Below are 70,713 nucleotides of genomic sequence, written 5' to 3' on the forward strand. Positions count from 1 at the left end.
GAGTTGGTTGAACTCAAAGAGTATATTGAAGAGAATTTGGCCAAAAACTTCATACGTCATTTCGAATCTCTAGCAGGAGCTCTAATTTTATTTGGGAAGAAAAAAGATGGATCATTGCGGATGTGTCTTGATTATCGTGGACTCAATAAAATCACCATCAAGAATAAGTACTTGCTACCTTTGATATTTGGACTCTTTGATTAGTTAAATCAAGCTAAGATCTATACAAAAATAGATCTACGAGGAGCATACAATCTAGTATGCATCAAAGAAAGAGATAAATAGAAGACTGCATTTTGAACAAGGTATGGACATTTTGAATACAACATCATACTTTTTGGACTTATAAATGTACCAGCAGCATTCCAACATCTAATGAATGATGTCTTTCAAGAATTTTTAGATGATTTTATTGTCCGTTACCTACATGACATCTTAATCTATTCTAAGAATACAAAAGAACATGAACTTCAAGTTCGTCGTGTGTTACAAAAACTAAGAGATGTAGGACTCTATACCAAGATAGAAAAGTATGTATTTCACACTATTCAAGTCGACTTCTTAGGAAACATCATTTCAAATGATGGGCTTATGATGGATCCTAAAAAAGTTCAAACTATTATGGATTGAAAGATCTCAAAAATGGTAAGAGATGTTCAATGCTTTTTGAGATTTGCCAATTACTAGCGGATCTTCATCTGAGACTTTTCTCAAGTTGCAGCTCCATTTATACGTATGACTTGTAAAGACAAACTTTAATGGAATCAAGAAGCAAAAGCAACATTTGAAGCTTTGAAGATAGCGTTTGTTTCTGCACCAATCTTGTATTGCATCAATTTTTTAAAGCCATTTTTTATGGAAACAAATGCATCAAACTTTGATTTGGATGTCGTATTGTCACAAATGAGTATATATAATAAACTTCACCCAATAGCTTTTTGTTCTTAAAAATTTTTAGCAATCAAGATCAACTACGAGATTTACATCAAAAAACTTCTTGTAATTGCAGATTTGGTTTAAGAATGGCGCCATTATCTAGAAGGTGCTCTTAGTATAGTCATCATATATACAGATTACAAGAACCTTGAATATTTTATGTCATCACATAAATTTTAAATTGTCGCCAAGCCTGTTGGAGTATGTCTTTGTCAAGATATGAATTCAAGATCACTTATTGACCAGGAAGACAACAAGGTTTGTCAGATGCACTCTCTAGATGATCTTACCTTGTACCAAAGGAAAGAGATGCTGTTTTTGATCAGCAACAAATAATTCTCTCGAAGCCAGAGCATCTTCATCTTCCAGCAATGAAATCAATACTAACTATTGATTCAACTTTCATTAAGCAAGTTCAGTCAAGTATGTCTTCTGATCTTCTTATTTGTGATATTGAAAATCCTTCAAAGTCTCATGATACTTCCAAGTTTGAATTCAAGGATAATCTACTATATTTTGAGGGACACCTATATATTCTAAAAGATGAAGCTTGATTACGTATTCTTTAAGCTCGTCATGACTTTCTAGCAATAGGACATTTTAGATATAATAAAACTTTGAAATTAATATTGAAGAATTTTTGGTGGGCCCAAGTGTAGAAAGAAGTCAAAGATTTTATATCCGAGATGTTTGTTCAAGATCAAAAACTCCTCGTCATCAACCTTACAAACTTCTTCAGCCATTATCTATTTCAAAAAAACCATCGTTTTCTATTTCTATGAGCTTCATCACTAATCTTCCAATCTCAGGTTCTTATGACTCTATATTTGTGATAGTAGATCCTTTTACTAAGATAGCATATTTTGTACTATGTACAAAATCTATCATAGGTGAAGAAACAGCTAAGCTTTTTCTTGACAATATCTATTGTTATCATGGATTATCCAAAGATATTATATCAGATAGGAGAACTCATTTTGTATCAAGATTTTGGCAAACTCTTTTCAAGATTCTAAAAGTGCATATAAAACTATCTTCGACATTCCATCTTCAAACTAATGAACAAATGGAGTGTATTAATCAAGTTTTAGAGGAGTATTTAAAATGTACCATCAACTACCAACAAGATGATTGGACAATTCTTTTGCCATTAGCAAAATTGGCTTATAATAACATGATATATTTTTCTATAAAATAAATATTTTTCTTCCTTAATTATAGTTATCATCCACAATTTGATACATTTGACTTTTTAAAAGCTAATAATTCTGTGGAAGAAGATTTAGAAAATATCAAGGACAAGAAGTCGATGAAAAAAAAATCAGACAAGTAAGCCTTCACTCAAAGAAAGGTAACAAAATATAAATAAACAAGTATGTACATTGAAAGAGAAACTGGAATGGCTATTGCCAAAAGACAAGAAAACTAGTGACCCTTGAAACTAGATTGGAAGCAAGAAAGGAGTTGACAAGAGTAAAAAAGGCTTCATTCTTGTCTCTATATATACTATCTAACTAAGGGCTACGTGGCGACGTTCAATAGGACCTCCAATATGTGTTCACTTTATAAGACACATGCCTTGACTTACAAGGCAAGTTTTTCTACGTATGGGCCACATAATTAGCTTGATCATCAAGCTATCAACATGTGTGGCACATGGCGAACTTGTTGACCACGTTTCTAATCCAAAAATTCAATTAAAGATACCTATGAAATCAAAACAACATCAATAAAGCTTCTAGGAAGCTTCCATATTAAATACTATAGAATTAACTTACTTTGATCTACTTATATATGTAATTACAAGCTTATATGAGTATGTCCGTGACATTACCCCCACTTCTAAGGATGAGTTCCATGAGGAGCGGTCATCATATGTTGAGGAAATCTATGATGCAACAAATTGTATTCGCCACATACTCTGATCTTTATTCTCTTTGAAGATGATTGATAGGGCCTTTCAACCATTCGCAGTATCTCATACCAAGGCGGGAAGACCACCCACTTATTTAATCATTGTTGAGGCCTTCATAACTTCCTTCAAATATAACATTTGGAATACCATTAGGAGTTGTTCCTATCTCTAGCAAAATCACCAAACATCGAGAGTCCCTTCCCAAATCATGATACCAAACGCGTTGTATCTTGCCATCTATTCGAGGAAGAACATGTCGTTCTTGAAGATCTTCATTTCGATTGCATCGTCTTGAAGGTTGTGACAATCGTAATGTCTCATCCGATAGGTCAGCAAATGAAGGCTCTTCAGTCGAATCTGTTGGTTGTTGGTTCTCCATCACCTGAGCGTCACTACTAAAAAGAAGCTACGAACAAGAATTGAAAGTAGAATGTTATCTTGCCTAGATGTTGTTTCTTTTATAAAGAAGGTTTTCATCTTGATTTTGATGGATGTCGTCAATGAAAAGCCTCCACCGCCTTTGCTACATTTGCAAGATTCTTTATTGGCTCCCATGTGCATTCACTAATACCGTATCCGCGCCAATGGACAAGATATTCTAATTTATTTCGGCGTCGCCTTGAATCTAAGACTTCTTCTACTTCAAACTCTTCATTATTATCCACTTCTATAGGAGGAGGTAGAGCTTTTCGTCTTCTTGGTATGTCCACTATCTTGTATGGTTCAAGAAGAGACACGTGGAATACTGGATGGATTTTCATTGACTCCGGTAGATGTAAACAATATGCAACAGGATTGATTTGTGTAGAAATAGAAAATGGTCCAAGTCTTCGATAGTCCAACTTGTCACAAAGACAAGTGGTCTTGATATTGCGATGAAGTAGCCATACCTTATCACCCAAGAGGAATGGTGATTTTTTCTTTCGATAGACATCCATATTGACTTTTTGTTGTTCTTGAGCCTCTTTTAACTACACCTTCATCGTTGCATGTAGCTCTGATAAATGAATCGCCAAATCTTTTGGAGTAGGATTATCAACTTTTGAAAAGTCAAAAGTATCAAGTCGTGGATAATAACCATAATTAACAAAGAAAGGTGTTTATTTTGTAGAAAAATGTACCGTGCGGTTGTAAACAAACTCTGCCAATGGCAAAAGAGTTGTCCAATCATCTTGTTGGTAGTTAATAGTACATCTTAAATATTACTCCAAAACTTGATTAACATGCTCCGTTTGTCCATTAGTTTGAGGATGGAATGCCAAAGATAATTTTATATCCACTTTTAGAACCTTGAAAAGAGTCCGCCAAAATCTTGATACAAATTGAGTTCCCTTGTTTGATATAATATCCTTGGATAATCCATGATAGCGATAGATATTGTCAAGAAAGAGCTTAGTTATTTCTTCACCTGTGATAGATTTTGTACATAGTACAAAATGTGCCATCTTGGTAAAACGATCTATTATCACGAATATAGAGTCATAAGAACTTGAGATTGGAAGATCCATGATGAAGTCCATAGAAACAGAAGACCATGGTTGTTCTAGAATGGATAATGGCTGAAAAAGTCCAAAAGGTCGATGACAAGAAGTTTTTGATCTTAAGCAAACATCACATGATTGTACAAAATCTTTGACTGCCTTCCACATTTGAGGCTACCAAAAATCCCTAAATATCAACTTCAAAGTCTTATTTTATCCAAAATGTCATGCTGTTGGGAAGTCATGACGAGCTTGAAGAATACATAAACGTGCTTCTCCTTCTGGAACATATAGGCATCCTTTGAAATAGAGTAGGTTGTTCTTGAATTCAAATTTAGAGGGATCATGAGATTTAGAAGAATTATTCTTAATATCATGAACAAGAGGATCTGAAGACATACTTAACTAGACTTGCTTTAAAAAAGTTAAATCAAGAGTCAAAGTTGATTTTATTGCTCGAAGATGAAATTGCTCCGGCTTCAAGAGAATCATTCTTTGTTGCTCAAAAGTTGCATCTCCTTCTTTTGGTGCAAGATAAGATCGTCTAGACAAGGCATCGAACAAACCTTGTTGTTTTTCTGACCGATAAGTGATGATGAATTTGAATCTTGATAAAGACATACTCCAACGAGCTTGACAACGATTTAATACACGTGTTGACATAAAATACTCGAGATTCTTGTGATCCATATATACGATGACTAGACTTGAAGCGCTTTCTAGATAATGATGCCATTTTTGAAAAGAATCTACAATTACAAGAAGTTTTTTGTCATGGATCTCATAATTGGTTTCTGCTGTTGAGAATTTTCTTGAATGAAAGGCTACTGGATGAAGTTTGTCATCTGATCCCATTTGTGATAAAACCACATCCAGAGAAAAGTCTGATGCATCTGTTTCCATAAAGAATGCTTTGGAAAAAACAACATGATACAAGATTGGTGCAAAAACAAATGCTGTCTTCAAAGATTCAAAAGTAAATTCCACTTCTTGATTCTATTGGAGTTTGTCTTTACAAGTCAAACGTGTAAGTGGAGCTGCAACTCGAAAGAAGTCTTTGATGAAGATCCGATAGTAGTTGGCAAATCCCAAAAAGCATTGGACATCTCTTACCATTTTTGGAATCTTCCAATCTATAATAGTTTGAATTTTCTTAGGATCCATCATAAGTCCATTATTTGAAATGATGTAACTTAAGAAATCAACTTGAGTAGTATGGAATACACACTTTTCTATCTTGGCATAGAGTCTTGCATCTCTTAATTTTTGTAACACATGACGAACATGAAGTTCATGTTCTTTTGGATTCTTAGAGTAGATCGAGATGTTGGCTGGATAATAGACCACAAAATCGTCCAAAAACTCTCAAAAAACATCATTCATTAGATGTTGAAAAGCTGTTGGTGCATTGGTAAGTCCAAAAGGCATGACGTTGTATTCAAAATGTTCATACCTAATTCGAAATGCAGTCTTCCATTCATCTCATTCTTTGATGCGTACTAGATTGTATGCTCCCCAAAGATCTATTTTTGTATAGATCTTAGCTTGATTCAATTGATCAAGAAGTCCAGATATTAAAGGTAGTGAATACCTATTCTTGATGATAATCTTGTTGAGCCCTCGATAATCAACACACATCTACAATGATCCATCTTTTTTCTTCACAAATAGATTTGGAGCTCTTGCTAGAGATTTTGAATGGCGTATGAAATTCTTGGCTAGATTTTCTTCAATATACTCCTTGACTTTAGTCAACTCATTTTGTGATAAACTATAGATTGGTCCAAATGGCGGTTGTGTTCTTTCTTGAAGATCAATTGAACAATCATAGGGACGATGTTCCGAGAGTGTATCTGCATTCTTTTTTTCGTATACATCTTAAAATTCTTAATATTGACTTGAAATGCCACTTGAAGTCTTTTCACCAGTAGAAACAACTATGGCATAAATAATATATGGTGATCCTTTCATAGCAGCATGCAGAAAAGCTTTTGCACCTATAAATATGGGTTTAATTGAACTGGACTTATGACTCTCTTTTTGATTAACTACACTGTTAGTTATACTTTTAGAGAAAGTAAGAGATTGAAGAATCCAATCTATTTGAGGATTATATTTTTCTAACCACGATAAACCTAAAATGAGTGGATTAGAGGGAGATCTAATGATTTTAAATACTACAAAGCTATTATGACCATTGATTATTACTTCTATAGGAAGGGTTTCGTGAGTAATACCTCCAGAAGATAATGGACGACTATCTATCTCTTCTACATGAACAGGTTTAGTTTTCTTTACTAAAGATATGCTATGTCTTTTAGTAAATTCTTCATCTAAGAAACATGTCGGGCCTCCTGAATCTAACAAGGCAGAGGCTTTGTAATATTTAGGTCCTAAAATAACATTTAATGTAAAACAAGGAGAGGGCTCTGAGGAGAGAATAAGACCTTTATTAGATGTTGTACAAGGTTCCAGCCGCATGGTCCCTATTGTAGCTGGACAAACTCGTTTTTTGACATATTGTCTTCTTTCTTAGCCATACTCCTCATTTTGTGATTACGTCATTTCTTTGGACAATGTTGAGTAGTGTACTTTGGTTCTCCACAATATAAACATAATCCTTCTTAGTGACGACGAGTCTTTTCTTGCTCAATAAGAGGTTTGAAACATACTGCATCAATTTGCATATCCTCTACTTCCGAATGTATATGTTGAAGAGGTATTGGTGTTGCTATTGAATTATAGTAACGTTGAGGTCCACTTATATGATTCTCAGATTAGAATTCAAAAAGGCGATTGTCACACTTCACAACAAAGTCAATTGCTTGACTCAATGTTTGAGGATTAGGTAAGTTGAGCATTAATTTTTTTACCTCATATTATAATCCGTAGAAAAATTGGCTAATAAGTGCAGCATCATCCTACTTGATATCAGTTGTAAGTTATCAAAATTATGAAGCATACAACGTTACTAATCGATTGCCTTATTGTAAAATATGGATCTTATTGGTTGCAACATGAATTGCATCATGTTTTCCATACATGAATCGAAACTCCACCAAAAAAGCCTCTAGATTCTTCAATATTGGATCTCGTCATTCAAGAAAAGATGAAAAATCATGATAGTGCTGAACTTGAAAGAAGTGTACCAATGAATCTAACTTGCGATCTTGGAGTTGGATAGCTTTGGGGTTGAAGTTCAATCACAAGTTGTACTTGATTGATAAATCCTCGAAACTTAGATCAGGTACCATCAATCTTCTTGGGTAGGAAAATTCTTGGTTCTCTAACATTTGTAGGGCGTTCCACCATAGGAGAAAGGACATGGTTTGGTGTAGATGTTGAAGCAACTCCAACCATTTCTATATCTTCACTTCTTACCAATCTTATTGCTCCTTGTGGTGGTAAATTGAGTTGATGCATCGCAAGCATTAACTCTCTCAATTGCTCTTGCATTTGTGCCATTGCACTCTTCATTTCAACAAGTTTTGCGATGATAACACTTAGAAAAGAGAAGATGTCTAATATCGCTCAAGGAAAATAGAAGAAAGAACTTGGGAACAGAAAAAATTCTAAGAACAATATCAGTTTAAAAGAGGGTAATCCGCAACTTCTAATATACTTATGTCTTATCAAGAAAAAGGGATAATCCACTCTTAATCAAGATTAGACAAAGCTCTGATATTGTAAGTGTACTCTTGTCAATCAGTCAAGGAGAAGAACTCGATGAAAAAGCAATTAAGACAACTGAGCCTTCAATCAAAGAAAGGTAACAAAATATAAATAAACAAGTATATATATTGAAAGAGAAACTGGAATGGCTATTGCCAAAAGTCAAGAAAACTAGAGACCCTTGAAACTAGACTGGAAGCAAGAAAGGAATTGACAAGAGTGAAGAAGGCTTCACTCTTGTCTCTATATATACTATCTAACTAAGGGCTACGTGGCGACGTTCTATAGGACCTCTAATATGTGTTGACTTTGTAGGACACATGCCTTGACTTACAAGGCAAGTTTTTCTATGTGTGGGCTACATAGTTAGCTTGATCTTCAAGCTAACAATATGTGTGGCACATGGCCAACTTGTTGACCACGTTTCTAATCCAAAAAGTCAATTAAAGATACCTATGAAGTCAAAGCAGCATCTATGAAGCTTCTAGGAAGCTTTCATATTAAATACTATAGAATTAACTTACTTTTACTTATTTTTACTTACTTCCACCTATTTGTATTTATAATTACTAGCTTACATGAGTATGTCCGTGACAATTGGACATAGCGTTCAACTAATAGGAATGAAAATCGCCATTCTTTGCCTTCATTCAACCATGCCTTACTTTTATCCCTCTTAATAAGCCTTCTACTAGTTAAGAATTTCTTCTTTAGACTCTAATCTCCTCTCAAGGCTTTATATTAAACATTTAGGTCTTATAATTTTTTTAAATGTTATAATCAAAAAGATAAAATTCAAAATAAAGTTTTTTATATCCACTCTCTTTAAATTAATCTATTAACCATTCTAACATACATCTATATTTATTAACATACAACATATTTTAACTAATTTTTACATATTGTAAGCTTTTACAGTATGATAATGTATGGTGATTGAACATGATGCTTGTTATAAAGATAGAAGTTTGATTTGTAGTACATTTTTTTATTACTTTTTCTAAAAGTATCTTTAAATACTTTTAAAAATAAATTTAGAATATAAAAGTAATATGAATCTTTTTCCATCAAAAGTACAAACTAAGAGAGAACACTCTTAGAAAAAAATTATACCTATGAATCCAACTTGAATAAATCCATCAAGAAATAGAGAAAGATGCAACCTCATATAAAGCTGTACTTATTGTAGAAATCTTCAATTTTTTTTTTATCTTATTCCATTGAACTTCTTAGGCATACTTATTCTTGTCTCTCTTATACTTGTATTAACAAGATTTCTCATATTCAGTTGTAAGTTTGATCTACTTATTTCTTTTAATTGCACAAATTTTTAGCATAGACTTTGAACTTTATTATTGATCTCTTTCATAGGCATCAAAATACTACCTCCATGGTTGATGTTAGAGATGTGTGTAATTTCTATCCTTAGAGTATTGACAAGCTCATAAAGATCTATAATAGTTCAAATCTATTCTTATTTTTACTAAAGATAGTATCCATAATTTTTTCTTATATAGATAATTTAAACAAATCTAAAGTTAAATTAAAAGAAGATAATTTGTAACCTCTAATATCAAATGAAAGTTTCAATGAAGAGAGATAATGATTGTCTTTAAGAAAAAAAATTTATGAAAAAAAATCTAAAATTGAGTTTAAAAGTGAATAGTTTGCAATCTTCAAAATTCAAAAATAAAAGTGAGGTAAATCACTCACTTTTAATACAAAACAAAGACAATGAATTAACACTCTTATTAAATTATCAAGAATATGAATGTTAAAAAAAGATAATCTCAATATATTCTTAAGTTACTAGAATATACTAGAAAATTATTCAAAAATAATAATATATTGAATTAAAATGGCTATTGCAAAAGATAAGATGATTATAAAGTCTTAAAACAAGACTAATGACTTGAAAGGCATTAGGAAGAATGAAGAAGGTCCAATTTGTAAGACATATGTCTTAACTTACATGGCAAGTTTTCTATATGCGTATTACATCGTTAACTTATATCACAAGTTATCTACACATGCAATACATAGCTTACTTATTGGCCAAGTTTCTAACCTACCAATCAACTATAAACATATATAAAGTCAAATATGCATCTATGAAGCTTTTAAGAAACTTTGCCACAAAATAATATTAAATCTACCCAGATTTACCTTCTATTTAGTACTTTTTATTTAGATAAATATGTATGTTTGTGACAATTACATCTTATCAAATTCATAATTTAAAAAAAATATACATCTATATCCATATATTTAAAACAAAATAAATGTTGCATTTTTTTATTTATTTATTATTTACATTTTGTATATTTGCATGTTATGAATGTGAGTTGATTTGTTTTTGAAAGAATTTATTCTTAAATATATTTTTTAATTTATTTCTTATTAGAAATATTTAATTAAAAAATTATATATTTTGATATATATATATATATATATTTATATTTAAATCTTTATATTTTTTCATCTTTTTTTTAGAAATTATAAACATATATCTCAATTTTTTTCTATCATAATATTAAAATTTTTCTTTTTCTTAAATTATGATGTTTATCTCTTATTAGCTAATTTTAGTTTATTTTCATCTATAATTATAATTTTTTATTTTCTTTGGTTTGTTTTTAAATAGGAGCTTATGAATATAAATGTTCAAAAGAATTGTACATTTTAATATATATATATATATATATATAAAAGTACAAAAGATACAATGTAACCATACACTTACACACATACACACACACACACACACATATATTTATATATATATATATATATTCATAACACTCTATATTTCATCTCAGACTATTTTGAAATTAATGTATGAAGCATACGAGCTAACAACACACGAATCATTCCCAGATGTTACAGAGAAGGTCCCAAAACCACGAACCAGAGAAATGACATTCCAATAGTAAAACTAAAAAGAAGCTTAAGAACTGAGTGAGTGGGCCCGATACTCATCCAAATATTGTTTCATCTATAATATGCCTCACGACGACAGCTCTGTCCATCCATGGAAGTGTCTTTCCGTGCTGCTATTCATTTGCAGACATTCAATGCTGTGATCCGGTGCCTAGGGTGCAGCGTTGCAGGGCTTCCTTCGACCTACGAGTACCGTAGCAGAAGAAGTAGAACAAGAGTGTAGGCTGTAAAATGTGCACAATCTGCGGTGAAATTGTTAGTTAGCAGTGAAGGTCGCAAGAGAAAAGAGAGTGTCATAGAGTGGAGCAGAAAGAGAAAAGAGCGCAAAGTGTGAGAAGAAATTGGAATCGGATGTATTGTGAGGAGAATATACGGGACGTTGCTTCTGCTGCACTGAGTACGCTTCGGTCTACAAAAAGTTGCAGTGGTGAGGAATTGTTGTTGTTCCGACGGAATGCAACTTCCGGTGTGCCTGTTTCACACCTGGTGGTGACCTGGTGCTGAATGGCAGGCACAGCCCCTAGGTGATGACATGAGACGGGGGATTGGCGGGGATCGTGTGATGGTTTCAATGACTAAAATTGACCTTGGTATTATATTCGGCTCGATATGAGTGGAGACCAGGAGTCACCGCCAACTTCTTCATCACTTTCCCCGTTTGCGTCTGTTTTCGAGTGTGTTTCTTTCGAGATTCACCCCGCTTCCTTTAGCGCGCGCGAGGAGGTAGGGAGGGAGGGAAGGAGAGGGAAGGTCGGCATGGTGCAGACAACGGGAGCGCCCGTCGTGGTGTCTGCGCCTACGGCGTGTCAAGTGCAGTGCGCCGGGTGCCGCCGTATTCTGAACGTCCCCTCCGGTATTCTCAATTTCCAGTGTCCGAAATGCAAGCTACCGCAAGTGCTGCCCCCGCAGTTGCGATCATCGCAAGGCTTGGCGCGTGGAATTGACAGCACCAAAATTCAGCTTCCGTGTGCTAATTGTCGAGCCGTACTTAATGTTCCCCCCGGCCTCACTCGATTCGTCTGCCCGCAGTGTCGCGTGGAACTCGCGGTGGATCCTGTGAAACTTGCCGCTTACATGAGTTCGTTGTCGCAGTTGAATGCCCTCGGAAGTGGACAGGGATTGCTGCCTACAGGAGTGTCTGCTGGTGGCTTGCCTGGTAGCCTTGCGGATGCAATGGACGACACAGGTTGGAACAGTAAGCAGCTCCACGGTGCGGGGGGCTTCGCCATGGAGGAAGTTAACGAGGTACACACGGCAGCTTGACCTCATCGAATACTCGTCTTGTTGAAAATTATGCCGCCTTGAGAATTTCCGGAATTTAATCCATCTTATGTCAAATTTACACCGGACTGGAGCGAACGCGGAGTTTTTCTGTGTTCTGGCGTCTTCGTAACCTAATATTTGTATCGTACTGAATTCCGCCATAGCTGGAACAGTTATGGTCTGGCTGTGTACTTGTGGCACTTTGACCACTTGTAAATTTTCTGGTACCGTTTCTGAGTGTTTATATCCCAGGAATACTGGCTCCCGTGAATTTAAGATTTCTATGAAAGACATAGTGCAGGCCGAGTTATATGTCCTGCAGCCGCCGGATTCTGGTCGTAGAACTTGGAAAAGAAAGTGTCACAATGTCGAATCAAGGATGACGGTTGTTTAACAGAGTGGAATCAAGAGAACAATGGTTGCGCGAGTTGAACTATGCGCTTGATCTGGCATATATCACAATGATCTATCAGACACCACTTTTCCTCCGTAGCATGATGGTGGAGTATGGACAATAATGGTGCATGGTTGGGAATCGCATTCTTGTTTTCAACTTCTTAAGAGTTATTGTGCCAAAATTAGCATGTGATCGGAAAGAGCTGACTGCCACAATGGTTGATAGATGTGCAATTTTTTAGAATGCTTTTTTACATAATTAGTGTACTTGAAGAAAATTAGGTCTAATATCGTTTTGTTGACTCTTACTTCCATCTTGTATTTCTCTGAATGGTGATGCTCAACAGGTGGCTTTAGAAGTGGAGCAAGAGGAGGACGAAGCTGGAACCATAGGAGATACTTTCACAGACTATGTAAGTGTGGAGCTCTGCATAGCACCGAGCTGGATATTTTTGGCAAATATAATTGACCTCTTATTATATGTTTTTCTGCGTTGACCTGGTTATTTAGTGTTGATCTTCGATTGTTTATGAATTCGTTGACAGGAATTGTAGTTTTATGCCGAAGGCGTTCAAATATGAAATCTTTTTCTTGACTTCTTTTAAACGATGCCCTTGGATCGAAATCCTATTTTCATGAGTTTCATTTAAGAGGGTAATCACATTTGCGGTCTATGCAGAAACCTTCGAAGCTGTCAATAGGCCGACCGCATCCTGATCCAATTGTGGAGACAGCCTCTTTATCAGCTGTGCAGCCTCCAGAGCCTACATACGAACTTGTTATTAGGGAGGAAATGGAGAAATCAGGGGCTCTATCATGTTTGCAACTCGAGACTATTGTTTATGCTTCACAGGTGAACTTCTGCTACTTTTTCTGTGATACGGAGTTCATAATCTTGATTTGATGTTTCAAAAAAGCATCTTCCATATTTGATTCTTGATCATTGATAAGTGCTGCATAGAGATATTATGTTGGGTGGTTTGTCGGAAGTTTGTTGAGTACTTTGTTTGATGAAAGATATACAGGATTTGGTTGTTTCGTAGACGAAAACTTATGGTGAGGAGTGGACTTTAATATTTGTCTTGAATAAATCATTCGTTGGACCACATAAACAGCGTCGGGTGCGAGTCTAAAGTAAAAGTATACTCATGCTACATATTGATGCAAAAATCGCAATTCTTTGGATATGCTTTGCAGAGGCATATGCAGCATCTCGCAGACGGCACAAGAGCAGGTTTTTTCCTGGGGGATGGAGCAGGAGTTGGCAAAGGACGCACCATTGCTGGATTAATCTGGGAAAATTGGAAACGGGAGAGAACCAAGGCTCTGTAAGTGGCGATTCGATGCTTGATTATGTTACATGGAAAACCTACGCAATGTGGATTTACAGTTGGTAGGTAACATGCGTTGCCCCTTCTGTGGCAATTCTTGTTGTTATGAATGCTAAATCGCTGAGTCATTTTGTTGTATTGTGTGGTATTTGTGTTCGAGTATAGGTGGCTTTCAGTTGGCTCTGATCTCAAATTTGACGCACGACGGGATTTGGATGACGTAGGAGCGATGGAGGTTGAAGGTAAATATTTTATTTCTTCATTGCTTTGTTCAACGCAAGTTCAGCGCATGCTCTCTTTCTCCGAGTGAAACTTACTCTTTATCGGTTCCAGAATCAGGTTGAAATTGTTCAGTTACGTTTCTGTTCGAGGTCATATGCCTCGCAGAGTATTTTAATGAACGTCTGTGTTACATTTTCTCGTGGTTTCGTCCCTTATTTTAACTGGTTGTGACGCGTTTGTACAAATTTTTGGAGTGAGTATTGAATTTGAAGCTATTTCTGTACTCATCTCGATGATCGACATGCCAGAATTAATTGATCTTCTGATTGTATCCAGTTCACGCGCTCAATAAGTTGCCGTATGCCAAATTGGACTCAAAGGCTGTGGGAGTCAGGGAAGGGGTGTTGTTTCTTACGTACAGTAGTTTAATAGCATCTTCTGACAAAGGAAGATCGAGATTGCAGCAGCTGGTGCAGTGGTGTGGTCCTGATTTTGACGGGCTTTTGGTTTTTGATGAGGTTCCCACATTGCACTTGATTTTTTCTTTTTTCTAAGTTATGCTATCTAAGATTATATTGTATCTTAATCAATCCTCTTAGCCAAGGTTTCCTGGATTCTTGATCATGGAATTGTTCATGAAAGTCTCGTAACATTTGTAAGTTGTTGGGATGTTTCATGTCAATTATAGAGAGCTTTTATTATCATCTTAATAATTATCTTGCTTGTTTGTGAAAACATTTTCACAGTTTCATTTTGATTGTTTTTGCATTCAGTGTCACAAGGCCAAGAACCTTGTTCCCGAAGCAGGAGGTCAAGCCACACGAACTGGTGAAGCGGTTCTCGAAATACAAGTATGTCCCTGTGTTTTATTGCAACATTTTGCTTGAGATGTGTACTACTTTGCAGCGTTATGTTCGATTTTCGGGGCTTGGATCTTCTTTTATTGTCAAGTCGGAATCTAACTCATTATGTTGTGTCTTTTTATGTTAAGTACCCTCGAAGATTGACATACCATATTCGGAAAGTCATTCAGATTAAAGCATTAGAAAGCATCACTGACTAAGGACTAGAAATGTTTCATCTTGCATCTACTTATGCAGATGTGACTTTATATGTGTGTACACTCTCACACGCACACGCACATCGAAGATTTGTCGGAATTGTGTTTTGTTTTGTTGTTTGTTTTAAATTTTTCAAATTTTTGTCTTTTTGTCTTTTTAACAAAAAAACATTCAATTTAATTTTGTTGGTCACGCTGAACAATGACTCATTCTTGGTGGGTACGGTTATACAGAACAGAATGCCAGACGCTCGTGTCGTCTACTGCTCAGCCACTGGAGCATCCGAACCTCGAAATATGGGTTACATGGCCCGTCTTGGGTTGTGGGGCTCTGGAACAGACTTTCCGCAGTTCTCAGCTTTTCTTGGTACGTGCTAATTGTCTCTTATTGGTGTTATTCAATTCTCCGTTTGACCAATGGTGTTGAACAAGTGGTGAGCTTGTATCATGTGCTCATGTGTAAAATCAAAATTCCGACCTATATTCTTATTTATGATTGTGTGTGTTGTGATCATTTCTTGCAATATTTCTTTTAATGAGTCTGTATTTGATTCTCTTTAGTTTGGAATGACTTCAACAGGTGCACTTGAAAAGCGTGGAGTTGGAGCTCTTGAGCTTGTGGCCATGGACATGAAAACAAGGTATGGTATAACTTTCAATCTTCTATACCCCTATGGTTCTGATCCTCAAATGTTTGTGTAATCTCTTGTATATGTGTTTCAGATCAGTGTTTTAACAAGTCGGTACCTTTGACTATGCTCTTCTTCCTTTGAACAGAGGGATGTACGTCTGTCGGACACTCAGTTTCAAAGGGGCTGATTTTTCTATCGACGAAGTACCTCTGGAGGTCAAAATGCAGGTTTGTGACTTGTGGTTTTCAGCATAATATGTGGATAGTCTCATTTGATGAAGATCAAATAAACTACACATGATTACTTAAGCAGTAATTTCTAATGCGTTCTTGAGTTACAGAATATGTACATGCAGGCATGCTTTTTCTGGAGTACGTTGCGTGTGGAACTCATGTCTGCTTTGGACGCTCTTCAAGAAAGGCGACCAAGTCAAAATCAACTTTGGCGGTTATACTGGGCAAATCATCAAGTTATCATCTTACTCATGCTTTGTGGTTCTGGCGTTTTTTGTTTACTAAGTTATTTATAGGACCTGAAAATAGTTGATGAACTATGCATTAATGGGCACATCCTGTCATTCATGATAAATCACAACACTTAACACACTGGGTCCAGTTTTTCCCTAATTTGAAAGTGCTGACGGCTTAAGGAATAGTAAAAGCCAGAATCATTTGGAGCAACCCTTGGTTGCCTCATTACCAAGGCTGTTGATTTCTCGACTGGATCTGGTAATATTGGAAAAACTAGAATGCGAATTTTCTCTGGTTGTAATGTTTGGTGCTTTCGTGTTCTTTGCAGCGCTTTTTCCGTCACATGTGCATGTCTGCAAAAGTGCCTGCAGCTGTAAGGTTAGCCAAGCAGGCACTGGAAGAAGAGAAATGTGTTGTGATAGGCTTGCAAAGTACAGGTGAAGCACGCACAGAAGAAGCTGTAAACAAATACGTGAGCTCCTTGAACTCACCTTTCTTTCTGATATTGTTATAAATGGTGTAGAGAATACTGAGTAGTGTCTGTGCAGCAACTGAATGCTGTTAGCAAGTTTTATGTATAATATGTTGCTTTTACGTCCGTGGGAAGAAACGAAATGTCATTCTGATGATCAACAACGAGTTCATGTAGCAACATCAGTTCTTGACAGAATATGGGATGAATATTGCTGCAATTGTTCTACTGTATTTCAGTGCCGTGCCATGTGTAACGCACCTCGCAACTTGAGTATTGTTGGCGCAAGCCCCTTCAAAAAGTAGAGTAATTTATGTTATCATTGCTATTGTGCAGGGCGTCGAGCTTGATGATTTTGTGTCAGGGCCACGGGAGCTGTTGCTGAAGCTCGTAGAGGAACATTATCCTCTTCCTCAGGATCCTGCAACTGCAGAAGGTTTGTAATAGTCCTTTGCTTCTAATGAAAAGTCTTCGGGGTTGCATGTTACTATTTGTTTTGTACTCATATTTGTTCAAATGAACTGTTCGTATGCTTTTATAGGATCCTTAGAATGATTTCGTTAGGATAAAAGAAAGTCTCAGTCTTTGATCTTAGATTGTTGAAAAATCTTTTTATGAGATCCTCTTCAATGCAAAACGGCTCATTATTTAAGGATTATTATTATTATTATTATTAGGTACTTCACTGTTGTCTTAAAGAAGGTGACTTTTGGGATGGTTGTTAACTTGGCTGTGCAGCTGAATCAGATCCAGACTCGGCAGGAAGTGAAGAGGAAAGCAGCACCTGTCATGTTTGCATGATTGAAGATGTATGTAAAGTTGGTAACTTGGGCTCTTTAGCTCAACACTTTCTTTATTTGTTGAGAAGATCAACTTCTTGATTCGTATATGTGTTTTTTCTCATTTTGTCTTGATCCTCTGGCCATATCATTGGCCCGACAACCTACGTTAATCTGAATCCAGGCCGCATTGATATGACCTTGGCCTGTTTACTATCATTGAAGCAATGCATCATGTTCCTCATCTGTCATGGTCTTTCTGGCTTGCAGGTAGCGCATCATTTTTTGGAGTGCACTAGGTGCGGAACTGTTGTTCATCCAGCTTGTCTTACCCCACCTCTAGGAGAAAATGCAGATTGCGACTGGTATTGTGTTGGATGTGGTGAGAAGACCAGCGATTATCAAGTAGAGCGTCGCCGCTATTTCTCCGTAGTTTCGCGCAGGTTAAATCCAGTCTTTGTCTTTTACTGAACTTTTCTGTCGTTATTTGTCACTTAGAATTTTTTTATGCAATGTTCTAAATTGTCGGTACGAGGCATTATTAAAGTTTGAAAAATGAAGACTTATTGCCCACGCCTTCGGAAGCATCATTTCACTAGTATGTTTATGCACTGTACAGACATGAAGTGGCAAAGGCGAGGAAGAGTAAGATCTTGGATACTGTTCGAGCTCTTGAATTGCCAAACAATCCATTGGATGATATTATTGATCAGGTCCTCATTCTTCTCATTTTCTCAAAGGCTGGAAGAGATTTGGATTCATTCCTCAAATATGAGCTGGAAAACTCTGATTTGGAGAAGTTTGAAGTCTTCAATTTTTTTCTGGATAAATCCTTATGGCATTGGAGTTTCGAGTCTTTCATTTTACCTCTTTGCACAGTTGGGAGGTCCAGACCGCGTTGCAGAAATGACTGGACGGAGGGGTATGCTGGTGCGAGCACAGAATGGAAAAGGGGTTATCTACCAAGCGCGAAACACGTAAGTATATTTATACCAATTGATTTGTAACTCTTTTCTTCCTTTTATCTGCCTTGATGCGGGTAGAAATGAGCGTTCAATGCACAAGAAATGGTTCCAGCTAGTTTCTTAGTGATCTTTGTTCTATATGCAGAAAAGACGTAACATTGGAAATGATTAATATGCACGAGAAGCAGCAATTTATGGATGGGAAGAAATATGTTGCAGTCATTTCAGAAGCAGCATCAGCTGGAGTGTCTCTTCAAGCAGACAGAAGAGCTGCAAATCAGGTCAGTATTTGGTCGCATTTTACATGGACTATTTCTTTCTTTCTCAGCAGAACGACTGACCAGTGGCAAGAGAGTATTGCATCGCATATCATGACTATCAGTCGCAGACCGGTTGGCTTCCTGCATTGTTTTGACCTTTGGTTAATTTTTGTGACAGAGGAGAAGAGTGCACATAACATTGGAACTGCCTTGGAGTGCCGACCGTGCAATCCAACAATTTGGGAGAACTCACAGATCCAATCAAACTTCTGCTCCTCAATACAGGTAGGATCCTACATTCTCCTGCCCAGTGTGTTTTCCACGTCATATCCCAGTGTGGAATCCATAATTAGCGACAACTGCCTTGTACTGTTGAACAATCTGGTTTGAGTTTACTTATATTTGGCCGCAACAATTTCTGGCGGAAGCCACTTCCACAATTTGGGTTTGCATGTTCAATGATTCGAGGTTGAGGACTTCATCTATGATGTCGGCTTTCTAACTTCGGCATAAGTTTGGGACGAACGAATTGATCATAAGAATTACATATCTTTTTTCTTTGGTCAAATATTTACTAGTTCAAGCATCTTTAGTATGGAATTGTAAGTGGCCTCTTTCCTCTGGAGTTGACTACTCAATTTGGTCGTAATGTGCAGATTATTGTTCACAAATCTTGGTGGAGAGCGTCGATTTGCATCCATTGTTGCTAAGCGTCTGGAGATTCTCGGGGCTCTGACTCAGGGTGATAGAAGGTCAACAATCATAACAATGATAGAAGTCTCTATTGCATGTGGCTCCTGCTTGCGACATGACTTTCATTCCCGGATTTTAGCCTGTGTTTGAGAAGCTTCTGTAGAAAAGCTGAGCAGCGTATATGCATTTTTTATTTTATTTTATTTTTTTTTGTTTTTTTTGAGTATCAATGTGTAGTAGTATTATGCATAATCAGGTCGTCAGTTCTGTGCTCACAAATATGATTTTTCTTTGTTCAGAGCTGGCCCGTCACTTAGTGCCTTCAATTATGACAGTGTTTATGGAAAAAAGGCACTTGCAAGCACATATAAGTCTATCATGGAGCAGGTTGAGTTACTATCATTGACATTATTTTATATTTATGGTTTTTTATAATTATTGTTCAGCATATAGGTACTTCTTTTTTGTTTTTGAAACTGGTAGCTTGTATAAACTTGGTGACTTTGGCTGCCTGTATAATCATTGCGAGCTTCGTCTTTCTGAAGAATTATAATTTATCGTATGGATGTCGAAACGGAAATTTCCAGAGGGTTTGGGTTACTCTGTGTGAACTTTCAAGAAATATGTATACAGATCATACTGCACCCTGAGCAAGTAACACTAATCAATCTTTAAGACCCAAATGTGGTGATGTAGGAGTCTTGATTAAATGAAGCGCCCTAAGACGATTTTCACTTGATCAGTGAGATGATATGCTTGAGGGTGTCCCTATCGTGCTGCATAATGCCTTAATGATTTCTGGTCATGTTCTTAAGCAGACCTTGGTTAGATTGAGGATGATACGACGCTTTCTTTTGTTTCAGGTGGAGCCGTTGGTAATACCACCTGGGTGTCCTAGTGGAGATTCGGCCAAGGCGAAGGACTTCTTTCACCAGTGTAGGCAGGCGCTTCTTACTGTAGGGATTATTCGTGATGCAGTCGGTGGTAAGTATTTTTCTCGCTGCTGATTGTATGGAAATTTTTGTTTAGCGAAGGTCTGAACATGTAGTGATCATTCTAGGTTGGTTGTGAGAGCTTTAAATTCTCAGTGATTGCAGCGTTAAGTTCTTCGATTTAGGCAGAAGTTTTACGTTAATGTGAAGAAGTTGGCCAACAAGTTTTGTCGCAAATGCTTTCTTTGTGCAGTAAATCAAAGTAATGGTACAACAAAGCCATTTACAAGACCCTCAGGAAGGATAGCAGAAGCGGATTTGCATGACGTGGGGAGGTTTCTCAACAGGGCTCTAGGGCTACCACCAGATATCCAAAATCGGTAGTGTTTTGTCAGAGTCTGGTTTCCCTCGTCTTTCTTGAATAGGCTGATTGTGGACAGGCAGAATTCATTCCTCAAATTAAGCCACGGCTGGCTTTTATATATGAAAACAGATTCAGAGTGCCACTACTTATGAAATGTAATTGGGTGCGTATTGATGATGCGTCGTTGTCGGTATCCGTTGAAGGTTTTATAGCCAGTTGACTTCCTGGGTCTCTTTCTTCTTTTTGATGCAGGCTCTTTGAGTTTTTTGTAAGTGTGTTTGATGAACTCATACGGGATGCTCGGAAAGAGGGTCAATTTGATTCTGGAATAGTGGACATTAAGGCCAGCACAATCGAATTATGTGGTGCTCCAAAGGTTTGATAATTTGCTTCTATTATTGCCATGGTTTTTGTTTATTGTAGTGGGTTTTTAAAGGTTCACTTGTTTGATTTGCCGTTATCATTTCCTAGCATTGTCTGTAGTATTTTGAAAACGTAGTACAGTGGTAGCTTTGACTCAAGTGTTAATTTATTCCAGTCTGCATTTTTTAATTAATTCGATCTTGGTTTTTATGTGCATTTTGTGCATACTGTAATGCGGTTAGCTTTCTAATATCTGAAAATTCTTACCTCTAGTGAATACATTTCAACTGAATGCCGGTTCTTGTGTTTGTCTATCTCATCTCCGTCATGCAGACAGTCCATGTGGACTCTATGTCTGGAGCGCCAACTACACTTTTTATTTTGGAGACAGATCGAGGTCTCACTTGGGAGGTTTGTCTTCAGTTCACCTTATCTAAGTATCTCTTAATTTCGATTTGTATCCTCATAGAAGTGTATTTGCTTGGTTTTGCTATCCATATATTCCAATGTTTCAAAATGGTTCCTTGTGCCTTTGAAAAGGATATTAGATCCACTTCGAAAATTTTCCAAGATGTTTCGCGGATGTGTAATTTCATAGTTTTCTTTTTCTTTTTCCCCTCTTTAATTCTATTACTCAGGGACTCGGCGATTCAACTCTAATTTTCTGTGCTGTGTTAGGCTGCGAGTAAGTTACTTGAAGATCACACTGATGGCAGTGATAATTCCATTTATCGATCTAGACGCGAATGGCTTGGTAGAACACATTATCTTCTCGCCCTAGAAAGGTGAGAATTGGGTGATTAGAAGTTGAGGCTTTAATGTCTTTCTTGGTAGATAAAAAGAGATTCTCAGGATCATTCTTTGCAGTTGCTCTCAGTAAGGAGATCTTCGCCTTACAGAACATAATATCTATTCCTATTTGTGACAGATCTGGATCAAATCCTAAAGCTTTCAGAGTCTTCAGACCGGCTAGTGGTGAAGCTCCAAGGTATGTATTCTATAAGTTGCAACTGTTCCTTCACTTACTACCTTTCATTTGCCTTGTATTTGAAAGGCCGTTGGTTAGTATTTAATTCGCTCGCTCCTTTTTCCAATTATGCTATTGATCCAATTTCTTACTCCGTAACTTTCCAGTCAATGGTAGTTAGTTATAATCCATCAACAGAAAATAATCAGTCTTATGGCTGAGATGGGTTTGTAATGTTAGAGAGACTTAGTGATTTGTGCATGGAAGAATGATGAGGAGTGGATTGTGTTCTTTCAGGGAGATGTCATTATCTGAACTGCGTAGCAAGTATATCAAGGAATCATCATTAGACCGGGCTAAGGCTGGTTGGCTTGAGGACTTCACCATCTCAGCAGATCAAGTACGTTACATTCTTACAAAGTGAAATTTCCTCAAATGGTGACCTTACTCCAAGTGACATCAAAAGACCTGGTTTTTTAATGAGATTTTAATATAATGAGCTGTTAACATTGTCCCTGTTCTAACTCGCTTTGACAATACGGGAGTCTACATTAATAATCATTTCAAATAAATCTGTGAAGGCTTTCTCGTGTATTTCTGCATTTGTCAATGAGATGCGCATTAGGTGCTGGTGCTCCTCAAAGCAACTTATCGTGCTTATTTTGTATTTACAGTGTCTGCATGGACCGAAGTGCAAATTGGGGTCTGGCTGCACGATTGGAAGGAGAGTACAGCAGGTACATATTCTGGGAGGCCTAATTTTACCCGTGTGGGGCACGGTGGAGAAGGCTCTGTCTAAACAGGTTCGCACTCTTCTGCTATTATCATACTTTCATAGGTCATTAGTAGTGCTTACCATGTTAAGCAAGCAAATTTAGTTCTACATTGTTGGCTAACACGGAGGTGAGTCGCTGATTTTGTTGGAAATTTCCAATACCTCTTTGAAAGTAGTACTAAACATGTTCTAATTCAAACTTACAACAGATAAGAAAAAGTCACAAGAGGTTGCGCGTTGTGCGACTTGAGACGACCACCGAAGGTCGTCGGATTGTGGGTCTTCACATTCCTAACACCGCAGTTGAAGCAGTTTTGTCAGGTCAGACCTAGTCTTTCGTACCTGACTAATCGAGTACTTAACAAGTCATGCTTCATCAAGTTGGGTCGAGCTTAGTATTTTAATTTTTCTGATATGAACTCGGTCATGTATACTTGCGATGTCATAATAATGTTTTTGTATTTTGTCTCTGCATTTTTGGTCTTAGACGGTTGTGTGCTGGGTATCAATCAATCCATATCTTCAACCGCTGGTCCACTAACGATGAGATATTGTGCTTTTGGCAGGACTTACTGACCTCCAAGTCAAAGCAATGGACGATTCAGTTGAATAGTCATAAGAAGACTCTTGTACAGTTTTGTAAATTTTCTTTGGACGATTTTACTTTATCACAAATTCATCACTGACCTTGCAGTGCTAAATTTCTCACATTGCTAAAGACTACCATAGCATTCATGACCTTATTATACGATCGACGTTGAATGTCCTCAACCAATCATACATTTTGAGTCCCACAGCATTTGTGACGTGCTTGAGAGGTCCAACTGAACGTGTCCATGTAGTTACCCTATGCATTGTGCAGGAATGGAAATCCGAGTTTGCATGCCTCTTCAGCAGCTTCAACGTTGTGAACCACGTTCATTACAATAGCTCTGTTGACAAGCCAGGTAGAATGTCCCTCTTTCTAGGGCAGAAATGATGCATCTAATTTTTTGCAATCAATTGGTTTCTCCCACAAGATGATGGCCTTAGGAAGTATGATGTTGGTTCGGTAAAATTTGGAATGTTATAAGTTGTGGATGATTGCTGGTTAGTATGTTATGTGCTCTTTGATCGCTCTCTTCTTCCAATAGTTGACCATTGTATTCAAGTATAAACTCAGCTCTTCAGCAAGTTTAATTATTTCTTCTTAGACATTCCTCCTCCTTAAACGTATTTAACTTTGTTTTTGAATTCCTTACAGTTCATCTGTTAATCTTCTACAGTAATTAAATAAAAGAGGAATCTATTTAATCAATTGTATATTTGTTTGCTCGAATGTTTGGTTCGTAAGAGTTCACTAAGTTTCAAACACAAGTTTTAATTATCAGAGGAAATTGTCCTAAGACATCTTTTGTGGCTTATGAGATTATAAACATGAAGATGGCATAGGAATGTCACTCTCATATTTTACACGAAGTTTATCTGCACACTTAAACTCCAATTGGGTGATTTGTTGCCACAATATTCAAACTGTTTTTGCGAAATATTCAACTTCCAAACTCTGACCATTGATGAGTGAATGCAATTTGCCAACTCCAACTCGGATTAGATGGATTCAGTGGTATAAATCACAAACAATGCACTCTAAAGTGATACATGTTCCATTCTAATGATATTTGAACTGCATAGTGCAGGTTACATTGAAAATGTCAGCAATATAACAAGGGAAAATTAAATAACAATAACAATCACTAAACAGTAATGAAATCAAACTCTGTCCCGATATAAATCTGCTTAAACATATATACGTACATACACACATGCAGAACTTCTTCGGAAAAAGACGAAACTTAAATTTTTGCTCAAGAATACTTGATTGTTAAAAGTAATCAAACCTTCAATAACATTGCTAGCGGTTCCCTAACTCCATTCAAGGTAGTAAGAGAGCAACAACAATACCAATTCCAGCTGATAAGTCTCCTCTCACAGCGACGGGTATGAAGAATGGAACAAGAGCCATATTCGAGGAGGACAAGCTGTGAGGGCATGAACGCCATCCAACAAAGGCGATGGGTGCACAAAGACAAGCGACGACACGGGACGACGAAGAAGGGTTGAGTAGAGAAGCAAAGGAAGGGGGCGACGTAGCAAAGAGGATTAGGAGGCACGGAGATGTTCGAACGAACAAAGTCTCAAGTCAAAAGACCCATGTGAGTATATTTGTTCTATTTCACAAGACTATACAACACCAAGCTCTGCAATAGAGAGCTGACAATCTCTCGGGGAACTGGCTATGCGTGGGCTACAAATGCTGTGGAATCGACGAATTGCGCAATCTCAGGCGTCTCTACCTCCTCTTGCCCTTGGCAACGACCTGCTCCGCCTTGTCAACTTGGCCCACCTTGCCCAACCCATTGCAGTTTTTGCAGACAATCTGGGCTTGGTCCTTCCGGGCGGCATTGGCGTTCAACGCGGAGCCTGTCTCGCGAACGAATCCGGCGCCATCGCACACCGGGCACAGGTCCTTGCGTGAGAAGAGAATGGGGAAAGCTGAGCCGACCAGAGCGATGGCGATGGCGCCAGCGACAAGGTAGTTCGTACCTTCAGCAGAGACATCACCCACTGCGCATACCACCTTGGGCCCGTGAGACGAGCACTCCTTGAGTCTCAGTGGAGCGAAGAGCTGCGACTTCGAGGTGGCGGATGTAGCCTTGATGACGGAGGTCTTGGACAAGACGGACGCAGCGACCATCGATTGGCATGCGACGTAGGATGCCATAGCTTAATTCTCTCGACTAACACGAGATGGGGATTGAAAAAGACGGTGGCGGCGTGTGATCGTGAGAATACTGCAACGAGATAGAGAGGAGAGGATTTGTATTTAAGCAGGTGTCGCGCGCGCGACTAGCGAGAGTATGGGTGCGCATTGATATCAGCCACTCCACGTCAGAATCTGTGGATAAGACTAGTTACTTTTTTGTGGGCGTTGGGCGAAACTCGAGTATAGTCGTGGTTTCCGTAGCTGGGTCACCGCATGATCGTGGATCGAATGTCAGACAGGCATGGGAATGATACTTAAATCCAAAACGTGTGTACTCTGTGACGATGGATTATCGGAGCCAGGACTGTTCTCTTTTGGATAGGAAGCAGAGTTTACACCTTAGCCATTCTAGCAATTTCGATGACGATTGCCGGGAAAGCTACTTGCTATTAGCGGGCAAATTCTGATCACCTTCGTCGCCGTGTGTTGTGAGGATGTACTCACCGTGGGTGGCAATCCATGTCTGTGGTTGCCAAGACCTAGTCTCCAATGCGTGAAAGTGTTTCATGTGAGCTTCGCCCGTGGGGATGCGGACCGCCCAAGAAAATGCACCTTCATAGCAGTGGGCTTGTTCCGCTTCAGTAGCGTTACCAGAAACCTGTGTTTCGCCTCGTTCTAGACCTGCTTAAATCTTGACCAAATGGCGGAGGATTCTGAAGGGTCTGATAAAACCCGTCCTTCGCCGAACATGATAACCACGAAAGCAACTCGTACAGACGGATGCACGTAGTACACACCATTGTGTACCATAACCTAGACCATTCAAGCAAAACGCACACCTTAGCCACGAGGTAGCTCTATGATTTGTGAAAGTTAGAAGTAAAACGGCACCACAAGAAGTTTGTAGAATAATCTACAAGAATGTGGGCAGATCGGTGCAGGGAAGTGAATCAATAAACAACGTGCATCGTTCACCGAAGCACAAAGCAAGCGGCGCTGACAAATGTTGGATGCTGAGACTGGACTTCGGAGGTTCTGAAAACACAAGTTTACGAGGGAGATGGACAGCATATGCTCATCGATGACAACATGGTGAGCACACGTCAGCAGCGGAGGAAGCAATCGATTACTATGCGGTTGAAAGGCTTCGCTTGTTCGCGGAACGGGCGTGATCCGGATGTTCTCACTCTGACTACCCCTGTTCTGGCAACATATTATCCTTGTTCACACTTTCATAATCCACTTTCACTTGCAAAATCCACAATCAAGCTTAACTATCAAAAGGTTCAGTTTTCAGCAAAACCTTCTAAGTCGAGTCAACGATGAATCGAAGAATCGATTACCGTCTGGGATTGTGAATGAAATGTGAAAGGTGCTTCAACAGACCCCACTTGGTAGTCGAAGATAAGCAAATGGCGAAGGCTTCTGGAATTCATCCTCGTGCACCATTTTAAGTGAAACGACTCTGCTCGTTTTCGTAGCGCCATTTCGTAGTGCACGTAGTACATGTAGAGATGGTTGAGATCAACGAAGCTGCAAAGCAAAGAGTTCCTGCAGCGTCTACAACTCAAAAGACGAACGAGACAACGCCAGATCTGCTGTTGTGGTCAGTGACATCAATCCTGGTGTGCATGTGTTGACATCTGTCTTCTGGATTTGTGGGCTTGCACGCAATTCGACAGCTCAATAAGCGGCATGCTTTCCTACACCAGGATGCATAGATGGCTCGAGGGAAACAGGCGTTACGGACATTGGTACCTAAGATTCGATGGTGAAAATCCGAGAGAACACATAAAATGGATGCAGATATCTGATTCATCTAAATAACTGACACAAAATGTCTCTTGACTCAGGAACAAAAATTTCCCTACTGATGCAGTCGGACAAGCCAGAATTCACCACATTTTAAAAATTAAAAGTAACTGATCAAGTCATCAGTAAGCGTTTCATGTATCATGTACAAGAAACACCAAAAAGTAGTAATGCTTAACTGAATCCTGCAGCCTAGTCACCGGAAGGTGAATTAGTACACTTAGCAAGCGTTTCCAAGGGACTGTGAACAAGGCATTCCAAAAATGGTAACAGTAGATGAAGTTTCAATTCGTGTTTTAGGGTTAACTGGTTAGTGCAAGTGTCAAAAACAATCTTCAAAAATTATGGACCTACGATCCAAAAGTCCACCTTTAAGGGAAGTAACCCCAACAATTGACATTCCTAACCTTCTGATACCATCCGCCACACCCACACAGGTATAAACATCATTGGTTATTAGCCATAAAGCAACTCCATGGAATGCTACTTGTTTATTGTTCAATTTACCCTGGATGAGCAAGCTCAGAATATGGGGTAAGTTCAGGTTGTTAGTGACTGCACGTGACAATGCCGATAAGAGATGACTCTCTGCTTCGAGTTTTCTTAAAGAAGACGATAAATGGTGCATTGGTAAACACTACTGTGTTTGCAAGAGTAACATGGTGATAGACTTCGCCAACAGCTAAGTATTCCTGCCCAGATGCTATTTGAGTAAAGAAACCAGGAAAAAAGAAAAAAAAACAAGGATCTTACTAAACCGGTCATCAACTCTTTAAGACCCGCATCCAATGCGTCTGCTAATCCTGCAAACCAACACTGAACATTCAGCACCTGCATCCAGCTCAAAATAAGGGCTAAAAGACTTGAAAACTCACACTGATTATGTCTAAACAACGTACATCACAGTAAACGAGAACGAACTTATTAACACCAGCCGGGAAAAGTAGGGCGACACGTTACAATATCAACTACAGAAGTGGGCGTCATTACCTACCAATTCCTCTGATGACTACTACAGAAGATTAAATAATATAACAATAATAATAATAATAATAATAATAAGAATCCACTCTGCTTGTTGGATTGTGGCTATAGATGTGCAACCATAAAAAAAGGTTGCAAAGAAACAAAGGAGAAAGCAAATGCAGGTATGTGATGACAAACTTCAACGCTCGTCTATTCCAAAATACGACGTGACTGATGGGTCTTGAAGGTCCTAATGAAATACCTCTAAGCAATTTAAGATCATGGGAACGACTCAAGTACGAGACCACACATTTCACTGGCGACCAAGCAAACGGTTGCTCCGCACAAGTAAGATTGCTCCTAGAAAACCTAAATTACTCTCTCGCCCTAAATAACCACCACATGAATCTGCAGTTCCGATCACACAATTTCGACAAGATCCAGAATCATAACAAAAACCCAAAAATGTCTTTCTGCGTTTGATGGCATCGGAGATGTGGGGAAAAAGAAAAGAAGAGATAATACCTGAAGCAAGGCTGGGGAATTAAGATCGAGAAATAGCGGAAGAAACATCTTCGTAGGGATCGCTCCGGCCAGGCATACGGCTCAGGGTGAGATCCTGCAAGAACTTGTGGTTGTTCTTGTCCGTGTTCCAGCTGCCGTAGGGTTTCACGGGATTAGCCCAGGACTCCTTCAGCTTGACACACTGCTCCTTGGTGCTGTAGACGTGCTTCCGGAATTTCGCGTCGCGCTCATCGGGATTTTCCATAGAGCGGCGAATCCAGTGCTCCACAAACTCCATCATAAACCCCATGACTACTAATCTCACAGCTAATTGCTAAAACAAACTACTCGAATCAGTGCACCTGGCTGCGAATTTGTGAAGACGGAATTGCTCTAGGGCTTCAGCGGACCCTGCTCTCGAGCTTCATCTCCATGGCTACTGCAACGACGCAAGGAACGATGACATCCAAGTGGATGATATATGAACGGATGGTAATAAGTTCATTCATTTAAGAACCGCGTTCATTCATAACGATGAGAAATTGTCACCAGTCGGACTGTTAATGGATGAGAATATGTCGCACGTCGGCACATTCCACGACACAATAGTGCTGTGGAGAGTAGGCATAATATGCTACGGAATGTGACGAACCCCTTTCACACAGGCACAGAGAGATATCACCAGGTTTGGGTGATAATGGCGTCCGCTTCTTGCAAAGAGAAGAAAACGACTGACGTGCTTTTTTGTACATATTCACTGATCGAGAAACATTGGAGGCATCTGAAAAGAATTCAAGTTTGCAGTAAAAATGAAATAGTGAGAAGAATAGTGTGCATATTTAAAGGAGATCAGGAGGAGGAAAAAGTGCAGTATGGAACAGAATCTTAGATCAACCTGCGTATATTGATTGCATTCTTCCAGCTTCAGAGGTTTAGAGGAGAGGTCGATGTCTCCGCACAATCAGACAACAGAAAACAGGAACACAAAACAGAAGTAGAAGTAGAAGAGGGAGAAGAAAGAGTGAAGAAAAAAGCTGATCACAGATTGCAAAGGATGTTTGTAGATTTGGGGTTATTGAGATGGATTCATTGATAAGTTTTCAAGCCTTGTGGAATGGACTGGCGTCTAATCTAGGTTCAAAGGAGAAGCCATCTAGTTCATGCTGGAAGACGGACCAATTCCTCGGACGAGGAATGTTCAAGGAGCCGTCTCGGAGCAACGGACAAGGCGGCACCCATTCCCATTGATACTTGGAGAGACTGAAGATCAAGCCAAGAGGCGAATAAAAACGAGTGAAAAAGATGATATCATCATATCCGGCACAATACATGCTGTCGCATGGCCATTTTTTGTACAATCGATCAAACATGTCCGGAGGCATCCTTCCATACTCGACCCATTTCAAGGTCTTCAAATCCAAAAACCAAATACACAAACCCAAAGTCTGGTTTCGTGATGCTTTGCCCACGATTCCAATCCTCCCTTTACACTGAAACAATTGCCGAGATTTCACGTTTCCGGGCATCCGCTGCGTCTTCACCCGGGACCACACTTCGTGCTGTATGTTATACTCTAGTAAACCGCTATTTGGCCCGCACGTCAAACAATACAGAGAATTTCTGCACCGCAAAGAATCGCCCCGGTGTGTCAAAGAACTAGTATTACCGACACATTGAATGCTGTGTTTGAATCGATGTTGTAGCGATTCAATATGGGGTTGAACGACGACAAGCAGTTGAGATGATGATGTGAGTAACCTGCAACAGACGGCGCGCTTGGTGAACTCTTCTTGCAGGAGGCTTCCAGAGACGCGCCATGAGCTGGTGACGGAGTCAAACACCTCAGTGGTCCATCGGTCGTCATCGGTTCGGTAACCCCCCGCGGCGATGATTTTGTAGCCTTGCACCCACCTATCCACCACCATGCACACAATCCGCGGCCTGCGTTTGCAAATGCGCGGGGGCAGCTGCCGAGCCACCTTGGTGATGGGATTGCACACGAATAGAGCGAACGGCCGGTAATCCGCCACCAGACACACCAAGCCTCCTGCCGACGCCGCGGGCTGGATCTGCATGGGAAGGAAATCGAGTGCAATCCGATGCCACTTGGACAACGCACAGCTGTACCCCAACAGCACTCTGTCCGCTCGCCTGTCCGCCTTAATGAAATAGTGCCCCAAAGGCGACGTCACCTAGCCCACACACACACACACCCACATATACATAAACCATCGCCATCGTCGCCATCGTCGTCTTAGTTGACATCATAGGCTGTAGAGCGATACAGTTTATGTGCAAGAACTCTGCATCGAAAAAATCACGTCAAAGTAAGCGGAAAACGTGACAGGAAAGGGAGTTGAGACCTGAGAGCAATCGGAAATGAAGCTGTGAGAATGAATGATGGCATTCCACCGTTTACACACTGCGCGCAAACGAAAGAAGCTGTCAATGGGGAGCCTGGCCAACACCCTATCTACGAGCTCCTCTCGTAAGTCACCCCAAAGCCTTTCATCCATGGCCACCACCCAACTCCCCGCTCGTGGCTCTTGGAAGAAACAACCCCCACCACACACACACACACTCCTGTTGCACCCACGCTCGTCGGTCGGTCGGTCCAGGCTCCTCGGTCAGGGTTCTATCCATGGCTTCCTTTTCAATTCAAAAGGATCATGACAGCGCATTAGATGGCTTGCGGACCGACTCTCGACACAACCATGCACGCAATAATGCGGCGATCCCCCGCCATGGAATAATGCCATCCCTACTCTCTCCCTTTAACACTTACACACTTACACTCTCGCTTACACACACAAACTCATTACTAACCCAACAAATGCGAAATGCGAGATGCGAGATGACATGGCATCAGAAGATCGCATGATTCGATCCGCGTCCCGAATGCTGCTCACCCTTGACTGACCTAAATGCCTTCCTGCTCTCTCTCTCTCTCTCTCTCTCTCAAAACTCACATATCTCATGTAAATGCTCACATGCTCATTCTTCTTTCGTTCGTTTGTTCTTTCCTTCTTTCTTTCTTTCTTTCTTTCTTTCTCCTATTGCTTCTTCTGCTCCCTTGTGCTTCTCCAACATGAATTCCTACGCAATGCACAAACCTAGAAACCCTACTGTCGACATGGTTTTGTCGGCAAGCACTCCGTTGACAACTCAAGCGGCTTTCTTTGACAAGATTGTTGGTCTTTCAAAGGGTCATTGTGCTTCAGGTTGTGAGCTCTTTGACTATCTTTCTGTCTATCTCTTGTTTATTTGTTTTTGTTCATGTGTGTATGACTGAATATGATTTGGGGATTGACTGCTGCGTTGGGAAGATGAGATTCTTGCGTTGGCATGAAATTAAAGGATTTGATCAGATTTATCTGCAATTTTGTTTTCTTTCACAAGATAATTGTGAAGTTGGAGGATTAGCCTTCGATGGGTGTCATTCATTATCCAAGTTCAAGGGTTGCTTTGATTGGAAATCGTATTGTGGATATGAAGAAACCTATTCTGAAATCTGGAAGGAAAACAACCGTGGAAATGAAATTTTAAGAAAACATGACTTTGAAATGAATGGTGAGATTCGGGTTTTTAGTTTCTTCTTAATCATGAAACTGCAGTGATTGTCTCTGCTTGTTTGATTTGACTACTAATGAGATTGAAATCAAAACAATTGAACTCAACCATTTTGATTTATATATTTTTTAAAACACACCATCAAAAACAAAACAAAACAAAACATGTATAATATATAATAAGACAAACCAACAGCTTCATAAACTAAAAAAACAGATTGGATTTTTTCTTAATGTAGGTTGCAAATTAAGAATAGATAGGAATGTGCAGGTTCACCATTAAAATACATATATGAAAAAAATTCAAACGCATACACAACAGAATCTATTCTAAAAATTTGACATGTAAATTATCTCTCCTCTTAAAAAAATAAAAAATAAAAATATTCAACGAGAAAAACGAGAAAACAAACACAAACACAAACACTTGACGTCATGCGTTACAGTAAGAAGAACCCAATGGTTTCCATATGTTTGTTTTAATTGGTGACCTCCATCTCCGGCAAAAGCATTGAGAGTAAGGTTTCATCTTCTTCCTCCTTTTTTCTCTCTATGCCAGACGCGAACAATCGCGACTATGCCTCTTAATTTTTTTACGTTGCAAGTTCTCTTTTTCAAATATGAGATTTAACTTTTTCTTGCGTTTCATTTTATAAAACAAATAAACATTTGTTTTATCTGTAAGTGTATCACATGATGCAGATTTTCATCCAATCGTCTTCAAAAATTAGTAAAGGAAATGAGCGTCTTTCTCATCATCTTATCATATAACTCTAAAATTTATCATTGAACTCAAAAGTCCTAAATTGTCAATGGTTAATTTGTGTTTATTAAAATAAAATAAAATAAAATAAACCCCAAAAGGTTTTTGGATAAAATATAAGTTACTTGTAGGTACTATAACTAAAATTAATAGCATAAACATTACTATGAGCATGACTGATTTGAAAAAAAAAAAAAAAAAAAAAAAAAAATGGAATTGAAAGCTTCTAAACAATAAAAAGAATGTAGATCTACAAAACAATTGTGTGTGTGTGTGTGTATATATATATGTAAACATATATTTTGAATAGATATTACAGTACTGAAAAATTATTTTGCACAAGTAACGAGCACTATTTTACATTTTTAACATTTGTATTAGTAGTATCTTCAGTGAGGTTTGCATACGAATGATACGTTAAATAGTTGACACAAACAAACACATAAAACATCTACAGATTTTTTGCTATTGTTGCAGTCTCACAGCTTTCTGCAAAGTTGATACTTTGATGTGATACGGGTTGCATCTATGATATCTAAGAGTACTGCTGCCACAACTATTGTTGTGTTTTTTATGAAATAATTCTTAAAATAAAGACTTAAAAAACAAAACTTAAAACTAATGCTTTTACTACTTGAAAGATTTAACAATGATTTATAATACTTTAAAGATATAAAATATTTCAGAAATGTATGTTATAGATTCGGGTCCTAAAAAACAACAACAATAATAATAATAATAAAGTTAATCAATATAAACAAAATTCAATAAGACGATGTATATTGTTCACAACTGCTGTGATCTATTACAACAATCCTGCGTAGAACTCCGACTTTGAATAATGGTAATAATAACGTTGTAGTCATGAAAATATTGATCAGAAACAAATAAATAACTCTCACAGAATTGATTTTTTTTTTTATTGTGAAAACCTTTGCGTCTACAATTACTGGTCCTTCAAACAGGCAATTTTATTGAAAGAATGACGGTTAAGTGTGTTAAAGCTTGTTCTGGGAGTAATCTAAACATACATGACAAATAAGAAATTTCATGGTGGCATTTTACTAAATTAAATGGGAGGATACACAAATAACACCCAAGTGGGACCTTGAATTTTGTATGGCGTCAAATTGCACTAGCTACATAAAATTGACGCAGCCCCCTTAAATCCGACAATGAGGTCATCCAACTCGACACAGCGATGAGCAAGACGAAATTATAAAAAACTTGTCATTTCCGCTGTGCAGGTGCTCCGCTGCTTTGCTTCCGTATGTATTGCCGCATATCTTCGTGCAGGTCTGATCGCACAATTAGCCTCTTGGCAGAAGCATCTTCAAAGAGGAGTCCACCAAGATCTCGCGCATGAGCTACAACAGCCTCGTAAATAGCCTGTTAAAAGACATTCAACGCACATCAGCTGCGGGTTAATCCTGCTGCCTCCTGAATACTACATGGTATGAATGAAGTGGTTCTTTCACATTCGCGGTAAGAGTTCCTTTCTACCAAAAATGGTTCAACATAAACAGTTTTCTGCATATGTAACACTTTATATGTGACGTAACAGCCTGAAAATTGTGAGAAGAACATTGAATCAAAATAGTGATCGACAATTAACAAATACTTCGTACAAAAATGACTATAAGCAGATACTAGTTGTGAATGTCACACTGTCAGCAGTGTCAAGTCTAGAGTAACAGATTTGAGCAGCTTTACTTCTAAACTTCCCTGTTAAGCTGAGATGGAAAATTAAATTTATTAAAATGCCACCATGAAAGGCGAAAATTTTATAATGCTGTACAACTTTTCCCTTCAAGATGAGAATACGTAACACTAATATGAAACCATTCAATGAAAGACTGTTGTCTGTCATAACATGAGGATGTGCATATGACACTGAATTTACATACCATTGTGGGGAAGTCATCGTAAAAATAAGCAGGCTCAAATTGAACTCTATTTCGATCCGTTTCCCACAAACGCAGCTGCAATCGACCACATACGCCAGTTAGTTCAACCACTTTAAAAACCACTTCAACAAGAAGGAAGAAGACCGTACCGTACCACAGGAAACTATTCCTGTAACGAGGAGAATAGATTATGCAACACGGGAATATGCATGTTCGTAGCAAATCTACTTATATTTAGTAAGTTTTACAGCAGTATGGAGTACATGACGTCAAAAGATTGTCGGCATAACAATAACAAATTGTACATACTTCATAAGAGGAACTTAAGAGATGAAGTTAAAAATAAATAATATTAAAGATATTTGATAATCCAGCATACAACGAGCCAACATGAGTGTCGTCAACATGACTGCTTCCTGCACAGATATCCTCTAAAAACAGGGAGTCGAAATACAAATAGACAGAAGGAAATATGGAAGAGGAGAAAGCCAAAAAGGGTACTTGATCTGAAACAGTTTCTGGGACAACAGGAATCTTCTGAGCAACATGAGGATGTGCATGCTTGCGAAGAAATGAGATTATCTGCAAAAAGAAGCCAAGGTTATCCAGGATGACAAATACAAGTACAAAGTCCTAATCTAGAATAGATGTCCACTAAACATTATCACAACGATTACAATGATCCCTCAAGGCAGAGTCGTTCTTGCGCGTTAATCTCAGGTTTTCCGAAATACCTGTTCCGCTGATATTCCACTTCCAAGAGCTTTATTGACACTCTCCTTGGTGAGAGTGGCTACAACCAGATTCGGCAACTGGTACTCTAGCCTTCAGTGGAGAGGGCAGTATATTAGTAAAGAAACTAGAAACATTAAGTTACTTTTCATACATATAAAATATAATGTGAAGATACCTAGATAATCACTCTCGAGTATCTCTGTCATGGTCAGTCTGCAAAAGAAAGATCACCCACACAAACAAGCCTTCTAAGTACTGAAATGATGTCAAGCGGCAAACAGGGGTACGAAAAACCCATGTGATGTTTCGGTTCAGCAGATAATGTGATCGTCCTGAAATGTATAAGTGAGCAAGGAAAAGGAGAAACCGTGTAAAACAGCGTAAAATTTCAGTTTGCAGCTTCGAGGATGTGTATGCATAAACTTTAAAATTTGTCTCCACCACAACAAAACCCTGTAAACATTTATTAGCACACTTAATCAGTCAACGAAAGGGCTAGCTGAGGTTAGAACACATTACATACTATATCAAATAAACAGCTGAACACATACATTTCAAACATAGTATAATGAAAGGACTTCTGAATGGCATGTTGGACATGAAAATGAAGGAACAAAGAATGATAAACATAAACTTCTACTGATCGGTTTCAGACCTACTATTAGCATGTCATGAATCTAAATCTCAGTTAGCTTAAAAAAAGAGCCCCAAGCCTCGGTTTTTGATGAATAATAAGAGATAATACAACGCATGATGAAAGACTATCAAAAGTGCTACTTGCACAATGGTGACGTCAACACAATGAATGTACCAGGCTTCACATAATACATAGATAAACACTACAATTTGAAACTCTTATGACAACAATGTCTTCGAGCGAGAGGCACATACCTCGGAAGACTGCCAATCAGTTGATTCCGAAAGACTTGCAGAAAGGTTCGACGCAAGCTTGGTAGGAATATACCAGCTCTCCTTCATACCCTGCAGAAAGGACCATGAACAATACATAAGCCTCAATAAAGTTGCAGTTGATACAAATAATCTAGGCCTGCATAACTCAAATCCTCAGCATTGTACAGATAGTCCCTAGCACTGTCTTTAAATTGCTAGAGTTTCATATCTCATTTTTTGAAATGACAAACCTGTTGTAACTTCACAAGCCCCAAGGCAGCAAGCTCATCCAAAACCTTCTGAAGAGCAGGAGACAAAGAGTTGACAGAATACGCCTGCAGGTTTCAGCAAGCGTGCTTGTGTAAGCAGCAGTTACTATTAAACTCATGGACTCGTGTGGGATTCACGAGGTGCAACAAAATCCAGAGCAGGAAGGCAAACGTGATAGCCCATAATAGTAAAAGGGTAAGACATGCACTTATGAACATCCAGTTGTCCAAGTGTTCGGGTAAACATGTAAAAGAAAAGCCTTACTTCTCCCACAAGATGAAAACCAAGCTCTAATAAGAAGCCTACAAGCTCGCCGCTATCTGTCCCTCGGTCCTGTCGCCAGAAGATACAAAGAGCATATTATATAAACTCCATAATCATTACAAGCCACTGACCGACAGAATCTGGTGCATCACTAATCGAGAGGACAAAAGACCCAATACAGGAGCGCAAACCTAGCAACACTGTACAAGAGAAGGGTACCTCAGATGACGTAACATACTCCCGCACAAGCTGCCACAGTTGCGAATTGGTGTCCATCAGCTGTCAAGCAACAAACAATATGACGTCAGTTGAGGTATGTGGCTGACTTACGTTGATTCAGCTCATCTTTCCGTATATGATGCTCAAGGACTATAGCACAAGGTTGAACATACATGCACACATTCTCACCAGGAATTGGAAGCCCAGGTCGGTGAGTGAAGGCGACTCGTTCTCTCTGAAGTGCAGTATTCAACCGATTGGACCCATGTATCAACCAGTTCATTGGTCTGTCATAAGCATACTCTAGTTTCAACCTCTAGGTCTGATTTTCTGACACCGTCAAATGGACTTATCACAAGTGTCTAAAGAGGGAGTTGCCCCGGGCTTAACACTCTAAGAGAAACATATCTGTGCCTTGGGCGTTGAACAAACCATATTGCGATTGCCACTTACACTTCCACTGACTTTGGTAGACACTGTTCTTATATTTAGAGCACTGAGTTTATAACATTTGATTAATGAATCTGTCATTCATCATTATAGATTATCGCAGCCATTTCTAACTCATGCTTCCAGTATGGCAGTCCATGTACTAGAGAGTTTCACAGAGAAGAAGATTGACATAAACAAACTTCGCCACTGCCAACACTTACTCACTAACTCAGTAATTCTAACAAACTGCACAAGAGGAACTAGTTCAAGCAACAATTTTTGGAACCTAGCCTCATTGAAAAGATCCTAAAGCTGAATGAATTAGATGTCAGACAAAGCATCGCACTTACCTGCTAGACGGGGTTAAAAGCCCTGATCGCTGGAAGACTTTAATGATAAAAGGATTTTTAGGACCCGCAGGACCATCTGCCGCACAATCTACAAGTTGCAAAAGCACCGACTGCAACAACAAGATAGACAAGATTTAAATCTGACATCCGCTTCTAGAAATGTGCATATTCTTGTATCAACCCACAAACGAGATGATCCTCCATACACATTACTACAACATGAGTTGCGAAGAATGAGCAAGGAACATACCTCCCACTGTTTCATGGCATAGTTTTCGAGATCCGCAGAATTCGGAACTCTAGCAGCAACACTTTCAGACACGACGTCCCTTGGAGGCCCGCCCCTGAAGAATTGCTCACAATTAGCAGCCTCTATTTCAATTACTTTTTAGTGGTGCATAAAGTTTCATCCACACACCAACTAGCAAATTCTAGTATCTCTCAACCATTACTACCAAGATTCCTTTCGACCAGGGATAATCTGTTAGCTATGACCTTTCACTCAGCATGCTGAAATCCAATTGCCACCAGCATCAATGACTTAAAAGAATCCAAAGTGAGTGGAATTGATCTTCCAAATATCCCGTAATCCACCACACGACATCTAAAAGGATAAGGCAGCCAATCGAGCTCACCCTGTGCTTAATGCTTGCCGGAGTTGTTTCTGTAGTTTTGGATTCATCCTATAACACACTTCTTTCTTCCTGGACAGAAGAGAAAATCCACTGTTAATTCTAAGATAAATACGCTTATTGGTTTTCTCTACCGTTCACACAGCTTAAGAAAATCAGAAACGCCGAAAAAGTCCAGTGGCTTAGAGGCAGAAATCAATCTGTCAGTATAATTGTTAGGAGAAAAGGGACGTCACTCTTTCCACTTGAAACGGAAGATAGGGGACGGTACAAGGGCAAATATTCACCATCGACAAATAATGCGTAGAGTTTGATAAATCTGACCTTTCAGGCAAGATGACTCGTAATTGCTCTAACCGGTCTATTGCTATTTGATGCTTGGAAAGGGCCTCCGGTCGAGCCCATTCTTGCCAAGATTTCAGGGGAACGGCATTTTCAACCCATAATAGACGCAGCACGTACTGCTTCGCCAAAGGAGGTAATGAACTGATCATAAAACAACATTGCAATTCGTCAAAAAGGAGCCCATCATGATCCTACCCTAGAAACTGCTGACAAAACCGTTTGCGCAGAGTGTTCATTTCTAGACAAGAAACCAAGATTAACTACGCCGATTTAACATAAAGCTGTCGAGCCATCTTGAACGCCGCTAACCATTGACACACGTTCAAACACTAATTGCATGCAACTCAGATTGTAAATCGCCAACGTGCTCGAATCCCATGGCAGTGAATACCCTAATTTGCCAGTCTAATCGATAGCAAATTCTAAATTAGGGCTCTGTGCACTATACAGAACAACAATTTGGGCTAAATAGTAGGGTGATCGGGTTGAACTCTCAGGATCGAAATTCATGAAAATGCACATACACAAACTCGAATAACAATGTCTTCCCAGAGCTCAAAGGAATCCCAAGCCACACAGATGCTATTGGAAGGTCCTACTCATGTTCTTGCTCTTCAGACCCATCGCTCCTCAAATTGATAGATGCGGAAGGGAAAACGAGAGATCGGGTGGGTAGAGGAGGAAAGCAATCAAATGCTGTGAAGTTGAAACAGAGGCACAGACCGAAAAACTGCTTGGCAAGTCCAATGACGATCATAGAGCAAATCCAGCTTCGCTGCTGGTAATGCAGCCACCATCTCCATGAAGTTTCTCGAAACTACCCGCACTCGAGGCATCTTCACCTCCACTCTCCGACCTTCTCCTCAATCAGATATTCTCACATCAAAACTAGATTCAATTCTCAACTCTCCGCTGGATGTTGCTCCGAAGCGGCAATTCCTTCCGTTTTCAATTACGAAGAAGAGAGGTGCTGAAATTCCCCCACCATTCCAACGGGACCCCTCTTCCTCACCTGGTTACAGCAATACTCTACGCCATGGGGATTGCATCATCCCGGGCTATGATCATATAAGTTCATTGACGCGGGGATGTCTGAGCTTCATTAAGCCCTAATCAAGTTTGAGGTTCGGTACCGGACCTGAAGGCACGGAACTTCGACTAGAAAGAGCGGTAGTGTCATTTTGTGCGTCGAGAGTGTGATTTGTGCTTTGTCGCCGCGTCGTGACCTTGCTCCCCAAAATCGTGAAATTGCTCTGCGGAGGACTTGTTCCAGCAGAAGGTGCGCCGTCATCCTTTTTATTCACCTTCAGTATCACGCAACCTCTGTCTTCCTCAACTCCTGCATCACGTGTCCGCCTGGCCCATCTTCCCTTCTCTGCCTCACGCACCCTGCATGTGGCTACCCTTGACCACACTTTCTTGTTTCAGTTTTTCGATTACCTCTTGTTCCATTCCAATTGCGATTACCCAATTGCGCGTATGCAGAATCAATTTCCTACTGTTTGCCAGAGTGGTTTTATGACTCTTTTATGCATTCCTCTTGGTTTGTTTTGATTAAATTGGATCCTGATTGATCCAATCTGTTTGAATGGGTGTCATTTGTATGCACTTAATGAAGTTTTTCAAGCGAAACATTGGCCAATCTCAACCATGGCAACGCATTCAACCTTGGACTATGTGACACCACGTCCTTGCAAATTTTGAAAACAAAGTGTCATGATTAGGACTGCCATTTTAAAGCTTTTGTTCAAGTTATGAGCGTTTGGTGCTGATCGTATCGTAAATTGTGAATCATATGTGATGCAGCATGGATGTGTTCCAGATCACGCAGGGCAGGTTGAAGGAACAAGCCGTAAATGTGTCGAAGATGGGGCTTCCTTCAGTTCCCCACCTCTCATGTATCCGTTAATGTGGATAGGATTGGTGGGTATGTGGTTTTTCACTTACATTTCGTGTCTGAGACCTGACGCCCCTAACTTCGCAAGCGTTTTCCTAATCAGATTCTTTTGATGGTCACTTGCCATTCCCGCTCAAATCACAAGTCTTTCGTGTTGCCATCTACTCAAGTAGGTAGCAGAAAGATAGTTTAGGTATCTTAGACACTCAGGACGGAGAATGCTGGAGGTCGAACGTCTCGGCTTCAAAATGCTCGAGGGATGTTTCAATCCACGTACTTGAAAGCATTCAATGCCCTGGTAGCGTACTTGGGGAATTGCTTTGCTTTCTCTGATTTTAACGTTCTACTTTCTACAGCTTCTCTGTTTCTTTCACCTTGTTATCAAGGTTGCAGATCTTCGAAGATCTGGTCGCTTTTTTGTGGAAGAGAGGAGCACACATGATCTTCACAAGAGGAATTGAGAAGTTTTAGGACACATGTGCAGATGCATCATATTATATATCAGCACCCCTTTTTTGTCTTGGAGCAACTGGCTGCATTATAACACTCTTTAACCCTTATTTTCAGGCATGGTTTTGGGATGTAAAGCCCTAAATCTTTGTATGATGATGCCGTGAACAGCTGACTGTTTGTTCGCCAAATCACTTGAGGAGATCATTTCTTTAAACCAGTGGTTTTGGTTGTTCGTTGTTCGCATGAATTGAGCAGGGTGCTATGCAGCGAAATCCAAATGCTTACCAGATCCCATCCGAACTCTGAAGTCAAGGTGCCTTAGGCCGGATTAGTTCGGGAGGTTCGCACCCTCTTGGAACTTCTTGATCGTCATTTACTCGCGCACGAAGGCAACCTGTTTTTTTGCTCATGGGAGGGGTGCGATCTCTCATTGAATGTGAATGCGAACTTCAGACGCATCGAAGGCTTCGTAAGAAGTGGGATTCAAATGTACTGCGAGGAACCAAAGTGGAGGATGATGCTCGTTTAACTTGTTCTGAACCAGGATGTGGGAAAGTGTTCAAATATCTATCTTTGCTGCAGACGCACATTGAGAGCGTGCATGGTAAGTTCTCAAAATTACACAGTACCTAACTCAGCTTTATCTGGGCGTGTCTGTCATAAATATCTTTCGTTCGTGAGCTGCACATCGAAATGTTTAGATTGCTTGATTTGGGGACTTTATGCAGATTCTTCGCCAGTCACTCAAGCAATATGCGTGGAACCTGGTTGTGGGGAAATTTTCGATAGCCTCTCTCAGTTAAAAGCACGTATCAAGGTCGCACACTGTTACGTTGTGTGTGAAACTTGTGGTGTATCCATGTTGAAAAAAAAACTCAAATCCCACACCCAAACCCATGAAGGAGTGCAGACCTTGATTCGGTGTTCACACCCCGGTTGATTGCACAGTTACATCAAGGTACATGCGGGAGCACGACTGTGTACTCGTTTTTCTGTTAGTTATTTTTTAAACGTTGCTGATGTGATGAACAACTCTCTGGATTTTTAATACGTGCACTAGTGTAGTTGCAGAGACTTTGCTGTAGGATTTGCCTTAACATAAGTTTTTTGACTAGGTTCATTTGATAAATTTAAGTTAATGAAGTATGGTCGAAGTTTTTCAATGGCTGGGATGGCTTTTTAACTCTCTTTTGAGTATGGTGGAATGGAAGGGGGTTTGAGAGGGGGATGATTTTTTTGGGGTACAGTAAGAACGAGTAAGAAGTAGTGTCGCGGATATCGGCCGGCCATCAGAACGTACGGCCCTGGGGATGTAGCTCAGATGGCAGTATCAGATGGTAGAGGCTGAGCCGAGCGGCGGGTCTCCGTGAAATCCGGAGACGCATCCTAGTGATCCAGAAATATCGGAATGTTCAATTGTGGAGGGATTTTTAGAGCACAATAGTTTGCTACAGTCGGAGAAGAAGCTTTGCAACACTCTAGGAGATTGCGAAGCAACAATTTGCAGATAGATTGGACACACAAATTGTAGATCCGGAATTTTCCGCACAACCAATTATTTTGCGAGAAATGTAACCGGCAGAGTTAGAGCGTTTTAGGAATTTTAGTTCCCTAATCAGCAGAACTTAGCGTAGTTAAACACTAATGCATTGACTAGTGCATTGAGAGACATGGAGAAACGGGGGGATAGCGGTCGCCGGAAGGAAGGGTCTAGTAATGTCCAGAAAAAGAACCAGCTTATGTGTTACGAAGTAAGGCCCAATTGGCGACAGCGACAAGTGCAGGAAGTGGATATGGACACAAGAGAAGGAACCACCTGCGATGACAACAACGACCTCGCAGGCAAGTATTCCTTTCCCAGACACCCTACCTGAAATACAAGAAAGTGGTGAAAGTTTCTCCAGTCTCAACTCAGAGGTAAGGTCTAACCTTTCTACCCCCAGACGAGGGAGATTCCAGATCGACTCTACTTGAACAAGAGAAGGATACAATGCCGCCACCAATATCGACACATTTGAAGGACTTGACGAGGGATACACACAATATTATGAGTATTGAAGGGGACGGAAAGACCACGTCGGACCACCATCACAACTCCATCCAGTACACTATCATTGAAACTATGGAACAAACCCAAGACTTAGGGCACACACCAACCGACCAAAATGACTACACTAGCCAATGCACAACATTGGGAAGGAAATTTGAAGAGCTTGTTCATCACACATTAGAGAAACTTGGGGAATACATTCAGTCAAAGTGGGACATTGCTGAGGATTTTTTACAATCAAACCCTCTACTAGGCCTAATGCATCAGTATTCCATAGACAAAGAGCTAGAGCTGCTAGTAGCACAAATGAAACTGGATGCAGAAATTCTCCTACACGCATATGGAATCGATTCTGCAATCGTAGGAATCACAAAAACCTCCACATCACTAGATTCACCGTTGCCACAGCCACGACCCAAATATACCACAGTTGGAGCATCCCTTAGCCAGAGTACTTTTAAACAGATGACTTTTGAACAGATGCAGGCTCAAATAGCACACAAAGAAAACCATACCTTCATAGTATATATGCAAAAACATCCAGAATCTCACTTTCTTCACAAATGGGCCTCCAGCAACTTGCATCCTTCATATTCCTCAACCACCATGCTTGGAGGTGGCTATTTTGAGATCCAATTCACTAATGAATCAGGCAAAACTCTAACTCTTAGTAGACAATACAAGTTCAACAACCATGATATGTTTACAAAATGGTGCATAGATTTCAACTTGAAAACCACCTATGATTCAAATCTAACCAATCTCTCAATTTGGGTACAATTATGGGGCCTTAGACACATCTTTAGAACCTCCCAACTCTTCATAAAAGCTCTTCATAAAAACACCATTGGTGAGATAATTGTGATAGATCCCTTCAAATCTTATTGTAGTAAGATAGTAAAACCTTGAGTTAGGATGTTGGTACTCAATATAACCAAGCTCCTTCAAATCCTACTCCTATTCAATTTCACTAGAAGAGATAAAGAATATAAAATCAAATATACTAGACTACCTACACATTGTAATCATTGCTGCAATACTTCACACCATGCAAAGAATTATACAATTAATTGGCTAAAGATAAAGAAGTGCTCCTATGGCAAATGAATTCACTCGATTGATTTAAAAACAGCCAAACTTCTTATTTCAACTTAGCCAGTGATGAAGAAGACCATCCTAAAATCTATAGACAAAGTCCATGCCAACGTCCCCACCCTACACCACTAAGTTCACACTTTGTTTGGATAGAAAAAACTCCAACACCTTTCTTTAATAGAACCAAAGCTACTACAATTGAAGGACTAGTGTGCTATAATTTTCCATTGATCTATCCTTGATTCAGGCAAGTGTTTGGACTATCACCTTCCACCAACAAAATGTTATATAGACAAGTCTCTCCAATATTGATAAGGCCTTCTTTGGACTCACTGGAATTGCTAATCTTAAAGAATAATGAAGCTCCAATAGATACATTACAGCTCCAACAAACTTTCAATGAAGAAGACTAGATGCAATGAAGAATTAGAGAAATATCTTAGGTTTTATGACAAAAAATAGAGCCTACAACAATCACCTATGTGATCCTATTAGATCATTTTAAACAAAAACTATAGAAGGATTATCTAACCATATTCTATTAGTGATAGCCTAATGGTGGCCTTACTCAACATATAGTATCTTGGAAAGGAATTAGAAGGCATAAGAAAATATAAAGAACTCCAAAACTTTATGCTAAACTTACATCTCAAGCCCAACATATCTTTATTATAAGAACATAGATTCTTATAGAATAATTGTTTAGAAAGAACAATACAATTAGATTTCATGAAAAGCTCCTTATTATTGAATGAAGTAGTATACTTAGCCTTAAATGATAGCCTTGCAAGCAAGACCACCATATTAACATGTGCAAAACTAATTCCAAACATTCATATACATTACATCATCATTCTTAGCCAAGCATAGTTTATAATTTTTAACTTAACATTTAATACAAAACTTAGAATATTCAATATAAATGGATTTAATCATATAAGTTCTTCAATATAATTATAAGAAAAAATTGCCAACCATTCACTTTGGAAGCTCAATAAATCATAAAAGGAAACTTTAATTTTGTGGAATTCCTTGAAGATAAACATGATGGTTATACCTCCTTAAGATGTAGTACAAAAGAAGTAGTTGGATGGAACAACCTACTCACCAAATTATAAGTTCAAGTCACATTCTACATGGGAAGATTCATGAAGATTAATAACAAAAACCTCACATGAAATAACTGTCACTTGGCTCCTATAATAATCTTAACATGCATAAATAGGATATATATATAGGAGAAAAGTTGCAAAGTAAAAGAAGAATGTTCAAAATATGGCCTTCACAGTCCAACATCTCCAACCACTCACTTATCTTTATCAAAATTAAATCATTAAATCTTCTTTTGCTCGGCATGTAATCCTTTAGCAAAAACCAATTAACAAAGATAGAAGGTCAAAAACTATTCAAGGATGCATGGAAACAAGCAATTGATCAATCCACATGCAATTCTTTGTGAAACAAAAACTTTAGTGTCTTTCATGTAATCTGTAAAATTAATATAGCAATAGACAAAAAAGCTTGTTTGAAATGGAATTAAACTCTTTCTAAGATCTATATTCCTTCCAATCTACAAAAATATAAATCTCATTACAACATAAGATAGAGAAAATTAAAACAAAATTGAATAGCATTAAATAAAATAGAATAATGAAAGACAAAATATAGTAAAAAAAAAAATAGAATGGAACAAAATAGAAAAAATACAAACCAAACTTAATTAAGAGAAAGAAACTGAAGCTACATCTGACCAAATATCCAAATGGCTTCAATCAATCATATTTATGTTTTATCCAACTATCTTGGAACTATTAGAATATCTCTAATGGTGGATCCTATCAAGATAATCGTCCCTTCTAAAAAATTTTAGATGTGGCTCCTATCTAGATAATCCCCTAAGCTCTTTAAGAATGTTCCATAGTGGATTCTACATAGACTACCAACCTAGCCTCAATTATAGAAACTTCTAGAAATTTCTCAAAAATGGTTTCTACTATTTATCTCTATGCATCAATAATATAAATGCTCCATTATAATTAATCTTCTTATATTAATGAAGAATATTTTTGTTCCGCTCTTGATGGTATATTTAATTTATTTCTTGACAATAGATGACGTTTTATACAAGTTCTTATATTACATTATAGATAGAAAAATCTTTTAAAAAGACTTTGTACTAAAATTACCGATTTCTATTGTGACAACAAAGGCAACGGTGCTCCAAAATGCTATCTACTTCATACTCCTATTTGTTATCAATCATAATCAATGATCATGGTAGTTGGTGTTGATCTGAGAAACATCTTGGTTTTGTATGAAACTTGAGCTATAAAATATGAAAAATTGGATGTACTTGAATATGTGGTAGAAGCTTAAGATGGTATACAACATCAAAATTCATTACAAAAATGTGAAAAGATCCAAACCAATAAGGTGTCAACTTATGGATTTGAATTGATGTAGTAAGTAGAAAGTTGGTATTGAAAAGTAATACCTAGTCACCCTTTTGGAAGATCTTGCATTCTTTGTGGTTATCTATATATTCTTTATATTGATTCTATGTAATAAAGAGGTAGTGCCATACCTCTTACAAGGCTATTATAAGCCATTATATAAATATTTTGTTGTGAAGATGTTGATGTTGAAGGAATGATAGACAATTGCTGGCATAATTGGATGTTGATCAGTGTTAAAAAAGAATGGTGAATGACCAGTACTTGCTTAAATACTATCATTATAAGAAAATTTCAAAAACATCAAATATTCATCTCAATGATTATTATAAACTACCACAAATACTTGTATCATATCTTCTAAGATTTGATTTGTATGCTTTATATGTCTATATATTTGAGGATAGAAGGCCATGGATATGATAAGTCATGTGCATAGTACCTTGAGCAAAGGCTTGCTAAAAACTCCTCATGAAGAACAAATCCTAATATCAAAGAATAACATGAAGTAACCCATGGTGACAGAAGACAATGTCAAAAAAAACTCGTGCAAGTATTACAACATCAATATTAAAGTACATTGTACCTAAATGAAGTTGTTTCAAGAATTGATCAATATAGACAGCAATTGGGATGTGATTGTGAGACGTCTATGACAAACATGTAATGAGATCTATGATCACTTACTCCCAAAGTACTATAGATAGTAGAATAGTTTATAATAGCTTAAAAGATATTACATTGCATACTTTGTTACATTGACATAGTTTGTAGGAGTACACAAAAGCTTGAACATTATGATCCAAACTTGCTCAAAATCATGGCCTTAAGATCCATTTTAGAGTCTATTGCATGCCTTAAATGTCCAGATACTGGAATGTTGTATCCTTCTTAAAGTATCTCTGTCTAAAATATAGCATCATGAGGTACATAAATCCACTTTTTAAAATAGAAGAAGCCATCACTAAAACAATAATTTTGATATTACACATTGTCTACCTTCAATCAATCAATAACTATCTTGAAAAAAGTATCCCAATATGTAGCTATTTTTGATTTTGTTCCTTTAATTAGTTTTAAAATGATACTATTAATAGTAGTAACTTTTATATCATCTTTTCATTTGAGCTTTAAGTCTGGTCTCTATGATAAAGTATCAAACATAATGTATTCTTGTCCTTGCTTATATTCAAGATAAATATCAAAGAATTATAATTTTTTTTTTCAACAATGATGTCATGATTTTATATTTTTTAAATATAAATCATGTAATAAAGGCCGATGGTTAATTCAAACTTTCACTAGTTTTTCCAACAGATAGTATCGCCATATCTTTGTTGCATATACAATTGCTAGTTGCTCTTGATCATATGAAAAATAATTGCATTGAGTTCTTTTGAGCTTATGTGATTTATATGCCATAAGTTGAAGCTTCCTATCAAATTTTTATTCAAAGACCGTGCCAATAGTAAAGTTGAAAGTATCTATGTCAAGTATATAAGGAAGATGGATTAATATGTTTGTAGTATTGGAGCAGTAATGAGTGCCTCTTTCAACTTATTGAAGGCATTTTATTGTTCTAGTTTTCATTCAAATGAGACGTCTTTCTCCAATAATCTTGTTAATGAAGCAACAATATATGTAAATTTCTGAACAAAATAGCGATAATATCCAATAAGGCCTAAAAATGAGCAAACTTCAAAAGCATCTTTAAGAGTTGGCTAATATTTCACTACTTTCATCTTATCTTGTTCTATGAGCATGCCTACAAAGGACACTACATGCCTCAAAAAGGTGATTTCAAACTTCTAAAATTCATACTTTGATTGCTTACAATAGAAGCGACTATCTCATAATCGATCTAACACTTTCTATAGATGTTACTCATGCTTTACAAATATTTTACTATAAATTAGGATATCATCGACAAAGACAACTACATACTTTTCTAAAAGATCTTGAAAAAGTTTATTTATATGATCTATGAAACAAGGAAGAGCATTGGCAAAGTCAAAAGATAAAACAAGCCATCTAAAATGTTTATAGCATGTACAGAATGTCATCTTCTTTACATCATCTTTTGCAATAGGTATTTGCTAATAGCCACTTCAAAGATCCAATTTTTTTAAGATGATTGGACTTTGAAGATGAACAAGAAGTTCATCCATGCATAGAAGTAGATATGCATTTTTGACAGTCTCATTATTGACGCCTTAATAGTCAATGCAAAGCTGCAATCTATGATTCATTTTGGGTGCAAAGAATATAGATGCTTTCCATGGTAATGTGCTTTTTCAAATGAGGCCTTTCTCCAAAAATTTATCCAATGCCTTTTGCAACTCTTCAAATTCATTTGGTGTTAGGCAATAAATTGGTTGACTTGTTGGTTTGACTCCTGATAATAATTCTATTTAGAAGAAGGTACCTCGATCAAATAATATACCACTAGATAAGTAGATTGAAAAGAAATTCTAATATTCACATATAAATTGTTCTATTCTTTTGGTTGTCTTTCCCATCACTGATGTAAGATTTAGAACCACAATATATATTAGTTGTTTATATTGTATTTTCTTCTTTATAATAGTCATTTCTAAAAATATGTCTTTAGCCACAAATCATTTTATTACCTCAGTTGATATGAAGGTACAAAGAATCACCTTGTGTCTATTATCTTTCAAGGAGATCATCCTTGCTAGTTAATTAATTTGCTTATTTTCTACTTCTAGTCATCGCATATCAAGGATAACATTATATTTAAGCTTTGCTATCTTCAATTTTTCTTTCAAGGCATAGGTATCATTCAACCTTAAGGTTTTTTCTTTAAATGTCTCACTCATTATGTTTTTTCAATCATCTACTATGTATATACTTTTTCTTTTAATCATCTTGGTTTTAATCTTAAGTCGATTAACAATTCCAATAAAGATGTAATTTTTTATAGAGTTGCAATACATAAGTACACAACATGGTTGTCTTTTAATTCAATTTTTTAGATACATCAATTGATTCTTTTAATAGTTTTTTGAAGCCATATTTTTTGTCTTTGAGAAGTTGAAGCTATCTCTAATATTGGCCTTTGGTGCCTTTACTAAAAAGCCTTCTTTATCTCCTCCACTTCTTTATCAACTTGGCAAGCCTCAAGATTGTGAATCCACCTTAATTTATTGATGCCTAAATTTTGATATTTTAAACAATTTTCAATCTGATGGCTTAGCTCTCAATAATAGAAGCTTAATTCTTTTTATGCTAATATTTTTCATCTCTATAGTATTAGTGGTCTTTATAGAGCATCAATCTCCATCGACATTGGTTGTTATGCCATAGTATTAGATAGGGGCATAAGACTTTGTACTATAGGTTGTACTCTATAGTTTTTAAAATCCATAGTATCAATCTTCTTTGCAATCCTAACTACCTCCTAAAATATTTTTGGATCCCTTAATTCGACTTCATCTTGAACTACAAGTTTCAAACCTCAAGTGAATCAATCCATTATCTTTGCCTCTCAAACATTGTCAATTTCGAGATATAACAACTTGAATGACAAGACATAATCTTGCACTAACCTAGATTATATAAGATGAGCCAACTAATCCCATGATAACTTCTTTATATTAATGGATCAAAATTGATTCTTAAGCTCCGTCTTAAATTCCTCTTAGACATAAAATCCACCTTGAGCTCCCTAGTTTTGAGCTTGATGTTACCACCAAATGGTTGTTATATTTGTTAAATAGTTGGCTATATACATAATTCATTTTGTGGTGTTTGCTTTAAATAGTTAGAGGTATTGTCACATGTTAAAGAGTCATTAGAATATATTTTCTTACCTTGAAGTCCTAGAATATGTATTAGACTTGTTCAATTTTAATCTAGCAGATATCAACTTCTTTTTTCCTTACAAAGTAGCTATCTAATCTAGAAGGTATTGTATTTGAGCCTCCATTTGGGATAGCTCTGCCATATCTCTTATGTTGTAATTTCTTTTTAAGACTCTGCTATTATAATACCTTCTTCTTTTTTAGTTGAATTCTTAAAAATAGCTCATAATAGCCTCAAAATAATATTTAGTGTGATAACAACAACTGACCTCTAATTAAATAATTTCTATCAATATACTATCAAAGGACAGACTAATATTTGCTTTCATATTAATGAAATAGGACTAAACTTTCTTTAAAATCTAAAACCCTTCTAATCTATAACAATATAAATTTCATCATAATATAGGATAGAGCATACTAAAAAAAACTAAACAAAATTAAATAGAATAGGAAAATAAAAGGTAAAATAGAGCAAAAGAAAATAAAATAGAAAAAAATAGAAAAAATATAAATCAAACTTAATTAAGAGAAAGGGATCAAAGACATGCATGACTAAATGTCCTAATAGCCTCAATCAATCGTATTTATACTTTTTCCAACCATCTTGAATTTTTTTGAAATATTCCTAATAGTAAATCCTACAAAGATAATGACCTTATTTTTGGAAATTTCTAAAAACTTTTCAAAAATGATTCTAATTACTTATATCTATGCGTCAATAATATAAGTACCTTCTTATACCCTTATTCTTGGAATCAATAATATCAAGAGAAATTTACAAAACTACTGACAATATACATAGAGCTACATAAAAATTGGTACAATTTGAAGGCTAAGAAAATATTGAACTCAACGTAAGTTAAAATTCAATAAATTAGACATAGCAAGTTAGAGAAGCAATTTATCTCCCTTTTAGCTAGATGGATTATGATAGGTAGTCATTGTAATGTGGACTTTTTATAATATTATGGAATAAGATATCAAAAAATTTGTATAATAGAGTTTAATATAAATAGTTGTATCTTGATGCATCAATGCGACATGGCCAATTATGCCTAAGAATACTATAAATTTTTATATATTAAAAATAATTCAATAGAAGATAATATTGAAGCTCAAAAATACTACCTCAAAAGCATGCTTAGTAATACAAACACAAAATATAGAATTAGAAAAATAAATTCTAGAAGTACAAGTAAAAACAATCACATTAGGATTCTCAAGAAAGAAAGCATCTAAAATTGATATGATACCATTTGAATTCTTCTAAGCATCCTTGAAAGATGTAGATAAAGTCATAATAGTGCTAATTAAAGAAGTCTTCAATCAAGGCAACCTCTCTACAAAGCTCAATACAAACAAGTTTGTTTTAATATCTAAAGTAGCATATCTATCCTTGATTACTAATTATTATTGAATCTCTCTACTCAACAACATCTATAAGATTATAGCAAAGGTTTTAACTAATTTCTTACTTTTAAACTTACTTAGATAGTTATGTAGATTATAAATAAGATTTGTAAGAAAAAGATATATATTCAATAATATCTTTATTGCCATTCAAGCAATCATTTGGATAGAAGAAAGCAAATAAGACTTAGTATTAATGCTCTTAGACTTCAAAAAACATATGATAGAATTAATTGGACCCTTCTCCAAGATACTATGAAACAAACAAGTTTTTTATCAAAATGGATCTAATATATTATAGTCCTTAATATAAAAGTTGCATTCTTAATAATAATCAATGGTGAATACAAATAATTATTCAAATTAGAAAGATCAATAAGACAAAGATGTTTCTAAGCTCTCTATTTTTTATTTATTTATTCTAGATGTCATCAATTACATCTTAAATGATAAAATTAATAGAATAGACAAGCTAATTTTTTCCAATCAATCTCACTATTCTAATTTTATGTTTAATAATGATACTTCTTTATTCCAAAAAAGAGATTCTAGCAACCTAAATAGAGTAACAAATACATTAAAAAAATTTAGCCAAATTTCAAGGATAAAAATTAATTGGCATAAAACAAAAATAATATGGACATTATAGAGAATAAAAGATTTCAAATGAAAACAGCTACAAGGTCTCACTTGGATAAGACTAAGAATAATAGTACAATACTTGGGATTTTCAATTAGATTTTATATGTCACTAGAGAACAAAATCAAAATAATCTAACAAGTTATCTTCGAATTTATTAAATGGAGGTCCAAGTAATTATCACTTATAAGAAGAATTATGATTATGAATCAAGTAATCCTAATCTCTATATGATATATAGCCTCATATTATCAAGGACACAAACTAAAAGAAGATTCATAAACTTAAAGAAATTTGTGTCAAAAAAAAAATCACAAAATAGAAGAAAGTATATATATTCAAAAAAAAATTGGAATGGCTATTGCCAATGACTAGAAAATATAAGATTCTTGAAACTAGACTAAAAATAAGAAAAGAATTGATAAGAGTGAAGAAGGCCTTACTCTTGCCTCTATATATACTGTTTAATTAAGAACTATGAGGCGACATGCTATAGGACTTCTAAAATGTGTCCAACTTACAAAACACATGTCTTATTTGGAAGGCAAGTTTTCCAAGTGTACACCATATGTCAAATTTATAATATAAGTGGTCAACATATTAACACGTGGCCTCCATGTTGGCTAAGTTTTCAACCTACCAATCACCTATAGACATATATAAAGGCAAAGCAACATCTATGAAGCTTTTCACAAGATTTTATCATATTTATCTACTTTGATTTACTTCTTCTATTCTTATTATCTAAATAATTATCAGGATAAATATGTATGTCCGTGACATTATCCCCTCTTCTAGCGACCAATTCCAGAAGGAACGATGATTACATGTTGATGAAATTTAAGATGTATCAAACTATATTTTCCATGTATTCTAATCTTTGATTCCTTCGAAAGCAGTTAATAGGTCCCTTCAACCATCAACAATGTCTCATATTAGGGCGAGAAGATCATCCTAATATTTGATCATTATTCAGGCATTCATAACTTTCTTTAAATAAAATATTGGTAATACCATTAAGTGTAGTTCCTACTTCCAAAAGTATTACTAAACACTAGAAGTCTCTTTCAAGGTTGTGGTACCAAACACATTGTATCTTGCCATCTATTTGAGGAAGAATATGTCATTCTTGATGATCTTCATTTCGATTTTATCATCTTAAAGATTGTGATAGTCACAATGTCTAATCTGGTAGCTCAACAAATGATAGCTCTTGAATTGAATCTGTTGGTTGTTGGTTCTCCATCTCCTATGCATTTTAAAATCCAAAAGAACAATAATACAAGATAGAATGAAATCTCCATTGGACTTTCTTTGCTTTATAGCAAAGAATTTTTTTACTCTTCATCTTAGTTTTGATCGATGTCATTGATGAAAAGCTTTAACTTTGGCTAATGCATTTTCTAGATTCTTGGATAGCTCCCATATGTATTCATAAATGTCATATCCATGCCAATGTACAAGATATTCTAATCTATTTTGGTGCCACATTGAATCTATGACTTCTTCTGCCTCAAATTCTTCATTATTGTCCTCTTCTATAGAAGGTGGTGGCAATTGTCTCCTTCCTTGTATATCCATTGTCTTGTATGGTTCAAGTAAAGATAAATGGAATACATGATGGATTTTTATAGACTCTAGTAGATATAATCAATAAGCAATAAGATTGATCTGTTCATAAATGAGAAATGGTCCAAACCTATAATAATCCAACTTGTCACAAAAACAAACAGTTTTGATATTGTGACAGAGTAATCATATCTTATCCCCTACATGCAATTGATGTTATTCCTTGCAATAGACATTTGCATTGACTTTATTTTTGTTCTTGAGCTTCTTTTAATTGTACCTTCATTGTTATATGTAGCTATGACAATCGATTTACCACATCTTTTGCCACAAGATTATCAACTTTTAAAAAATCAAAGGTATCAAATCATGGATGATAACAATAATTGATAAAAAAAGATGTTTGTTGAATAGAAAAATATACCAAATTATTGTAAGCAAACTTTGCCAATGGCAAAAGAGTTGTCCAATCATCTCATTGATAGTTGATGGTATACCTCAAATACTGTTCTAAAACTTGATTTACCCGTTTTGTTTGTTTATCAGTTTGAAGGTGGAAAGCCAAAGATAGTATTATATCCATCTTCAATATCTTCAAAAAATTTCTCCAAAATCTTGATAAAAATTGAATTCCTCTATTTGATATAATCTTCCATGGTAATCTATGATAGCAATAGATATTGTCAAGGAAGAGTTTAATGGTTCTTTCATCTGTGATAGATTTTGTATATGGTACAAAATGTGCCATCTTGGTGAAACAATCTACAATCATGAATATGAAATAATATGAATTTAAAATTGAAAGATCCATGATAAAATCCATAGAGATAAAAGACCATGATTGTTGTGATATAGGTAATAATTAGAGGAGTCCATAAAGTTGATGACAAGGAGTTTTTGATCTTGAACAAATATCATATGTCTACACAAATTCTTTAATAGCCTTCTACATTTGAAGCCACCAAAAATCTCTACATGTAAGTTCCAATGTCTTATTATATCCAAAATATCTTGTTGTAGAGAAATTATAACATGTTTTATAGAACATGTAATTGTCCTTCTCTATCAAGGACAAAAACGTGATAAAGATAAACAAACAAGTGAGACTTCTCTCATAGAAAGATGAGAAAATAAAAATAACTTGATATATATATATTAAGAAAGAAACTGGAATGGCTATTATCAAAAGCCAAGAAAATTAGAGACCCTTGAAACTAGACTGGAAGCAAGAAAGGAGTTGACAAGAGTGAAGAAGGCTTCACTCTTGTCTCTATATATACTATCTAACTAGGGACTACGTGGCAACATTCTATAGGACCTCTAATATATGTTGACTTTGTAGGACACATGCTTTGACTTACAAGATAAGTTTTTCTACCTGTGGGCCATATAGTTAGCTTGGTCTTCAAGCTAACAACATGTGTGGTACATGGCAAACTTGTTGACCATGTTTTTAATCCAAAAATTCAATTAAAGACACCTATAAAGTCAAAGCAACATCTATGAAGCTTCTAGGAAGCTTCGATACCAAATACTATAAAATTAACTTATTTTTATCTATTTTTACTTCTATTTATTTATATATGTAATTATTGGCTTACATGTATATATCCGTGATATTACCTCTTTCTAGGAACGAGTTCCATGAGGAGCGGTCATCATATGTTGAGGAAATCTATGATGCGACGAATTATATTTGCCACAAACTCTGATCTTTGTTCTCTATGAAGATGATTGATAGGGCCTCTAAATCATCGGTAGTGTCCCATACCAGGGCGGGAAGACCACCCAGTTATTTAATCATTGATGAGGCCTTCATAACTTCCTTTGAATAAAAAATTTAGAACACCATCAAGAGTTGTTCCTACCTCTAGTAAAATCACCAAACATCGGGAGTCTCTTCCAAGGTCGTGATACCAAATGAGTTGTATTTTGCCATCTATTCGAAGAAGAACATGTCGTTCTTGAAGATCTTCATCTCAATTACGTCGTCTTGAAGGTTGTGACAATCATAGTGTCTCGTCTAGCAAGTCAGCAAACAAAGGCTCTTGAATCAAATTTGCTAGTTGTTGGTTCTCCATCTCATGAGCATCACAACTACAAAGAAGCTACAAACAAGGATTGAAAGTAGAATGTTATCTTGCCTAGATCTTGTTTTTTTTATAAAGAAGATTTTTATCTTGATTTTGATGGATGTCGTCGATGAAAAGCCTCCACTGCCTTCACTTCATTTGTAAGATTTTTTTATTGGCTCCCATGTGTGTTCACTAATATCATATCCATGCCAATGGAAAAGATATTCTAATTTATTTCGGCGCCACCTTCAATCTAAGACTTCTTCCATTTCAAATTCTTCATTATTCTCCACTTCTATAAGAAGCGGTAGAACTTATCGTCTTCTTGGTATGTCCACTATCTTCTATGGTTCAAGAAGAGACACGAGGAATATTGGATGGATTTTCATTGACTCCGGTGTCGTATTGAAACAAGTCTATATGATGAAAATATAAATGAAGAAGATTTATTAATATTTAGTCACCTTGGATGTTAGAAGCGGTGGCCAATTCCAGTGCAAATATTGAGAGGTCAAGTTCAGTCACTCCATTATAGTCAGCCAAGGCATACTCACCAATAACAAAATGCTCCGTTTGATTCCAGTAACGGGAGTCAGCAGGAAAGGCAAGGACGAATTCAACGTCAAGTGAACCTAGTTCGGAGAGCCAATTGGATCCAATTTCAGAAGACATCTAATCCAGGTCCTATTATGGGCCTCTTACTTAGTATGAGACCTGACTTGGTCGAGCAATCCAATGCGGTCCAATTACGGGGCTTCGATTTTGTTCAGGCTGTTCTGTTCATTGTGCCGTTTTGGGAACGTCCTTTTTATAAAAGAATCTCTTAAAGGCAAAAATAGGGGTTATTTAGGATTTCTATAATAATTGGGGACCTACCGACAGGGATAAGAGGAATATCAACAAGCGGCCAAGGGACATTGGTGCGGATTGCAGCATAGCCTCACAATCTGTAAGCGGGGTTGAACTAGAACTTCTTGAGCATTCGAAAGGACTTGCAGAGACACTAGCGATAGATTTTTTACAATAAGTCGGAAGGACAGATTGAGGATCACAACTTGCCATAGTTCACGGTCTAGGATTAAGGTAATTAACAATAAAGATAAAATAAAAAATATAAAATAAATAAAATAAAAATAACAAAAGAGATTGAAGTTATATAGGATCTCTAGGCATTTTATATTAGAATTAAGTTTTTACATTGCAATCTAATATAGATTGTATTTGGGTAGTCAAGAACCCGAACGACTGCTTGAGTACTAGCAAAACACCATACTAGCTCCTACAGCCAGACGCCCGACGCATTCTCAAGTAAGTTAGCACGAAATATGACATTAGTGGTGAACGCGACGTGAAAGCTTGAGGTAGAAGGTATTGGATTTCGTTTGATTTTATTTTTATTTTTATGGAGAACAAAAATAAAAAATTTGAAGGATCTTTGGGATGAGTTTCTGGTGGGGGTTCTTCTAAAAGACAAGGTATGCACATAGATCCATCTATTGCTAGTATGTTTCAAGCCTTCTCATTATCAATGTAGCAACAGCAAAGCAATGATCGAAAAGAAGCTTTGGCAACCAAAGCATTGCAAGCAGTGGTCAATAAAATTGATCAATTTGATGGAAAGAATATTTCAAGGTATTTAAGATGTTATGTTCGTGAAATGGAATTAAATCGGATTTCTGAGAAGAAAATGGTTGAATTATTTAGACTTGCCACGATACCGGAGATAAGAGACCATATTACATTAATTACGGATCCTTATGGGAATTCATGGAAAGTTTTTTCACATGCATTGAAAGACGAATATTTCTTGGAAGATACTGATCACGTTACTAAGAAGTCGTTTTTGGAATGGATTGAATGGCCCAATAAGAATTTGTAAGCAACAGAGCTACTAAAGAAATTTGAGAAGCAATACTCTCAATTATCGAAGGTAGAAAAATTGACATTGGAGCCGAACAAAGTTGATCTATTTCTTCAAGCTGCTGATGGAGAATTGCAAGGGAAATTAGAACTCCTTCTTGAAGACAAAGAAGAAGATGAAGGATTGACAACAAAGTGGAAGAACGTTGAAGATGCAATGGAGTTGCTTGCAAAAAGAAGAAAGGAGGAAGAATAGGAGCAATATTTCAAAAACAGTACAAGCACTAAAAGCTCCAATACGTACAACACCACCAACAATGCCTACAGTTCAACCTTCAACATCCTTATCAAAGAAAGCAGATATGGAGATGGAAGAAATTATATGAGGAATGCGAGATCTTCAAATCAAATTAGCAAGACTTGAAAAGAATACTTCTACAAATAATTTGAAGAATGTTTCAAAACAAGGATATGTACAAAGATGCATTTGTTGTGATGACACTTCACACACTAGAAAAGATTGCAATGAATTTAATAATATGATACAGCAACGAATTATTTGCTAGAAAGATGGGAAGATAGCATTAAAAGATAGGGAGGATCTTCTTCAAACTAATTTTGGCAAAGAAAGAATGAGAGCATTAGTTCAAGATTACTTAAAAGAGCATGAAACAACAGCATGAGAAAGTGCAAGTTATGGTGCTAGAGTAGATGATGAAATTGGTGGAAGTACGAAAACTAGTGAGTTTTAGGCTTCTGCCATTTCTACAATACAAGAAGGGAAATTACCTCGAGAAGCGTTATTGAGGACTGCAGCTACAATACGAGGTACAACAGGTTGGGAGGATCCTGTTGAGTCTCTTTCAGTTCATGCATATATTGCTAAAAGCCAACATGAAGCTTTGATGGAAGAAAAGAGGCGAGGAAATTTTGATGATACAAGAGAAGGAAATTCTTCTAAGAGGCAAACTCGAGGAGACAAGGCTCGGGAGGTAGCTTCATAAGAATTGCCTGTAAAGGATACCTCAGCATCATTGAAAGAAAAAATAAGGGAGACAAAAGATAAAGACAAATCAATTGCTTATAAGCTACTTTCTGACATTGAAGCGGCAACAAATTTGAAAGGAGTGTTGGAAGAGCATATATTAAACGCTAAGGTAGAATTCACATTGAAAGAAGTTTTGAGAATTGCAAAGAAGGAGTTTCATGATGTTATCATTAACAGCATTAAGCGAAAGAGGCAATTAATGGACGAAACTGGAATGAGTCATGCTATTGATACAAGAATATATAAAGATGAAGAAGAGGTTGATATTGGTTACAAGCAACCAACAAATGAAAAGAATGGGTATAATCAACGAGTATGTTTTGAAGATTATAGAAATAAGGAAATAGAAATTTTGAGCCATTATACTTGAAAGCATTGGACAAAGGCAACTACTGAGGTATTGGTGAAAGTAGAAGATATAGAAGAAGCAATTGTTGCTTTAGTCGACCGTGGTTCTAAAATAAATCTTATTTCTAAAGATCTTTATAAGAAGTAAAAATGGCCAATTGATATGAAATATAGATGGATAATATGAGCAGCTAATAATACACGGGGCAAATTATACGGAGCTTGTTCAGATGTCAAAATTTGGATTGGGGATGTTGCGATGGAGTAACATTTCTTTGTTCAAGATACAACATCTTATCCGTTGATTTTAGGACAACCTTATATTATGGCAATACGGATGGAAACAAAAATACTTGACGATGGTTCTGCTTATGGAAGGGTACGTAGCAAAGATGGGAGGAAAGCTGTATAATTTCTAACACTACCTCTTAACCATGAATGAAATCGAGATAGGTTGAGGGAGAAACCATTGCCAAAGGTTGTTGAAGGATTTAAGGCTTTTGGAGAGGTACCACTGTAAAGTGAGATTATGGAGGTACAAAAGAGGAGATACTCTCGCGAGATGAAGGTGCCTTTGATGCAAGTTTTATTGGTATTTTGGAGAATGGAAATATTATGTATAAGAAAGTTGATGATTTTAAAAGAAAGGAAAGAAAAAGATTATATAATATTGAAGGAGAATTATGCAAGTTAGGTACATTACAAGATGATGAGAGGATTTTAGGTATTTATGAAGAAAATGGACTTGAAGATTCATTGGAATTGATTACATCTATTGGGTTAGGGGATAATGATAAGATTGTTGAGATTCATTCAAGAGAGGTTTATACCATACTTAAATCTTTTCAAGCACTAGAAGTCACTGTAGAGACAAGATATAAAATGACAGATAAGAAGGTAAAGCCTATTGCTGGACCATTACCATAAGATTCTAAAGAACAAATGGGAGAAGCATCAAAAGAAGTAAGTTTAAGAGATCCAATGAGTATTAGACATCAGTTTACTAAAGAAAATTTTGAAGAATTGAAGATTGGTTCTGATGGTTCTTTATTGTCGGAGGAAATTACTTGCTTCAAAAAGATGTTAGCTAAACAAGGTAGACCGTTTGCCTTCGAATCTTATGAAATTGAGTGTGTGGATCCGAATATTATAATACCTATGGTTTTCTTCACTGTATCGCATGTACCTTGGAATCTAAGACCGATTCCAGTACTGAGGGCACATTTACCTAAATTGGTGGAACTATTAAAAGAAAAGATGAAGATGAAAATATTAGAATCTTCATTCGCGCCGTATTCTAGTCGATGGTTTACGGTACCTAAGAAGAATGGGTCACTACGGTTTATTCAAGATATGCAACCGATGAATGCAGTAATTGTCAGGAATGCAGGAATTGGACTTATTGTGGATGAATTTGCTGAGGCATTTGTAGGAAGGGCGATCTATTCAATGGGTGACTTGTATTCACGTTATGATCAATTTCAACTTGCCGAAGGAAGTAGAGATATGACAACAATGAGGACACCACTTGGATTGGTTAGAATATGTACTTTTCCTCAAGGCACGACCAACTGAGTTGCGCATATGATGAATGGGATGAATAAGGTATTGAGAGATTTTATTCCGGAGAAGACTATGCCTTTTTTGGATGATGTTCCTATAAAAAGGTGCAGAGAAGGAGACAAGGATGAAACTTTAGATAAGAGGGGGTGTCGCAAATATGTTGTTGATCATATACAAGATTATGAAAAGATTTTAACTCGGCTTGGAAAAGTTCATTTTACATTATCGGGTATGAAGTCCATATTTGGAGTACAAGAGGTTGTGATTGTTGGACATTTATGTGGATCTTATGGAAGAAAACCAGATCCGACTAAAGTTGATGCAATTGGAAGGATGAAAGAGGATTGTGATTCTTTAAGAGAGGTTCGCAGGTTTTTAGGTGCATGTGTATTTTATTGAATCTGGATCCCTCATTATGCTCACATAGTGGATCCATTATATGAACTGTTATGCAAGGGCTATCGATTTAAACGGGAAGAAAGGCAAATTCAAGCAATGCAAAGATTGAAGAAATTATTGATGTCACCTCCAATATTGAGGAAGGTTGAATATAAGTGCAATAGACCAGTAATTCTTATTGTGGAAACTAGTCCAATTGCCATTGGATGGACTGTGGGTCAAGATGATTCAAGTGGGAATAGATTTGCAGTTCAATTTAGAGCTAAAATTTTAAGTATTTGTCAGCGTACATATTCGCAAGTCAAAAGAGAACTTTGGAGAGTTGTTTCGGCTATGAAAGCTGAAAAAGACTATTTGATTGGGGCAGTAGTAGTAATTGAAACACATTGCTTGCCATTGCTTAGAATGATTACTAACTGTTCAATGCCAGATATTGTAATGTTGAGATGGATTGCTTATAATAAGTCACTATATCCGAAATTTAAGCATGTTACTGGGAAGGACAATTTAGTAGTAGACATGCTATCTTGAGTAAGATACGAGAGAGAGGACGAAATGGTTGAAGATATTGATGACATCAAATTGAAATTCTATTCAATATCAAATCTCAACAGAGAAGACAACCTATTTCTTGAAGAATCTTATGAAGGAAAATTATTTGATATTGGTCATTACTTGAATACTTTGACTGAGTAGGGGAATTGGTCTACAAAAAAATATTTTAACAAATAAGAAAAAATACATATGGATTTTTGCTTCGAGATGGATTCTTATGGAAGAGACTAAAAAAAGGAATTGAGATGCCACAACGAGTGATAGGCAAAAAAAGAAGAAAAATTAACATTATTAAAGAAGTTTCATGATAGTTTATGGACACGGCATAGAGGAATGTGGGCTACTTTTGCTAAAGTCAAGGAACGATATTGGTGGAAAAATATGTATTGAGATGTGCTCTCATTTGTAGAGTCATGTAAAATCTGTCAATCGTATTCTAATATCTGACATCGAGATGGTCTTCATCCTACGTATCCTTTGGCTATTCATTTTAAATGGATTGTTGATTTAGTTATTATGCCAGTTGGGTTATGGCAGATGAGATATTTGATCTTAGCTCGTGAAGATTTATCAAATCAAGTAGAGGAAGAGCATTGAGGACAAAATCTATAGAGGGGATTTGTAGGTTTTTGCTTGAAGATGTCATTTGCTTCTACGGATGCGTAGGAAAAATCACTGCAGATCGTGGAGAATTAAATGTATAAGAAGCTTGTAAGTTGTTTGAAAGATGTGAAGTTAAACTATCACTGACTACTGCTTATAATCCGGAAGGGAATGCAAAAAGTAAATGTGGTCACCTACCGATTGTGAAAGCATTGGTTAAAGCTTGTAATGGAAAAGTTAGAGAGTGGCCACAGCTTTTGTCATTTGCATTATGGGCTGATCGAACAACACATAGTTTGGTGACAAGATATATGCCAGTAGAACTTATGACAAGTCGAAAATCAATTATGTCGATTGAAGAAAAGGTACTTACTTGGAGTATGCTACCATAGAAAGATGGATTGACAAGAGAAGAACTTCTGGCTATTAGGATTCGACAATTGGAGCAAAGATCGGAAGATGTGCAAATAGCATTGGAAAGGTTAAAAAGAGCAAGGTTACAAACAAGGTGCGATTCGATAAGCAACATCGATTGAGACCTAAAGTAATTGAAGAAGGTGATTGGATACTTATTTATGATAGTAGTCTGGACAACCAATATAGCACTTTACGGAAGTTTTTAAAATGTTGGTTTGGACCATATGTCGTAACAACTGTTCATAATAATGCGACTTATTCATTGCGGGAGTTAGATGGTACAAGATTAAAAATACCAATTGTAGGGAAGAGAAAGAAATTGTTTAAACAAATTTATACAGAAATAAATATAGAAGACCTTAATGAAGACATAGATATTCCGCAGTGGGAAGATGAAATTGATTGGATAGCAGAGACAATGAAGATGGATTAGACGAAGATTTGGAGAACATATTATGAATTAAATGACAACTAGGTTAATTGGTGCATACCAAAGGATGCACAGGTTCAAAGGAGGTGGATGTCGTGTTGTAACACGTCTATATGATGAAAATATAAATGAAGAAGATTTATTAATATTTAGTCACCTTGGATGTTAGAAGCGGTGACCAATTTCAGTGCAAATATTGAGAGGTCAAGTTCAGTCACTCTGTTACAGTCAACCGGGGCATACTCACCAATAACAAAATGCTCCATTCGATTCCAGCAACGGGAGTCAACAAGAAAGAAAAGGACCAATTCAACATCCGGTGAGCCTAGTTCAGAGAGCCAATTGGATCCAATTTCAGAAGACATCTAATCCAGGTCCTATTATGGGCCTCTTACTTAGTATGAGACCTGACTTGGTCGAGCAATCCAATGCGGTCCAATTACGGGGCTTCGATTTTGTTCAGGCTGTTCTGTTCATTGTGCCGTTTCGGGAACGTCCTTTTTATAAAAGAATCTCTTAAAGGCAAAAATAGGGGTTATTTAGGATTTCTATAATAATTGGGGACCTACCGACAGGGATAAGAGGAATATCAACAAGCGGCCAAGGGACATCGATGCGGATTGCAGCATAGCCTCACAATCTATAAGCGGAGTTGAACTGAAACTTCTTGAGCATTCGAAAGGGCTTGCAGAGACACTAGCGATAGATGTTTCACAATAAGTCGGAAGGATAGATTGAGGATCACAGCTTGCCAAAGTTCACGGTCTAGGATTAAGGTAATTAACGATAAAGATAAAATATAAAATATAAAATAAATAAAATAAAATAAAAATAACAAAAGAGATTGAAGTTATATAGGGTCTCTAGGCATTTTATATTGGAATTAAGCTTTTACATTGCAATCTGATATAGATTATATTTGGATAGTCAAGAACCCGATAGATTGCTTGAGTACTAGCGAAACACCATACTACCTCCTATAGCCAAACGCCTGGTGCATTCTCAAGCAAGATAGCACATAATACGACACCGGTAGATGTAAATGATATGCAACTAGTTTGATTTGTACAGAAATAGGAAATAGTCCAAGCCTTCAATAGTCCAACTTGTCACAAGGACGAGTAGTCTTGATATTACGACGAAGTAGCTATACCTTATCACCCAAGTGGAATGATGGTTGTTCCTTTTGATAGACATCTGCATTGACCTTTTGTTATTCTTGAGCTTCTTTTAACTGTGCCTTCATTGTTGCATGTAGCTCTGACAAATAAATTGCCAAATCTTTCGTGGTAAGATCATTAACTTTTGAAAAGTCAAAAGTATCAAGTTGTGGATGGTAACCATAATTAGCAAAGAAAGGTGTTTATTTTCTAGAAGAATGTACTATGTTATTGTAAGTAAATTCTATCAATGGCAAAAGAGTTGTCTAATCATCTTATTGGTAGTTAATGGTATATCTTAAAGATTGCTCCAAAACTTGATTAACACGCTCCGTTTGTCTATTAGTTTGAGGATGGAATGTCTAAGATAGTTTTATATCCACTTTTAAAATCTTGAAAAGAATCTGCCAAAATTGTGATATAAATTGAGTTCTCCTATCTAATATAATATCCTTGGATAATCCATGATAGCGATAGATATTGTCAAGAAAGAATTTAGCTATTTTTTTACATGTAATAGATTTTGTACATGGTACAAAATATGCCATCTTAGTAAAACGATCTACTATCATGAATATAGACTCAGAAGAACCTGAGATTGGAAGGTCCATGATGAAGTCTATAGAAACAGAAGACCATGGTTGTTCTGGAATGGATAATGGCTGAAGAAGTCCGTAAGGTCGATGATGAGGAGTTTTTGATCTTGAGCAAACATCACATGATTGTACAAAATCTTTGACTGCCTTCTACATTTGAGGCCACCAAAAATCCCTAGATATTAGCTCCAAAGTCTTATTGTATCCAAAATGTCCTACTGCTAGGAAGTCGTGACGAGCTTGAAGAATACGTAAATGTGCTTCTTCTTGTGGAACATATAGGCATCCTTCGAAATAGAATAGGTTGTTTTTGAAGTCGAATTTAGAGGGATCATGAGATGTAGAAGAATTATTCTTGATATCATGAATAAGAGGGTCTGAAGACATACTTAACTGGACTTGCTTGAGAAAAATTAAATCAATTGTCAATGTTGAATTTATTGCTCAAAGATGAAATTGCTTTGGCTTCAAGAGTATCATTCTTTATTATTCAAAAGTTGCATCTCCTTCTTTCGGTGCAAGATAAAAACGTCTAGAAAAGGCATTGGACAAACCTTGTTGTTTTCTTGACCGATAAGTGATGATGAATTCGAATCTTGATAAAGACATGCTCCAACAAGCTTCATGAAGATTTAATACGCGTGTTGACATGAAATACTCAAGATTCTTGGGATTCATATACATGGTGCTTGGATCAGAAGCGCCTTTTAGATAATGATGCCATTCTTGAAAAGAATCCACATTTGCAAGAAGTTCTTTGTCATGGATCTCATAATTGATTCATGCTGTTGAGAATTTTCTTGAATGAAAGGCAATTGGATGAAGTTTGTCATTTGTTCTCATTTGTGACAAAATTGCATCTAGAGCAAAGTCTGATGCATCTGTTTCCATAAAGAATGCTTTTGAAAAATCTACACAATACAAAATTGGTGCAGAAACAAACGCTATCTTCAAAGATTCAAAAGTAACTTTTGCTTCTTGATTCTATTCGAGTTTGTCTTTACAAGTCAAACGTGTAAGTGGAGTTGGAACTCGAGAGAAGTCTTTGATGAAGATCTGATAGTAATTGGCAAATCTCAAAAAGCATTGGACATCTCTTACCATTTTTGGGATATTCCAATCTATAATAGTTTGAACTTTCTTAAGATCCATCAAAAGTCCATCATTTGAAATGATATAATCTAAGAAATTAACTTGAGTAGTGTGGAATACATACTTTTCTATCTTGGCATAGAGTCCCGCATCTCTTAATTTTTGTAACACACGACAAACATAAAGTTTATGTTCTTCTAGATTCTTAGAATAGATCAAGTTGTCGTCTAGATAACAGACCATAAAATCGTCCAAAAATTCTTAAAAAATATCATTCATTACATGTTGAAAGCTATCGATGCATTTGTAAGTCCAAAAGACATGACATTGTATTTGAAATGTCAGTATCTTGTTCAAAACGTAGTCTTCGATTCATCTCCTTCTTTCATGCGTACTAGATTGTATGCTCCTCGAAGATCTATTTTTGTATAGATCTTAGCTTGATTCAACTGATCAAGAAGTCCAGATATTAAAGATAGTAGATACCTACTCTTGATGGTAATCTTGTTGGATCCTCAATAATCAACACACATCCACAATGATCCATCTTTTTTCTTCATAAATAGAATTGGAGCTCCTGTCGGAGATTTAGAATGGCGTATGAAATTCTTGGTTAGATTTTCTTCAATATAGTCCTTGAGTTCAATCAACTCATTTTGTCATAAATTATAGATTGGTCCGAATGGTAGTTGTGCTCGTTCTTGAAGGTCAATTGAAGCGTGGACTGTATCCGCATTCTTTTTTTTTAATACATCTTGAAATTCTTGATATTGGCTTGGATTGCTACTTGAAGTCTTGTCACCAGTAGAAACAGGTGTGGCATAAATAATATATGGTGATTCTTTCATAGCAGCATGCAAGAAAGCTTTTGCACCTATAAACACGGATTTAATTGAATTGGACTTATGACTCTCTACTTGATTAACTACACTGGTAGTTATACTTTTAGAGAAAGTAAGAGTTCGAGAAATCAAATCTATTTGAGGGTTGTATTTTTCTAATCACAATAAACCTAAAATGACTAGATTAGAGGAAGATCTAATGATATTAAATACTACAAAGCTATTATGACCATTGATTATTACTTCTACAGGAAGGATTTCGTGAATAATATCTCTAGAAGACAATGGACGACCATCTATGTCTTCTATATGAACAGGTTTAGTTTTTTTTACTAAAGATATGCTATGTCTTTTAGTAAATTCTTCATCTAAGAAACACGCTGAGGCTCTTGAATTTAACAAGGCATAGGCTATATAATGTTTAGATCCTAAAATAACATTTAATGTAAAACAAGAAGACGATTCTGAGAAGAAAATAGGACCTTTACTAGATGTTGTACAAGGTTCTAACCACACGTCCCTATTGTAGCTAGACTAACTCATTTTTTGACATATTGTCTTCTTTGACAACCATACTCCTCATTTTGTGGTTGTGTCATTTTTTTGGACAATGTTGAGTAGTGTGTTTAGGTTCTCCACAATATAAATATAATCCTTCTTGACGACGACGAGTCTTTTCTTATTCAGTAAGAGGTTTGAAACATACTGCATCAATTTGCATATCCTCTACTTTCGAATGTATGTGTTGAAAAGATATTGGTGTTGCTATTGAATTATAGTTACGTTGAGGTCTACTTGTATGGTTTTCAAATCGAAATTCAAAAAGGAGACTGTCATACTTCACAACAAAGTCAATTGCTTGGCTCAATGTTTGAGGATCAAGTAAGTTGAGCATTATTTTTTTACCTCATATTGTAATCCATAGAAAAATTGCCTAATAAGTGCAGCATCATCCCACTTGATATCAGTTACAAGTTGTCAAAATTGTGAAGGATACAATATTATTGATCGATTGACTTATTGTAAAATATGGATCTTATTGGTTGCAACACAAATTACATTATGTTCTCCATACATGGATCAAAATTCTACTAAAAAAATCTCTATATTATCCAATATTAGATCTTGTTGTTCAAAAAAAGATAAAAACCATGATAGTGTTGAACCTGAAAGAAGCGTATCAATGAATCTAACTTGCAATCTTGGAGTTGGATAGCTTTGGGGTTGAAGTTCAATCACAAGTTATACTTGATTGATAAATCCTCGAAACTTGAATTTCGTGCCATCAAACTTCTCGGATAGAGTAATTCTTGATTCTCTAACATTGGAAGGGCGTTCTACCATAAGAGAAGGGACATGATTTGGTGGAAATGTTGAAGCAGCTCCAATCATTTCTATATCTTCACTTTCTACTAATCTTATTGCTCCTTGTGGTGGTAAATTGAGTTGATGCATCGCAAGCATTAACTTCTTCAATTGTTCTTACATTTGTGCCATTGCACTCTTTATTTTAGCAAGTTCTATCATGATAACACTTAGATAAGAGAAGATGTCTTATATCGCTCAAGACAAATAGAAGAAAGGACTTAAGAACAAAGAAAATACTAAGGACAATATCAGTTTAGAAGAGGGTAATCCGTAACTTCTTATATGCTTGTGTCTTATCAAAAAATAGGGATAATCCACTCTTAATCAAGATTAGACAAAGCTCTGATATTGTAGGTGTACTCTTGTCAATCTGTCAAGGATAAGAACATAATAAAGACAAATAAACAAATGAGACTTATCTCATAGATAGATGAAAAAATAGAAATAACTTGATATATATATATATATATAAAAAGAAATTGGAATGGCTATTGCCAAAAGCCTAGAAAAATAGAGACCTTTGAAACTAGATTGGAAGCAAGAAAGGAGTTGATAAGAGTGAAGAAGGCTTCACTCTTGTCTCTATAAATACTATCTAACTAGGAGCTACGTGGCGACGTTCTATAGGACCTCCAATATGTGTTGACCTTGTAGGATACATGCCTTGACTTATAAGGCAAGTTTTTTTTACCTATGGGCCACATAATTAGCTTGGTCGTCAAACTAATAACATGTGTGGCACATGGCGAACTTATTGACCACGTTTTTAATCCAAAAATTCAATTAAAGACACCTATAAAGTCGAAGCAGCATCTATAAAGCTTCTAGAAAGCTTCGATATCAAATACTATAGAATTAACTTACTTTCATCTACTTTTACTTACTTCTACTTATTTATATATGTAATTACTGGCTTACATGAGTATGTCTATGATATTTTCTTTTTAAAACATATAAGCATCGTTTGAAATAGAATAGATTCTGCTTAAATTCAAACTTGGAAGTATCTTAAGACTTAGTGGAATTATGTTTAATATCATGAATAAGAAGGTCTAAAGACATATTTGCTTGGATTTGCTTGAGAAAAGTCAAATCAATAGTCAATGTTGATTTCATTGCTTAGAGATGAAACTGTTCTAGCTTTAGTAAAACTATCTTTTATTAATTAAAAGTTTTTTTTTCTTTTGGTATAAGATAGGAACGTCTAGAAAGGACATCAGACAAACCTTATTTTTTTCGTGGGTGATAATTCAAATCTTGACAAAAACATGCTCCAACAAGCCTAGCGATGATTCAAAGCATGTATTAACATGAAATACTTGAGTTTCTTGTGATCCATATATACAATAACTAGACTTAAAGTACCTTCTAAATAATAATGCCATTCTTCAAAAGAATCCACAATTGTGAGAAGTTCCTTATCGTGGATCTCATAATTAATCTTTGCTGCTGAAAAATTTCTTGAATGAGTAGATACTGGATGAAGTTTGTCATCTGCTCCTATTTGTTATAAGACTGCACCCAAGAGAAAGTGAGATGCATCTGTCTCTATAAAAAGTGCTTTGGAAAAATTGACACAATGAAGGATTGGTGCAGAAGTAATAGCTTTCTCCAAAGCTTCAAATGATGCTTCTACTTCTTTATTCCACTTAAGCTTATTTTTACAAATTAAG

General features: G+C 36.7%; 6 protein-coding genes and 1 long non-coding RNA gene across 21 annotated transcripts; 2 read left to right on the plus strand and 5 right to left on the minus strand.

The window, feature by feature from the left end:
- The first annotated feature begins 11,082 nt into the window (after positions 1–11,082).
- On the plus strand, positions 11,083–23,596 carry LOC112280345 (protein FORGETTER 1). Of its 3 annotated transcripts, none has more exons than XM_024515735.3 (31): positions 11,083–12,189; positions 12,951–13,016; positions 13,283–13,456; positions 13,801–13,931; positions 14,100–14,176; positions 14,493–14,674; positions 14,930–15,007; positions 15,451–15,583; positions 15,797–15,857; positions 15,994–16,075; positions 16,189–16,317; positions 16,647–16,790; positions 17,127–17,226; positions 17,529–17,599; positions 17,840–18,012; positions 18,189–18,282; positions 18,449–18,546; positions 18,680–18,815; positions 18,973–19,079; positions 19,451–19,546; positions 19,787–19,874; positions 20,351–20,471; positions 20,673–20,799; positions 21,036–21,159; positions 21,480–21,557; positions 21,825–21,931; positions 22,075–22,134; positions 22,411–22,513; positions 22,788–22,916; positions 23,098–23,209; positions 23,455–23,596. In XM_024515735.3, exons 1-31 carry the CDS (start codon positions 11,554–11,556, stop codon positions 23,499–23,501), a joined length of 3,864 nt encoding a protein of 1,287 aa, XP_024371503.1. In that variant the 5' UTR covers positions 11,083–11,553; the 3' UTR covers positions 23,502–23,596. The 3 variants fall into 3 exon arrangements, with proteins under 3 accessions (XP_024371503.1, XP_090104685.1, XP_024371504.1); XM_090248559.1 differs by having other exon boundaries at positions 11,379–12,189; positions 17,538–17,599; XM_024515736.3 differs by having other exon boundaries at positions 11,379–12,189; positions 16,204–16,317.
- A 1,466-nt stretch (positions 23,597–25,062) lies between these two features.
- On the minus strand, positions 25,063–26,886 carry LOC112280347 (uncharacterized). The gene has a single exon (XM_024515740.3). The coding sequence runs from the start codon at positions 25,647–25,649 to the stop codon at positions 25,218–25,220; it is 432 nt and encodes a 143-aa protein (XP_024371508.1). The 5' UTR covers positions 25,650–26,886; the 3' UTR covers positions 25,063–25,217.
- A 1,029-nt stretch (positions 26,887–27,915) lies between these two features.
- On the minus strand, positions 27,916–29,293 carry LOC112280348 (uncharacterized). Its single transcript, XM_024515741.3, has 2 exons — positions 28,935–29,293; positions 27,916–28,246 (listed from the first exon to the last, which is right to left on the minus strand). Exon 1 carries the CDS (start codon positions 29,221–29,223, stop codon positions 28,954–28,956), a length of 270 nt encoding a protein of 89 aa, XP_024371509.1. The 5' UTR covers positions 29,224–29,293; the 3' UTR covers positions 27,916–28,246; positions 28,935–28,953.
- A 665-nt stretch (positions 29,294–29,958) lies between these two features.
- Positions 29,959–31,797, minus strand: LOC112280346 (F-box/kelch-repeat protein At5g15710). Of its 2 annotated transcripts, XM_024515739.3 has the most exons (3): positions 31,277–31,797; positions 30,672–31,105; positions 29,959–30,533 (listed from the first exon to the last, which is right to left on the minus strand). In XM_024515739.3, exons 1-3 carry the CDS (start codon positions 31,427–31,429, stop codon positions 30,014–30,016), a joined length of 1,107 nt encoding a protein of 368 aa, XP_024371507.1. In that variant the 5' UTR covers positions 31,430–31,797; the 3' UTR covers positions 29,959–30,013. The 2 variants fall into 2 exon arrangements, with proteins under 2 accessions (XP_024371507.1, XP_073388721.1); XM_073532620.2 differs by having other exon boundaries at positions 29,959–31,105; positions 31,277–31,570.
- A 420-nt stretch (positions 31,798–32,217) lies between these two features.
- On the minus strand, positions 32,218–33,114 carry LOC149989478 (uncharacterized). The gene is made up of 2 exons (XR_016501999.1): positions 32,974–33,114; positions 32,218–32,424 (listed from the first exon to the last, which is right to left on the minus strand). It is a non-coding gene; the product is annotated as an uncharacterized LOC149989478 (long non-coding RNA).
- A 1,170-nt stretch (positions 33,115–34,284) lies between these two features.
- LOC112279971 (general transcription and DNA repair factor IIH subunit TFB2) lies at positions 34,285–40,366 on the minus strand. 2 transcript variants are annotated; one of them, XM_024514804.2, is made up of 15 exons: positions 40,014–40,366; positions 39,270–39,431; positions 38,949–39,017; positions 38,564–38,657; positions 38,314–38,423; positions 37,721–37,766; positions 37,532–37,591; positions 37,313–37,381; positions 37,030–37,113; positions 36,779–36,868; positions 36,255–36,340; positions 35,887–35,977; positions 35,654–35,734; positions 35,153–35,227; positions 34,285–34,634 (listed from the first exon to the last, which is right to left on the minus strand). In XM_024514804.2, the coding sequence occupies exons 1-15, from the start codon at positions 40,124–40,126 to the stop codon at positions 34,476–34,478; spliced, it is 1,389 nt and encodes a 462-aa protein (XP_024370572.1). In that variant the 5' UTR covers positions 40,127–40,366; the 3' UTR covers positions 34,285–34,475. The 2 variants fall into 2 exon arrangements, 1 of the variants encoding a protein (XP_024370572.1); XR_002969172.3 differs by lacking the exons at positions 34,285–34,634; positions 35,153–35,227 and having other exon boundaries at positions 35,664–35,734; positions 36,063–36,340.
- A 62-nt stretch (positions 40,367–40,428) lies between these two features.
- On the plus strand, positions 40,429–44,614 carry LOC112279361 (transcription factor IIIA-like). 11 transcript variants are annotated; one of them, XR_016501998.1, is made up of 5 exons: positions 40,429–40,569; positions 41,097–41,217; positions 41,896–42,244; positions 42,369–43,482; positions 43,584–44,254. XR_016501998.1 is itself a non-coding variant. In XM_024513734.3 (5 exons), exons 4-5 carry the CDS (start codon positions 43,311–43,313, stop codon positions 44,597–44,599), a joined length of 1,188 nt encoding a protein of 395 aa, XP_024369502.1. In that variant the 5' UTR covers positions 40,429–40,569; positions 41,097–42,244; positions 42,369–42,598; positions 42,888–43,310; the 3' UTR covers positions 44,600–44,614. The 11 variants fall into 11 exon arrangements, 9 of the variants coding, with proteins under 9 accessions (XP_024369502.1, XP_090104687.1, XP_090104691.1 ...); XM_024513734.3 differs by having other exon boundaries at positions 41,097–42,244; positions 42,369–42,598; positions 42,888–43,482; positions 43,584–44,614; XM_090248561.1 differs by having other exon boundaries at positions 42,369–42,598; positions 42,888–44,614.
- Positions 44,615–70,713: the final 26,099 nt, after the last annotated feature.

The sequence above is a fragment of the Physcomitrium patens genome, chromosome 3, assembly GCF_059467195.1.
Source record: "Physcomitrium patens ecotype Gransden chromosome 3, ASM5946719v1, whole genome shotgun sequence".
NCBI lineage: Eukaryota > Viridiplantae > Streptophyta > Bryopsida > Funariales > Funariaceae > Physcomitrium > Physcomitrium patens.

What these genes read in the sequence shown, in the direction of transcription:
- LOC112280345 (XM_024515735.3), top strand. Translation starts at nt 11,554, where the DNA reads ATGAGTGGAGACCAGGAGTCACCGCCAACTTCTTCATCACTTTCCCCG. An exon ending in AAGCGGTTCTCGAAATACAA is followed by an intron (nt 15,008 to 15,450) that starts GTATGTCCCTGT and finishes ACGGTTATACAG; the next exon opens with AACAGAATGCCAGACGCTCG. An exon ending in ATCGAGGTCTCACTTGGGAG is followed by an intron (nt 21,558 to 21,824) that starts GTTTGTCTTCAG and finishes GTGCTGTGTTAG; the next exon opens with GCTGCGAGTAAGTTACTTGA.
- LOC112280347 (XM_024515740.3), bottom strand. Translation starts at nt 25,649, where the DNA reads ATGGCATCCTACGTCGCATGCCAATCGATGGTCGCTGCGTCCGTCTTG.
- LOC112280348 (XM_024515741.3), bottom strand. Translation starts at nt 29,223, where the DNA reads ATGGGGTTTATGATGGAGTTTGTGGAGCACTGGATTCGCCGCTCTATG.
- LOC112280346 (XM_073532620.2), bottom strand. Translation starts at nt 31,429, where the DNA reads ATGGATGAAAGGCTTTGGGGTGACTTACGAGAGGAGCTCGTAGATAGG. An exon ending in TCATTTCCGATTGCTCTCAG is followed by an intron (nt 31,106 to 31,276) that starts GTCTCAACTCCC and finishes TGTGTGGGCTAG; the next exon opens with GTGACGTCGCCTTTGGGGCA.
- LOC112279971 (XM_024514804.2), bottom strand. Translation starts at nt 40,126, where the DNA reads ATGCCTCGAGTGCGGGTAGTTTCGAGAAACTTCATGGAGATGGTGGCT. An exon ending in CGGCAAGCATTAAGCACAGG is followed by an intron (nt 38,658 to 38,948) that starts GTGAGCTCGATT and finishes GCAATTCTTCAG; the next exon opens with GGGCGGGCCTCCAAGGGACG. An exon ending in ACGATGACTTCCCCACAATG is followed by an intron (nt 34,635 to 35,152) that starts GTATGTAAATTC and finishes GTCTTTTAACAG; the next exon opens with GCTATTTACGAGGCTGTTGT.
- LOC112279361 (XM_024513734.3), top strand. Translation starts at nt 43,311, where the DNA reads ATGGAGAAACGGGGGGATAGCGGTCGCCGGAAGGAAGGGTCTAGTAAT. An exon ending in TGACAACAACGACCTCGCAG is followed by an intron (nt 43,483 to 43,583) that starts GCAAGTATTCCT and finishes TTCTACCCCCAG; the next exon opens with ACGAGGGAGATTCCAGATCG.